The sequence below is a fragment of the Juglans regia genome, chromosome 13, assembly GCF_001411555.2.
Source record: "Juglans regia cultivar Chandler chromosome 13, Walnut 2.0, whole genome shotgun sequence".
NCBI classification, from domain to species: Eukaryota; Viridiplantae; Streptophyta; class Magnoliopsida; order Fagales; family Juglandaceae; genus Juglans; species Juglans regia.
The window spans coordinates 39,385,568-39,451,138 of NC_049913.1; the positions used below are offsets into that span (position 1 = coordinate 39,385,568).

A 65,571-nucleotide genomic window follows, 5' to 3' on the forward strand; every position below is an offset into this window, starting at 1 on the left:
CTTTGAGTACAAGCTGATTAGAGAATTGAAAATGATGGAATTAGGTTCAAGTTGGGATTGCGTGAACCGATTGTGGACAAGTTTTTCAAGTTGGAAATTTGGGACCTGATGCATGATTTGAGGAGTACGGCATACGTGGTGAGGTTTGGATGGACACCCTTTCAGGCCATGACATCAAGGGTGGAGATTGCTTCGTGAGGTGGCCCACATTATGGTGATGGGTCAGACGGTGGTTAAGGACTTCAAATGTTGGGGTTGGGGATGATGGTTTTGACGATGGATGGTTACGGCCAGAAGATGGTTTCGACAAAATGAAATGGGTTGGAGGGAAGATGAAATGCAGAGGGTCTTTAGAGAGACGAAATGCAGAGGGTCCTCAGAGGGGAGCGAATCTGTAATGCTATGGATGTTTCGACAAAATGAAATGGGCTGGAGGGGGAAGGTGAAATGGGAAGAAAAAAAATGGGAAGCAAAAACGAAAGAAAAAAAAATGCATGCCACTGTGGCATGCCCATGTCAAGTGGGAAGCAAAAATGAGAAAGATTAACAGTGGTTGTAGCATTTTCCAAAATAATAATAAAGAAAGAATATAGAAAAATTATTTCAATAGAATAGTAAAAAATAAGGAGTGAGATGTAAGAGATTTTTGAGAGATAAGTAAAACTTAGGAGAAAATTTAGAAAAATATGATTTTTGGCCAAAATTTAGGAGAAATTTTGGGGAGCCGAATGTGGATGTTCTAAGGATGAGGGGAAAGTTGGTTTCTGATAATAAAATAGACAAGAGAAGCAATGTGGGGAGGGGGGTTTGGCCCAATCGAAGTGTGATGTAGCTCCAATCTCATATTGGGTGTGCGGTATGCTATAGTTTTCATTTAGAACTAATGATCATTTTGAAAAATTCTTCTTATCAACTATTATTTACCACCCCACATCCTACATTCTATGAAAAACATCCTCATACCTTATGAAAAACACATAGACATTTTATGAAAAAAGTTATAAGTGTGAGATGTGAGAGTAAATAATAGTTGATGTATAGTAAATCCCGATCATTTTAGTTTACGTGATGTATATCTTTGATTCTTTATGTGAATTGATAAAAAAACCATGTATATATTTTTGTGAATTGCTATAGGGTACAAACTTCAAATTGATATAGTTTCAAACCATGTATATGTCATATTTTAAATCTATTTAATAATAAAAATAATTTTATAATCTGACGTACTACATCAAAATTGAAACAGGTTAATTTGTGATTTTATTTTTATAAAATTCTTATGGCTAAAACATTTTTCTATTTTTTTTTGTTTATTAACTCATACCTTTTCAGTTTTGTTTATAATAATTTTTGTTTATAAAACATTTCTCTAATTTGTTTGTTATAAGAAAAAGCATTTTAAATTTTAGAGGAAGGTTTTTTTTGACTGTTTAGAGGAAGTTAGTAGAGCTTTAAGTTACTGAGCGCTTAGACAACTTTGGTGCATTACAAATTTAGTGAGATTTATAATTAGTATTTACTTTCACAAAATCTAAAAAGAAAAAAATTGTTCAGTTTTTGAAGAATTCTAAGAAATTAGAGAAGTTTTCACTCTTACAAACATGCTTAATGGTTTATGCTTTGAAATGAAATTTATTAAATTTAGGATTGAAGTGCTTTGAAATAAAACCAAACCCGAACGGAAACAGAAAACAGAAAAGAACATGAGATATTTTTATGTTTATTTCCTTCTTTTTATGTTTGAAAGGAAATATCTTCTTCTCACCCCAACCCCATCCCACCATGTGTGTTTCTGGCCACTGGGGCTGGGGAGTGGTGGACCCATGGATTTCAACGCCAATCAGCCTGCGTCTGCCACGTACCCACCCTCTCAAACGTAAAGCTCTATCTCTTCCTATCCTTCTAAAAATAATAAATACACGTTACATTTTATAACACATTATATAACTAAAATAAAAATAACATATTTTATAAAATGTTTTTATTTTATAAAATATATAGTATAAAAGATATTGTGCGAATATCATCATCCAATCCGTACTGTATAGTGTATCCCATGGATTATTCCCTTCGTCTACCTACTACCTTCTTTCAAATGAGACAGTATCTGCTGCTTTGTGGTTCACCGTAATCAGCAAAATTATATGCCACATACATAATGGGGTCAAAGAATCAAATATGTGTTCTACCCAACAAATAATTTTATTTATCAGTTACTATTTATTTACTTCTATATCTTATATTTATAATTTTTTTTTAAATATTTGAGTATTTTTTTATAGAATGTAAAATTTAAAATAATAAATAATGATTGATAAGAAATTTTTTTTATACCTAATAGTTTTTTGTTCTTTTCTAAGAATATAACATATCCAAATCAAGTATCCTTAATCAACTCCATGACACACTCATTTTTATGCATTATGGGATCCCATCTTAATCCTAATTTTACGTATTTTGTCCTTTCAAATTATATGTAACACATTTTTAATAAAATAATAATAATAATAATAATAATAACAACAACAATAATAATAATAATATAAGAAATGTCACATATATGAAGAGATAATTTTATAAAAATAAACTTACAAAATGACGTAATTTCATATCATTTATTAAATTTATTTTATAATAACTTTATCGTATTAGTTTGTAATTTTTTTTTATAATGAAATCTCTGTCACTAAAATATTTTTTTAATAATTATAATATAAACTCGAGGTTTCTTGCGGATCCGTTGCAAACCATGCTATATTAATTACTATGATTGGCCATCCACCTCCACTACCGAGAGGGTTAATGTACTGGATGGCAACCCCAGAGCCCGTTCGTATGGATACTGTGTCTCTTATTACAGCCAAACGTGTGTGAACGAAACTCATTTCCTCGATCCCAAAACTCCCCTGCCCCCCAACAGTATTGTTATGGTATCCAAAAACCCAAACCCGGCTGAGGGCTTCTACTTGGACCCAAACGGAGTGGCTCTTCCCGGACTCGGACCCTTCACCACCACCACCACCGCCACCACTACTACTGCCACGACGGGGTCATCTACCTCCGCTTCGTCGGAGGACGCGAATAAGAAGATCCGAAAACCCTACACTATTACCAAGTCCAGAGAAAGCTGGACGGAACCCGAGCACGACAAGTTCCTCGAAGCTCTCCAACTGTAACTAACACACCTTCTTACTTCTTTTCTTTTCGAGTTAAAAGTTTAAATTAGGGTTTGTGTATATATTGAGGGTCGTGTGTATATATTTGTATTTATATGCTGATGTACTTTTGGAATAGAAATTCGATTGTGATTTTGGAGTTGTTAGTTAATGAATTCGGTATTTTGGGTTGGGTATACTTGGAAGGGAGGTTTAGCTTTTGTTTGGTTCCTGAGAAAATGTGTGGAAGGAAAGGACGGTCGGAATTTCCAAGTGTTAATGGAATTCGTGGGTTAATAGATGGGCTCCATGGAAGAGAATATATTAGGCTGTACGTGTTTGATTGCTGAGGAAGTGAACACAAAGAACACAATTTGAATTTGATTGTTTGTATATTTGCTGAGATGATGTGGAGAAGCGAAAAGACAGTGTATATCTGTGTGTGTCTTTCTACACGCACACACATGTATATGACATGTGTATGCATGCATTTCTTTTCTTCTTGATCGGTGCATGTATTTCAAATTAGAAGAAATTTATGGTTGTAAGTTTCATTTTTCTCTTTCTTTTTCTTTACTGCTAAAATCTATTCTGTGCGAGCAAATGAGCTCTCAGTGAATTATTAAATTCCGAATCAGTTGGAATGTAAGAATTGACGAATTCGAACAAAGAACATTTCATTTGCTTACTCGATTTAAGTTCTTTGATGATTCCATTATCACATGGTAGTAAATAGGTTATATGAAATTTGTGAAAGATACACATTACAATTTTGATAATGCTTCTAGAGTTATACATGTTTGGGCTCTTATTGAGTCAAATTAGAGGAATCTTTTTTTTTTTAATTGGTAAAAAACAAAAAGCTTGGTTTGCTTAAAACTTGGTTTAATTGCTTGAAAGCCAACACAGTATTCCCTGATATTATTTTATATTCCTTTATCGTATCAGTTTTGACCGTGACTGGAAAAAGATTGAAGCATTTGTTGGTTCTAAGACTGTTATACAGGTAATCTTAAACGCAGAACTCCCATTTTGTTTTCTAATTTTTCATTACATCTAGATCTTGACTCTTTCATTGACGTGGTAATCCAGTTATTTTCCTCTTTCATTTCTGTTCTTTTTCTGGTGATTATCATTTTTTTTTTCAGTCTCAACGAGTGTTGAGGGAGTTATTGACTGTTCAACTCATGACTCATACAGTTCTTGTAATTTCATTTACTTTAGTTCATTTATTAACAGTACCAATACTAAGAAGGACCTTTTGCAGATACGTAGCCATGCGCAGAAGTACTTTATGAAGGTTCAAAAGAATGGGACAAGTGAACATTTGCCTCCACCCCGGCCCAAAAGGAAAGCTGCTCATCCATATCCCCAGAAGGCTTCAAAAAATGGTCAGCATACTTCATTCCCCCATATGATTAGTTTTTTTAACCACCCAAGTGCAACCTCAGGCTCATATCTTATTTGGCAGCTCCAGTGCTCTTACAAGTGTCAGGGTCATTTCAAACTTCATCTGCTTTGCTTGAATCTTGCTATGACATAAGGCCTGATTCCTCGACAATGCTTAGGAGTCCTGTTCCTAGTGCTGCTGTGTCTTCCTGGAGAAACAACAGTGTGCAGACCATTAATATGTCGCATGGAACAAAAGGTTTGGTTCTTACACATTTGGATTTCACTAACATCAACCTGATCTCTAGTCAATGGATATGTAAATGTTACTTGAATCTTTCACAAAATTGACATCTAAGTGGCATGTGTTCTCCATATTATGTTTGCTTTCCAGGGCCAACAGTGGCAAATAACTGTTGCAGTAGCACTGAAAGCACTCCGAGAGCACGGCCAGTTGCCGAAAAGACTGATAAAGGAGATCCGAACCATCCATTGAGAGGTGAGCGCTTTAATTCTTTCAAGGCTGTATTATTCTTTCTGGAATTTTTGTACCAAATGTTTTTAACAGTAGTTTTTATTTCCTTCATCTTGATCATAAATAGATTCATGGCAGATGTATGGAGGTTTATCTAGAATATAGTATCTGTTGATCAATGCATGAAATTTCCATTCCATCATGTTATGAGCGACTGAGCTCCAACTGAAATGACTCCTCCTCTACATGAAAACCTGATGGAGGTCATGGGTTCAAGATCAAGGGTGCTGTCTATTACATTAAAAAAAATGATCTTGAATGCTTGTTGTTCTATATTTCCAAAATGTGAACACTGCTGTTTTCTGAGGTTGCCAACGTGATGTTGGTGTCCACTGGGGCACCAACCACTGGTAGGGCTATGTGAATGTAAGCTTTATGAATGATCGATATTAGTGATAGTATGATCTCTTGCTTACAACAATTTTTTTAATATCTAGTTTGCGGCTCCTATCATTTAGATATGAGCTGAAGAATAGCAGTCATTCAGTTGGATACTGGATTATTGGAAATAGTGTAGAAATCTTCTGATGTGACCACCCATGCAACTTAGACTTCTTTTTTCTAGTTGAACATCACTCACCACCACTGATCACGTTCTCTTCATATGTACATATTTATGTGGGATTATTATACATGTGTGCCTCGCCTCCATCACTGAAAAAAATGATGGTTTTATTACATGCCATTGGTGATTCATAATGTTTACATACTCAAAAACCCTCGTCTGATGCAGTTCTGCCTGACTTTGCTCAAGTATACAACTTCATTGGCAGTGTCTTTGATCCGAATGCTACTGGTCATCTGCAGAAGCTAAAGAAGATGGACCCTATAGATGTGGAAACAGTACGTAAACCTAAATTATGTTGACCAATTTTTTTAATATGGTGTACATTACTTGGTTATATGATGTGTATTGTTTGATAGTAAAGATGCTGCTTAATCTTTACAAATTATTATGAATTTTCCACTAATAGTAGATACTATAAGAAAAATTGTAGATGCTAATATCTTGCAATTTACAAAATTTTTTTTTCTATGCTTTAGAAATTGTATTCCATCATGGTAGAAATGACCGAATGCAAACACCATTTGACAAAATTTTCCAAAAAGTTGTAAAAGAGAGAGATTGTCATTAATCAAGGGTAATTTTTATTTGGTTGCTGGTCAACACTTACTGTAATTAAATACCATACTTTTTCGTAACGAAAAATAGCCTGGCACTTCCACAGAAAGTGCATGCTTGTTGCGCTTAAACCACATAAACAGCACCTTTGAGATCAAGAAGCACTATCCCCTTGGTACTTTGTGTTTTTAGTGTGACCGGGCTTGCTTTTAACACTGCTAACTGCTACAATCGTAAAGATTATACTTTGAAGATGACTCATGTTGTAATTTATTAATATTTTTGTCTCGTCTTCAGGTGCTTCTGTTAATGAGAAACCTGTCCCTCAATCTGACCAGCCCTGATTTCGAGGATCATGTAAGGCCCAGTTTGAGCTCTTTGTTTTATGATACTTTCTTTTTCTCGGCATTAAGGTATTTCTTTTGTGGTCGTGGAATATTTGAACAACCAATGTTATGCTTGTTCATTTATTTCTGGAAAAATAAATCCAATGTCTTGCTGTTATATGTATTATATAAACACCTCTTTTTTTTTTTTTTTTTTTTAATATAATGCTTATATGTTGCTTTAAGGCAGAGAAGGTTGCTGTCATCCAACGAGATTGGCACAGACGCGGCTAAATTAAAGATGCAGGAGTTAAAGCATTGTACAACAACCAGTTCGTGAATGTTGCATTAGCTTCAGTAGTAAGAGTTTTTGTTCTTATCTTGTGCCCTGTGTTTTCTCTTCATATATTTATTCTCATCAAAGAATATGCCGATACCGTCGGGGCAGGGGCAGGGGCAGGGGCAGGGGCGGGGGGAAAAGGGGGCACTGGTTTGTGACTAGGGTTGCGCACATGGCCAGGCCATTGGGCAAATAATTTGGCTGATGTAACTGTTCGTATTTTAACGTCACCTGTAATATAAAATCAAAAAAAGGAGTACGTGCCGTATTGCGGGAATATGTATAGTAGTAGTTGGTTTGGTTTCTTTGAAGGACCTTTTAATACTTGTACAGTGTCGAAAGTCTTGTTGTCAAGTTTTGACCTTTTTAATTAATTTTCTGAAAGGTGCAATATACAGTGTATGACAGTCATTCGGGTCGTCGTGCTAAACTGTCATCTGTGTTATATTTTTATTACTGTGCAATGGATGGTTCACTTCTATGGACGTCTGAAAGTATTGAATGCTGCGTCTATGCGTGCGTGGGCCTCATTTTTTCTCTCGTTCGTGGGTCAACTTTCAGTACCGATAACAAAATGTTAAGCTAGAAGGATCGCATCTTTGATGCTGCTGCTTGTTAATTGTTATTCCCTGATATCTTCTTCTTCTTCTTTTTTTTTTTTTCTTTTTAGAATTCTCTTTGGTTCTTCTTCCTATTGTCATTCGCAAAGGAATTCTCGTCTCATCCAACATTTTATTTTTAAGGAAAATCCGATTATGTATTACTTCACAAATAGAGTGTTTTAAAAAAGAAAAAAGAAAAACTATTTTTTATAGATCCACAAGAAAAAACATAAACAACGCCGACGCAGTAGCGTGTAGACGCTTACAAGACAGATCACGAGCCTCCCCTTTGAACAGACCCCAATACCCAGAAATTGTAAAAAAAAAACAGAAAAAAAAAAAAAAAAAGACACTCCATTTGAACAGTCAGGCACACGCTTCTAACATAGAACCAAAATACCGTATTGTACCCTACCAACAGAACCCCCAAAACCCAGAACCTTAGTCCACTTCTTCCATCTTGCTCTCCTCGGCGGCATCCTCCTCCAAAGGAGGCATGTCTGCATCCTCTACTCCAGTCTCTTCCTCGTCAATGCTAAGACCAAGCTTCAACATCCTGTGAATCCTAGAACCAAACGTATTTGGATCATCAAGGCTAAATCCAGAAGTCAAGAGGGCTGTCTCGTAGAGCAGCAACACAAGGTCCTTGACCGACTTATCGTTCTTGTCAGCCTCTGCCCTCTTCCTCAGCTCCTCCATGATACCGTTGTCAGGGTTAATTTCCATCGTCTTTTTGCTTGACATGTAGGAGCTCATGCTGCTATCCCTCAGTGCCTGTGCCTTCATGATCCTCTCCATGTTCGCGGTCCAGCCGTACTCCCCGGTCACCAAGCAGCACGGAGAGTCCACAATTCTGTCAGATACAACGACCTTCTCCACTCTGTCTCCCAATATATCCTTCATCGTCTTGCAAAGGTTCTCGAACGACTTCTTCTTCTCCTCCTTTTTCTGCTTCTCCTCCTCGCTCTCGTCCTCGAGCTTCAATCCCTCCTTCGTAGCAGAAACCAGTTTCTTACCATCGTACTCCTTCAACTGCCCAACGGCATACTCATCAATTGCATCAACCATAAAGAGCACCTCGTAGCCCTTCTTCTTAAGCCTCTCTAAGAATGGAGAGTTCTCCACGGCCTTCTTGCTCTCACCAGTAATGTAGTAAATCTCCTTCTGACCCTCCTTCATTCGAGTCACGTAGTCTTTTAAACTGGTCAGCTCGTCACCGCTTTTCGTGGAGTGGTACCGGAGCAAATCAGCCAATTTGGCCCTATTCTGACTGTCTTCATGAATTCCGAGTTTCAAGTTCTTAGAGAAAGCTTCATAAAACTTGTTGTAGTCCTCCTTGTTTTCGGCAATCTCATTGAACATCTCAATGCACTTCTTGACAAGGTTCTTCCTGATCACCTTCAAAATCTTGTTCTGCTGTAACATCTCACGCGAGATGTTCAATGGCAGATCGTCCGAATCTACCACACCCTTGACGAATCCGAGGTACTCGGGGATCAGTTCCTCGCAATTGTCCATAATGAACACCCTCCGAACATAGAGTTTGATGTTGTTCATCTTCTTGCGTGTGTCGAACAGATCGAATGGAGCTCTCTTCGGAACAAACAGAATGGCCTTGAACTCAAGCTGACCCTCGACAGAAAAGTGCTTGACAGCGAGGTGTTCTTCCCAGTCATTGGTCAAACTCTTGTAGAAGGAAGCGTATTCATCTTTGGTGATCTCCTCCGGCTTGCGCAACCAAATGGGTTTCTGCTTGTTGATGAGTTGCCATTCGTGAGAAACTTCCTTAATCTTCTTCTTCTTCGACTTGGTCTCCTTTTCCTCATCCACATCCTCCACATCTCCTTCCTCTTCCTTCTTGGGTTCTTCGTCTTCATCATCACTGATCTCCTTCTCAGTCGTCTTCTCGGTCCAGAGGTAAATGGGGTAACTGATGAACTCAGAATGCTTCTTCACAAGATCCTTAATCCTCCTCTCCTCCAAGTATTCCAACTGCTCAAAAACAATAACCAATATAAGCGACTCGTTTCAAATAGCGCCCAGAACCATACGAAACCATTTGAGGCAATGCAGGACTAAAATGAAAATGGTGTTTTACCTGGTCCTCCTTGAGGAAGAGGGTGATCTTAGTGCCCCTGCCAAGTTGCTCTCCGTTAACGTCCCTTGTCACGGTGAATGAACCACCGGCTTGGGATTCCCAGATGTACTGCTCATCGTCGTTGTGTTTCGTGGTTACAATGACCTTCTCCGCAACAAGGTAAGCCGAGTAGAAACCCACACCGAATTGACCAATCATGCTCACATCCGCTCCCGCCTGCAACGCCTCCATGAATTCCTTGGTCCCCGACCTCGCAATTGTCCCCAAGTTGTTAACCAAATCTATTACCAAAATGAGTCACGGATTAAGGTCAGACAAACCACCGAACAGCCAAAAAATAGAGCAAAATCCAAGCGTGAATGTTTCAAAGGCTGGTTAGTTATTCAGAGCTTATCGACGAAAACAAAAAAGTGGGAGCATCTCTGATTACCTGCTTTGGTCATGCCAATGCCACTGTCAATGATAGAGAGGGTCTTGTTGACCTTGTCAGGGACGATCCTAATGAAGAGCTCCGGTTGAGCATCTAGCTTGCTCTTGTCCGTGAGACTCTCAAATCGGATCTTATCCAAAGCCTAGTACCCAAAAAAATAAAAAATAAAAAAGCCGAAGAATCAGGTCTCAATTTAAAAAGCCCGATAATAGTTATAAGAAAAAACTCGGCGTTATTAACACTGACGAAACTAACAAGCCAAAACAGAGGGAGGGAAAGAGAAGAGATAGAAATACATCAGAGGAATTGCTGATAAGCTCGCGAAGGAAAATCTCCTTGTTGCTGTAAAAGGTGTTGATGATCAAGCTCAAGAGCTGGTTGATCTCAGCCTGAAAAGCGAAAGTCTCGGCATCAGCCATCTGCACGTCCGCCATTCACACCAATTGCTTCGAGAAGAAGAAATAAAGGAAATCGAAGAGAAGCTACAGAAAGATGATAAAGAGAGAGTATCAGAGATTGCTTGGGAATCAGATTAGCGAAAGATGAAGGTGGAAATGCTCTTTATATAAAGAAAGCGAGAGGCTTTTAGAGGCCCCAAAGCTCGGGGGGAAGGGGTCGTTCTGGATTCTTCTACGGCTCTCTCGACTTACCCATTTTTAAAAAATATAAGTTTAAGCGGTAATGCAAAGGAGCAGATTAGTTGAGGAGGTGAAACGAGGTCGTTTGTTCGCCAAATCGAGAAAGTTCTGTCCAGTTGTGAAGTCTCGAATGTTCGTTTTGCGAGTCAGTCGGTCCGAGTTGGGCGATTCAAGCAGCCGCAGCTGCAGCCTGCAGCACACGTGTTAGCCCTTAATAATAACAAAAAGGAAAATACTATTTTCACATAAAATTATTATCGAAATCTTCTACCGAATTGCATTTTATTTTATTTTTAAAATTTTTTTATTTAATGATTAAAAAATTGTTTTTAAATAAATTTATGATTTTTTTATATTTTTTAAAAATATTTAAAGTGTTTAAAAAATTATTGAAAAAAAAAGAAAAAAAAAATCCCAAAAAGTTGTACAAATATCGAAAGATAAAAAAGAGGGAAAAGCAGTTGTGGGTCTCCTCTCTTTTTTGTTAGGTCTCTCATTTTATTTTAATCTAAAAAATAAAATAAAACAACTAAAAAAAACAGTCGGTTGCACTATAGTTTTCTTAAATAAGTTTTATTGGATTAGTTAAAAATTAAATCTAATGAAAATTTAACTATTAAACTATAAAATATATTACATTGAAATAATTATATTCTAAATATATAGAATATAACTACAGTAATTTCTAAAGTTATTATTCAAATGTGAAAGATATTGTTTATTCATCAAATCTATTTTATATCATTTGTTTCTCTTTCTCGAGGTCTCCATCAATATCTTTTTAATTTCTACTTTTAATTTATAATTTAATTAGAATATAATTATTAATTAATATATAATATTATGAATAGTAAAATATGATAAAATAAAATAATTTCATAATTAAAAAAAATTAAAATATTTTTAAAATTGATATATTAATTTGAGTTAGTGATATATTAATTTAATAAGAATATGTGATACGCATTTGGTATCAGAGCCATTAGTGATTATATTGTTGTATTTTATTATCTGTTATATTGTTATATTGTTAATTTTAAATAATTTATGATGGATTATTATTATGCTCATAATATTGGCTTTCGTGATTTGTATGAGTTAAAATGTATAGAATATAATTTAAGACTTGAATTAGAGATCTTAATGGATAACAAAAAAAATCTTAAAAGACAACAGCAATTGATGAGACAATATTATACATTAATGATGACTAAATATCATATATATCAAAGTAGACAATCAGCAATAGAATATCTAGAAGCTGATTGCACATTTTTAAGAAACGAAATTAAAAGTATAAGAAATTATTTAAGAATTCTTGCTCTATTAAAAAAAAAAAAAAAAAAGTAAGAAATCACTGATACAGATTTTTACAAAAATAACCCATAACTAAAGAAGAATAAGTATATTGAGAAGCTTGTGTTGGTAAGCCATGAAAAATCGATGGTCAGCCCATTTACGCATAAGGCTTTAAGGGTGGTCCCGGTGGTGTTCCCTCAAGTTCTTAATCTACTTATTCCTCTTTAGATATAGGAAATCTTTGATTGAAAACCTGTTTCAATTAATTCTTTATTCAAACCTAAGGAACCCACTAATATTATTCCCACAAAACCTAATAACATCAACCAAGAAGATTACAATATAATAGATATTGAAAGAAACTTACAAGACTGGACAATTCCTAATGTTCCAAATCATCAAATATACAAATAGTCTACTTTTTCTAAAATATCATTTTTTACAAATTACACAATTAAAACAGTAGAAAAAACTATTAGTTTAAATAATGATTATGAATCGTTACACCTATTAACAAAAGAAGCAATTACTCATTACAAAGAACATAAATATTCTTTCATACATATTGGATTTGTACAAGTGACTATAAAACCACTTACTAGAAGTGGATTAAACACCTCTGTATTACTCTGTTTAAGAGATGGAAGGCATTATAATTTTCATGATTCTTTACTTGGAATGGTAGAATCAAGTCCGTTTGAAGGACCAATTTATTTTAATTGTTATCTCAATTATTCTCTTTCATTATTTGATATCAATATTTTACATTCTTTAATATTAAATATTAAAACAAATAGTTATCATATGACAAAAGGATCACATCCTTTAACAGTAGTTTATAGGATCCACTATAAATTAATGAAAATAACATTAAAGCCACAAGCTCTTATTATCAGTCCAAAAGGATATACATTACTATTACAATCTAGAACACAAAACTCTAGTATATAAATTCTTAAACAAATCAATTGGAACCAAATTACACTTCCAAATGAATGGCAATTAGAGAATATTATCTCATTACCTAAGATAGAAAATAATTCTAAAGATGATCTTGAATATATAGATAAAAAAAACAGACGGAACAGTTCAAATAGCTTTTCAACCTTTTAGAATATCATTTTCACATTATTCTTCTCCAGCACCCCTAGTTATCAGACACCCAGATCTGCATTTATATCAATCTTTCGGAATAAATTTCAAAATTTTGATACTAGATCCCAGAATGTTAATATACAGATTCGGGAAATTATTCCTGGAAATATTATTGATACACCAGTATATACTGTTAACCATCCTCATAAAGCATCTACCTCTCATAATCCTGAAAAAAAAAACATGAATCTTTTTCCCCAACGTACTCACAAGTAGTTGGAGATGATACCCAAATATATACCCTGAATAAAGAAAACTTTAAAATCAACAAGAAATATCTTAAACAAGATTATATGAAAGAGGAAAATAGTCAAAAAAGAATAATATTTTTTTCAATTTTTACAAAATTAAAAAGAGATTCTATTCAAGAAAAATATTATGAGGATTTAGAAAAAATACAGACCAATATACATTTCTTTAGATGGTTTGAGATATATAAATCCAATCGATTTTTTACTATAAACAGAACTACTAACCAATGGATTAAAGGAGAAAATAACCAAACTATTTATGAGGAATACCCCCTTTAGAAGTTATCAAGTTCAATCAAAGAAACACTCAAATTTTAGCTTCACCAATAAAAAAACATAATATTACAAATATTGATAAAATATTGATAATATAATTCAACAAAACAATTATACCAATTTATATTTAAAAATTATGAGTAAATAATTAGAAAGAATTGAAACCCAAATATCTCTTATAAAACCCACTATTAAAGAAGAAAAAGAAACCCCTTTGTTTGTTTCCCACGAGATTCCATCTCATTTAAAAACTATTTTTTCTAAAAGTAAAAATGATTTATTAGAACAAATCTCTAGTAAATTAGAAAAATTAACTATTAGTAATTCTGCGTCTACCTCAAAACAACCTCATATTAATGTATTAAATAAGACAGACTCACATGTATTATCTGACTTTGAAATTAGTAATATTGAAAGCCAATTTAAAAATCTAGATCTATAAATAAATAAAATTAGAGGCGATCATATTAATAGCTTTTCAGCTAGAGATTCTAAACATCATGTTTCCATTACTCGAAATTAGTATCCTAGGCCCACTCCGCCGGATATGCAATTCGAGGAAAGAGAACATATAGTAAGATCTGCTTTCGTACCAAATGTATTATATGAATGGAATATAGATGGATTATCTGAGTATAAAATATTACATCATTTCTAAGAAATGATTATGGTTGCTAACGTCTATAAAAGTAATAGAAAGACTGATCATCAAGTAGCACACATTATTGTCACAAGGTTTATTGGCCAATTAAAAGGCTGGTAGGATCACTATCTTTCATACGAACAAAGGTTACAGATATTAAATGCTTATAAATATGATGAAAATATGCAAATGATTAAAACTGAAAATGATTTACCTATAGAAGATGCTGTAAACACATTAATATATGCATTAACTAAACACTTTGTTGGTGATTCTGTTCAATTCAAATAAAGAACTAGTGATTTATTGATTAATTTAAAATGCCTCCAATTATCTGATTTCCGTTGGTATAAAGATATATTTCTAATTAAAGTTATGATCATAAATGATTGCCAACAGTCATACTGGAAGGAAAAGTTCATAGCCGGACTTCCATTTTACTTCGCTCAAAATGTACGAGAATCATTATTAAGACTAGATATTACTATTGATTTTCATAATCTCACATATGATGATATAATAAGTAAAATTAATAGTACTACATTAACTATGTGCAATGATTTAAGATTAAAAAAGCAAATGGAGAAAGAAAAGAAATTTGCTTGGAAAGAATTAGGTACATTTTGTGAACAATTTAGCTATACTCCATTATTAGCCCCTTCAAGAAGACATAAAAAAGGAAAAAAAGTTTACAAAAATTATTTTAATAAAAGACGAAAATACAAAAAATCCTATAAAAAGATAAAAGAGAAACAAACATATAATAAGCCACTAAAAAGTCCTAAAAAGACTAATAAAAAGAAAAAACAGATTGTTTGTTACAAATGCAGAAAAGTTAGACATTATAAATCAAATTGTAAAGCCAAACAACAGATTAATGAATTAGATATATCCGAAACATTAAAAGACAGATTATTAGATATTTTTATAATACATTCAAGCGAAGAGGAAGATAGTTCTTCATAGGAAGAAAAAATCTATCAATTAAAAAAATCAAGTTTTTCAGAACAATTTTCTGATAATGAATCCAAAGAGGATGAAGTACGGATTTGTAATTGTCTAAATTAATATAATTGTATCTGTAACAAAACTATTAATGTACTTTCAAGACAAGAAGACATTATATTAGAATTAATAGACAAAATTAATAACCCTCAAGAAAGAAAAGATTACTTAGAAAAGTTAAAAAATACTTTTAATAATCAAAATTTTTCAGTAACGACATCCTCAACACCTTATTATTTTTCAGAAATAATAAGAAGATTTAAAACCGAAAAACAGAAAATTACGATACATACAACAAGAAATCAATGAGATAAAACAGGAGATTAAAAATTTAAAAACATCAAATCTTAAACTAGAAGTTTCAAATGAACAATTATTACAATAAATTATACTATTAAAAATAGAGAAGAATGGAAATAATTTTCATAATAAAGAACATGATAAAGAACAAGGAGAATGATCAACTTTAGCTATAAAGGATGAAACAGATAATTTCATTAATATCCTTGAAAAAATAAATTTTCAAAAATGGTATGCTGAGGTAATAATTTTAATTAACCAATAATTTTCTTTTACGACAATTGTCATCTTGGATACAGGATCAGATTTAAATTGTATACAAGAAAAAATAATACCCTCTAAATATTTTGAAAAGATAAAAGAAATATTATCCCAAACTAATGGAACAAAATTAAATATAAATTATAAATTATCCAATGCACACATTTGTAATAATGGAATTTGTTTTAAAACAACATTTATTTTAGTAAAAAATATAAATACTAAAGTAATATTAGGAAATCTTTTTCTTATTCTACTTTATCATTTCTCTGTATCAGAAGAAGGAATTTTTACTAAAATACTTGGACAGAAAATCTAATTTAAATTCTTATTTCCTCTAGTATCAAAAGAAATTAACTCTTTAAAAGAAATCTCATTAACCAAAGAAATTAATTTTTGAACAAAAAATAGAATTAGAACAAAAGAAGATCAAATAAGTTTTTTAAAACAAGAATTAAAATATAAATGAATCCAAGAACAACTAAAAGACCCGTTATTAACCCAAAAAATTGAAAATTTTAAAACTATAAGTGAAAATGAAGTATGTTCTAACTTACCTAATACTTTCTGGAACAAAAAATAGAATATAGTTGAATTATCCTATGAAAAAGATTTTTTTGAGAAAAATATTCTAATCAAGACTAGACCTATCCAAATGAATAATGAATTATTAGAATACTATAAAAAAGAAATTAAGGATTTAAGATCAAAAGGATTAATAAGAAAAAGTAAATCATCATGGAGTTGTGTTGCTTTTTATGTTAAAAAATAGGCAGAATTAGAAAGAGAAGTTATTCACCTAGTCATCAATTATAAACCTTTAAATAAAGTATTACAATGGATTAGATATTCAATTCCCAATAAAAAAGATTTAGGATTTGTTTGGATTCGTAATTGATCTCAGCTCATCTCAACTCATCTCAGCTCATCTCAACTCATCTCACTACTATTCAGCAACTTTAACTCATAAATCTCATTACTATTTACAACTCATCTCATTACTATTTACAATCCATCTCAGTTCATCTCAAATCATTTTCGAATCCAAACGTTTCCTTATTATCTCGATTTTATAATACTACAGTATTTTCAAATTTTGATAAGAAAAATGGATTTTGACAAATTTAAATTGCTGAAAAAGATCGATAAAAAACAGTATTTACAGTTCCTTTTGAACATTTTAAATGGAACATTATGCCATTTGGATTAAAAAATGTCCCTAGTGAATTCCAAAATATTATGAATTAGATATGTACCCATTTTACTCATTTTTCGATAGTTTATATAGATGATGTATTAATATTTTCTTCATCTATTAAACAACATTAGAAACATTTAAATACTTTCGTTCAAATCATCAAACAAAATAGATTAGTAATTTCATCCAATGTTTTGAATACCGTACCGGACGCTGAACCGGTCAAGGCACTGGAGCGAAATATTTCGATATTGGTACAGTTTCGGAATAGCGTTTCGGGATAACATTTCGGAATAGTCGATATATAAATAAATTATATATAAAAATTATATTCCAAAATAATAGTCTATATATAAATAAATTATATATAGATACATATATATAAATTATAAATAAGCTTGTAGTTTGAAAAAATGAAAAAAAAAAAACACTGGCTGAAATATCGGCCGGTACGAAATAGATATAGTACCTGTACCGGCCAGTTGGCCGGTACGAAAAATTTAAGTCGTACTGGCCGGTACGGTACGAAATTCACAACTATGGTTTCATTATCTAAAATAAAATTATTTCAAGATAAAATTAGATTATTTGGACATGAGATTTATCAATGAACTATTACACAAATTAGCAGAGCTATAGAATTTGCCGATAAATTTCCAGATGAAATAAAAGATAAGAACCAATTACAAAGATTTTTAGGAAGTCTCAATTATGTCGTAGACTTCTATCAATCTCTCAGGCCATTATGTAAATCATTATTTAAAAGATTAAAAAAGAACCCACCTCCTTAAACAGATAAACATACTAATATTATAAAACAAATTAAGGCTCATGTTAAGAAATTACCATGCTTAGGAATTCCATCTCCACATACCTTTAAAATCGTTGAAACAGATGCCTCTGATCTTGGATATAGAGGAATTATGAAATAAAAATTATCAACTGATTTGGAACAAATTGTTCGATTCCATTCAGGATGTTAGAATCCGGCCCAAAAGAATTATAGTACTATTAAAAAAGAAATTTTAGCTATTGTATTATGTATTTCTAAATTTCAAGATGATTTGTTAAATCAAAAGTTTTTACTTAGAATAAATTGTAAATCAGCTAAGGAAGTTTTGATTAAAGATGTTAAAAACCTGGCTGCTAAGTAAATATTTGTCAGATGGCAAATTATATTAATTTTTTTTTTTATTTTGATATTGAACATATTAAAGGAGAATCTAATTCTCTTCCTGATTTTCTATCCCGAGAATTCTTACAGGGAAAATCATGTCATCTTCAAAATCCATAATAAAGTCCAAATCCTCATATGTACGGCCACCATCTCCTCCTTATCATTCACCTTGTCCCTCCGCAACTTCAAGACCATATACAGTATTGGGGTCATTACCACAAAACATTAGACCCTCTTATAATTCATTTTCACCATTAGCTGCTGTGAGATCTCTAGTTTTACTTATATTTTTAATCCTTATTTTTGAGGTGTTATATTGTTAATTTAATTATTGTGTTAATTAAAATATATTGTTGGTTATTTGTTTTGGATTTTATTTTATTGTTTTGTTAATTTATTTTAGAGTATGTTATTTAGATTATTTGTATTGTTTTTATTTTTGGGCTTGTGTTTATTTTTGGACTTATTATTTGTGTTTTAATTCGTTGGGCCGTGTGTGTGTGTGTTGTTAGTTGAAGCCCAGCCGAACAAACTGGCCCAGCCCGTGGCCCGGCCCAGCCCGCGTGAACCCAGCCCTCACTAAACCAAACGGCGCCGTTTGGGTGAAGATGAAGCTAGGGCTTCATCTCTTCTCTTCTGCGCCGCCCCCTTCTATTTCTTCTTCTCCTTCTTCATTTCTTCTTCTTCTTCTTCCTGCGCGTAGCACGCAGCTGCTGCCGAACGGGACCCAACCGTGAGCCACCTCCACCTTCATCTCCCTCTCTCGTGTCGATCGGCATGCACCCCGAAGTCTTGCTGTCAACCCGTGGCATCACACGGTTGCTTCTCCATCCGCAAGCTCCTCGGTGGCGATGGGCATGGCTTCCGTGAGTGCTGCCGTGCCACGCGTCCGCGAGAAGACTCCCATTTCTCCACGGCATGCTGCCGTTATTTCCTTCCTCCACCGTGCGACACGGGTGCCTTGCAAACCGCCCCTTTGGCCTATTTATAGGCTCGGTTTTCTTAAAGTTTTAAAGGGCGATTTGAGTTCTATTTAGCTTTCATTTCTTGGTAATTTTAGTGGTTTAAATCTGTGATTTTGTTGGGAATCCGAAAGCTTGAGGCTGCTTTTGGCCGTGCTTGGTGTTTGTTCTATTGAGGGATTTTGTTGGTTGTTTCCGTGAATCAAATCCGTGAGTGTGTGGGCTGTCGGGCACTGTGTTGCCGTGTACCATTGTTGCGCTGCCGCTTGTACAATTGTCCATTTCGTCATGTATGTAATTTTCTCTAGTAATATTATGTGTAATTTCTCAAGTTTATAAATAAACTGTATTTATTGGCTTTATAAATTGTTGTTTAATTGTAAAATTTGTTGGTTTGTTGGAAATATATTGTGTTTGTTGAAATATTGGGCTTTAAACGATGTTATGGAAAAATGGGCCTTGGGCCATTGGAATTATTGAGAATTTGTAATTTAATTAATTAAATACATATTTCAATGAACTGTTGAAAAGCATATTTATCGTTTTATTAAATTGTGCGGTGATGTCACGAAGTCTGTTGGATATTGATACTGCTGCGTGTGTTTCACGACCCCAAGCCGAGATGGGGCATTATCTCGGTGGAGCTTCTCTGGTCACTCGGGAGCGTAACAGACTGATGTGACGTCCCCTGAGTTGTCGCAACTTCTCTCAACTCATCTCAACTCATCATTACAACTTTTTCAAATCCCAACACAAAATATAATAAACAATTCAACTTTTTCAAATCTCAAAATAATAATAATAATAATAAATAATATTCTAACAATATTTTATTATCTCAACTCAACTCAACTCAACTCACTTTAACATCGAAACGCAACCTTAGCCGATTGTATGAGGATTATTTTATGAAATCTCTTACCAAAAGTTTTTCGAAATTAAAAAAAAAAAATATTACGACGACTGTCATCAACTACCAACAGAATAGTCAACCAACGTCAGCCACGATCCAATGTTATGATTCCATTCCCAATGAACAGAAACAATCCGGGATTACTTCATGGCGAGTGGATCGCTAATTCGCAAGAAAAGGAACTATAAACAGCGAACGATTCTCAACCCATCCCCTCCAATGGCCTCCCGCCCTAACCCTTGTTCATACTTCCATAAATCCTCTATCCTTCTTTCCCTTTTCTTGCTTCTCTCCGTTATTGTTCTACTGGGCATTTCGTCCAACATTCGGACCAAATTCATCCATGATGATTCCTTTCCCAAAATCTACACGATCGAGGTGGTCAACGAGTTTCCTCACGATCCTGATGCCTTCACTCAGGTACCTCCATGTTTCCCAAATGTAAGTTTCGTCGAGCATTCGAAGGGAGCTACTTCTTTTCCGCCAGGATGCTCAGCCCTAATTATATTAAGGGAGAGTGGAAGCGTCTTCTTTCTTCTCATTCCCATAATTTTTTAGCAGTCGGGTGATTATTTTTGTTGTAGCATGCCACATTATTCGGGATTGAGAGCCTCGAGCAATATCTATTATCTAGATGAATCTATTTCCTTATAATAGTTTCTTTGGATTATTTTACTTATATTTTTGCATCCCATATGAAATGCCTAAATGTTCATTTGGGAAATTATTTTCTGTGCAGGCAAAAAGAGTTAACAATGTGTATACCTTTTTGTTTTCAGGGGCTTCTTTATGCAGGAAATGGCACTATATTTGAGTCAACTGGCCTTAATGGAAAGGTGATTTCTGTTCCAGTTATAAACTGTATTTATTATGTCAGGTGTCCTACTTTTTATGCTGAGGTGTTTCTACTTTTATCATAAAATGATATTCTGTTATCGATTGTTTGTGAGTGTGCACCTAGCAGGCCTTTTAGCAGGTAAACAAGATCCAAAGTGTATTACGTATAGTCATCTAAAGCTTTTCCATTCAGACATGTTCTTTTCTTCAAAGTAAATTACATATCTTGCAAGATCCTTTGCTCTTATTTACCTCCTCACTGGACCTTTTATTTACTCATTGTTTCAGTCATCAGTTCGGAAAGTAGCTCTTCAGACTGGGAAGGTACGAACCAATTTTCGGCTTCTTTCATGTCCATTTTGGTTTGTATTAAATACCCGGTTCTTTTCATTTTCCATTATATCATGAATAATTACCATGTTAAAGGCAAATGGAATACTCTTTCAAAATAAATTGTGTTGGCCAGACCGATTGATTGCCGTTTTAAGGACAAAGATATGTTAATTTGAAAGTGGATCATAATATGCTGCATTACAGGATAGAGGATTTTATAGTTGTGATAAGATTACTGGTACTTGATTTAGTAACCATACTAATCAGATTGCAACACTTAACTGGAGATTTCAATTATAAATTCCTTATATTTTGGTATCTACAGGTTGAGGCTATTCATAATATGGATTATTCTTACTTTGGGGAGGGCTTAACTCTTCTTGGTGAAAGGTTTGTAAGGGAAAGGAAAACTTATAGTTTCGTTTTTACTGTCTTGTTGGTTAAGCAAGTTCAGGTATTCTGTATTTCTTACTTTATTTTTATTCAGAGGCACTTTCATCTACAAAGTACCATCTAAGTTTCTAGCGAAATTTTCCTGTATACCTAATGACCATCGTGCTAAGTACCAGGACAGCATTATCGGGTATAATAATTTGTTGCCAATCAGCCACTGTTCCTCTGCTTGGCCCCCTAAATGGCTATGTTCTGATAATTTGGTGTGGTAGTACTGAGGGTCTTATCTTTATCTTTATTAGAGGCTCATGCACATGTTGTTGCTGTAATAGGAGTGTTCGGATGCATCTTGTGGGATTATTGTGTATGGTGTGCTATGACAATTTAAAGTGCTGGCTCAGGTGTTGCTTTGTATTTGAGCTTGCATATTAAGATACTTAAGTGCACCTGAGATGCCATATTATAATATAACCACTTGCAACAAAGATGTGCACCTACCAGATGCACATGACCCACCCATCCTGGGAATACTACATTTTCATGCATGAGATTTACCATGTCTTCCTTATCTCATTGGTTGCCACACTTTATGTCATAACAAATCTAGATTTAAGTTTGTTTGGATTGATTAATTTGAAATTTAAGTAGTTTGATTACTTGGAAGAAGTCTATGACGGTAAATCTTGGAACAAATAAGCATGACTTATGCTCGTCAAGGACTTCCTGCCCTTGTGTGACATGTCTTTTCCTTTTTTATCTTGTTGCGGGGCTCACATCTTTCTGATAACTTGAGCAGGGTTAGTATTTCATATTTCTAAAATCTAAATAACTTGATCAGGGTTCTGTATGTGCAAAAAATAATTGCTGTGCATGTTTAGTTAATTCAATTAACATATATGCCTTTCCTCCAAAATGTTTTTGCCTTTACCTCGCCATTTACCTTGTATCTGTCCATGTAGTTTTTAAATTGTTGATTTATACATATTTTGTTCTTTCCACATTTGAAAGAGTAACGATTCTGATCTAGTAATTTTTATATTGTATAGGCTGTTCCAAGTAACGTGGTTGAAGAATACTGGTTTCATATATGACCGAAATAATTTGAGCAAAGTTTGTGCTTCACCTCTTTTCCTCATGTAATTTTTTTTTCTTCCTTATATTTGTTAGCAGGTGAAATAAATCACAGTAAAAGCTAAAAAATTTTTAAAACAAAAATGTTGAAGAAAACCTATGTAGAAATATGCCCCATCTAGACTCGAGATGTTTAGAGTTTGGCTGTCAACTTCATCTAGAAATTCCATCTCCTTACCCCCACCCCACCTAAAAAAACTCTGAATTGGTTTAATTCTGAAGTTTAAGGCAAAGCTGAAAGTTCTGATGATTTGTGATATGAGATTAGTGTAGTATATGTAGTTATCAACTTATCAAAAAAAGTAGATGTAGTTATCTACTTGTGTGTGTGGGTCATAGTCTTCTACTTGAAATTCCAATTGTCAAAATATGATTCTCAAGACACTGGTATTTGAAGATTAGCTCATAATGTTCAATTTTGGATGTGGAACACAACATGGGTATTGGGGATCAATGAAGACCTGATGGATAAGCAGTAGGGTTGGGAAATGCAATGTGGCATCATCAATTTAGTTTCCATAAGAGTGACAGGTTTTGTGCTCTCTGGGAGCTAATGGAAATAATTTTGGTTGTTTCCAGGATGATTTAACAGTGATTCACAACTTACTATCTTGAAAAAAATTATGTCTTCTCTATGTTTCAATTTCCTTCTGTGGTGACATAGATATTTTATTGTTTAGAAATAGAGTATACTTTTATTTTTTTATATATTCTTTAGATCAAATATTGTTTTTTTTTTCTTTTAATGTTCTCTTATAAAAAAATAAAATAAAATGTTCTCTTTGACTATGTTTTTGGACTGCCATCAATATGGATGATCCAAATCTGTGACATGCTTCATGTTTTTATGCTGAATGCAGTTTGAAAAATTTACGCATCAAATGCAAGATGGTTGGGGTCTGGCAACTGACGGAGAAGTCTTGTTTGGAACTGATGGGACTTCAACATTGTATCTGATCAACCCTCACACATTGAAAGGTTTATATTGCATATTGATACAATTCCATTCCTTCTCCCAGAATAACAAACTCCCCCTTCCCCCTCCAAAATAACTAGTGGGTGCATTTTCTTTTGCAATTTATTTATTTATTTATCTGAGGTTGTTCCTGACATTACTCATGGTGCATCACATTTAGGAAATTCTGAGCTTCAAGTTGTGGCAATAAATTTTCACAGCCTTCAGTTTTCACCCCCCTTACATGCACTTTTTATTCCTCCATAATGTGGTGGTATATTTTTCTTGAATTTTAACTAGTTTAAACTCATGTTTGTTATTACTTAATTGGATTCTAACTTCTTTTATGCAGTCATAAGAAAAGATATTGTTAAATATAATGGTGATGAAGTACACAACCTCAACGAACTGGAGTTTGTTGACAGAGAAGTATGGGCCAATGTTTGGCAGGTATGTCCTTACACATAATTGACCATGACCATTTTTTCATATGGCTTGGGAGCTTTATAGGAGTGGACATTGTTGTGCCTATTAAGTGGGAATCAGCATATCAGTCTTCTTTGTTGCCTTGGTGGTACAGTTAGTTGCGTACTTTGATGTTCATCATGGTCAAAGGTTCAAGGCTGGTAGATAAAAGGAGAAAAAAGTGGTTCTTTGCAGAGTACTTCTCATCCCAATGCCTTCATGGTCCATGATTTACATAATATCCATATTTGTTAGATAACAGTTGATTTGTGGCTTGAAATGGTTTTGTTTTCTTGGATTACCTGTTTAACTCTATATGCTTATGTGTAGACAGACTGCATTGCTAGAATCTCGCCTGAGGATGGTACTGTGCGTGGATGGATTCTCCTTCAAAATTTAAGGTTTTTCTATGCATTTGGTTTACTTTCTATTAATTGATTGACTCGATAATTGTAATTAAGTTAAATTTTATGTTCCTGAAATTGCACTCAGTTTTCCTCTTTCTTCCCTTCTATGCATTGCAGGGAAAAATTGGTAGCAGCTGGGAATTATGTAAGCATTTGAAAAAAAAAAATGATCTGTTTTTGTTAAAAAAAGAATTACACCGCATGTGATAAAATGTAGGCTGTTTTTAGTTTATAGAGAGAGGAAGAAGCTGCCTAAAATGTCTTTCCTTTTATGTATTTTTTCTGTTTCCTCTTGTTCTTTCTTAAAACCAGATGTCATTTCAAAACTCATTGTATCTTTCAACTGCCTAACCTAATCGAGTTATATGAAAATCTGCTGTCTCTCTAGGGTGTTGACGTTTTGAATGGCATAGCCTGGGATAGCGAGGAAAAGCGTGTTTTTGGTAAGCTCCAATATTTGACATTCCTTTTCTACATTCACCCTTTATCATCATTTACATGTGTCCTGTATTATTATTATTATTATTTTTATTGAAAATTTGATGTTTCATGACCAAATATATCCAGATTGCACATTCGTAAATAATTATGTTTCAAACTGGCTATTTATAGTCAGATCGCTGGTAGTAAGGGAAAAAGAGGGTTTTGGAACAGATAGTACGTTCTTCTAAAGATCATTTTTTTTCCTGCTATTGATTAATACCACTTTTAAATTTATATTAATTTATCTCATTGTAAACTCTTCAGCATCCAGTTGCTTTTCATTCATTTCGATCTCTTAATGTGTGTTGATATTAAGATAGACATTGTTTTGTTGTCAAGCACTTTCAAAGGAATATTGCTGCATCTAATTAGGGCTTGATTTTGAGCATGTCTTGGTATTATGGTTCTGAATTAATCACCCATTGGTATTTGTTTTATATATATATATATATATATATATTATTTTTGTTTGGTTGCAGTAACTGGAAAACTTTGGCCAAAGCTTTATGAAATCAAGTTGCATCGAGCAAAGAAACGATTTAAAAGTGGAGTTATTGAGCAGCTGTGCTTGCGGATGCCATTCCATTTTGCAAAGCCCTAGACAAGCGCACCCGTGAAGATCTTCACATGCTACGTTGGGAGGCTGGGCCTGGGGGGATGCTCTTCTTAAAGACCCTGCAGTTTTGAATTGATATAAAGGCATTCCTCTTATAAATTTGGTCAAAGCACAGTTCATTGGGGGAAATATTGCTATGCTGTTGTAATAGAACGGTTCATGTAGCAAGGATTTGGATCCAAGTTTTGGCCCAAATTCTAAGATTTAGAGTGTGAGAGAAATAGACACAATATTTAATTTTGCTAGAGTTAATTTTTCAGGCAGCATTAAAAATATTGAAGACATGTTGTAGGACCTATATTGATTATTATGGGTCTATCTCTCTCTCTCTCTCTTGTTGGGAACTCTAGGGATCTAAATCCATTCAGAAAAGAAACGACCTTCCTTGTATGGGGAGGGCTAGTGTTTGGACCAAATTATAGATGTAGAGAGGGATGAATGGGCCTTTTTGAAACAAGTAACAAAGAAGAATTCAGTCATTCAGATATTTAAAAAGAATACATTAGTAGAAACAAAGAAAAGAACGAAAATATAAACATTGAGGCCCCTTTTGTTTTTTGTTTTTGTGTGTGTGTAGTTGTTGTAGGGAGGGGTGGCCCAATCGAGATCATCGAATGCAAATAAACAAAAAATCTTCACAATCTCTTAACACTCTACATTCTATATTATTTTTAATTTTTATTATTTTTTTCTTTTATCAAATATTTATTATATGAATAATGAATAGAAAATTTGAAATAATTTAAAAAAAATAAACTCAACAAATTTATTTTTTAAAAATATTAAAAATTTAAAAAATTTTAAAAAATATAAAATGTGGAGTGTGGTAGAAGTTACGTAGCAAAACTAGCAAATAAATACCATAATAGCAAGGGAGGGTTTAAAGTTCAAATACAAGTTTTATCCTGAGCTTGGATTTGGGTTTCGATCCTTGAGGTTGTTTGACTATACGCCAAGGACTCTGCGCTGGCTTATAATGGTGTACAACTATTTACAGAAGCTTGTCCATGGTGCAAAGCTTTTACAAACCAAGCAAATTGGAGCTTTGTATGTCAATGCGCTACTATATCACTGCTCGGAAGTATCCCATCAAGAGCCTTTACCTCGTGAATGGTATGACCACGCTTTTCCAAAGATAATAAAATTGAGCCACTCGTTGAGAAATGTGGATTGGGTTGATGGAAGGCTGGTTGACGCAAGTAATGATTCGATAGTCTCTGATGATCAAATCGAACAAAGGTTGCGAACTTTCAAGTCCATGGCCAGGGTCTTTATTGGGTCTCCATCAGTTCAGCGAGTGGTTCGGGAAAACGTAACGGCCTTTTCGGTGGCGAGTGCCAACTGCACACCACTTGCTTGTTTCAGTGCACCTAGTGAAAGAGAGCCCATGATTGTGAATTCGCTTACCAAAGTGAGCAACTTCCTTAACATTTCCGCGCAGCAAAGGAAGCTCGTTCGTCTCACGGTATGCCCGCAGGTCACGCAACAGCGGATATGGACAGCTGCACTTGAGGAGATACTCGATGGACTGAAAATTGAGTTGGATTTATTAACTTGTCGACGCCCAAGCAAAGGGACCGAGATGGGTCAGCAGATAGTTTCTAGCTGTCTAAAATTATTGGCTGACACAGTCGTTGCCTCTAACCATGACTCCACTTCATGGATGAGGCTTGTGCCTGCAAAAGTTGTTGACTCTTCTGCTTCACATAAATGGGAAGACGTGCTTGAGATGTTCAATGACCTCATTGATTGTTTGAAGAGCGAGAAGGAATTATGTTTTCTTCTGGTGAAGCTAGAGGTCATGAAAGAGGGACTTTCTCAAATCAAGGATGTATTGATTGATAAAAGTATAGGGTACAAGGAAGCTCGACATCAAGAGAGTCTAGTACAGAAGAAGCTCTCCAAGACACTGGGTCATTCATCCAAGTGCTTGTTCACACTTCTGTTATATTATCTATGCGGATATGTTAGAGATGTCGAAGTGGATATATGTGGTGGAATTTATAGCATTGGTGAGGACAGGTTTTGCTTGTGCGTGGGAAGGATTTTGACTACAGTAGAGGAGAAGATCGTCCAGAGAGGGGTGAGGCAGTTGGACAGAGCTCTTCGACTTTTCAAGTTTGTATGGGAAACTGCCGGGATGAAGGCAGTTTTGGAGCCGCAAGGCCATTTATGGTGTGTTGGGGCTGAGGGCAGGATGCTTACGTATAGAGAAAATATGTACTTTTTACATGGGATAAATCCTTGACAACAAAAAGTTCCCAAACCAAATCGGTTGAAAATTTTTAGAACCATTTTGTGTTCGAATTATGTTTGTTTTTGTTCATTATTTAATGAAAAAACCCACTTGTCTGCTAGTATAACATGTCAGATTGAAAATTTTAAACTTTCAATTTTTAAACTCCTCTCACAAACTAGCTTTTGCCTTTGTTACCGGTGTCCACACATTGACTTGCATGTAGAATGACTCTTGGTTTATTACATTCAAATAAATATATATGTGAGGATCTTGCGTGTTTTTTCGTTTTAGAAAACACGATTTATACACGCAAGTCTTTAGTAATCTAGAAACTGAAAATAGATAACAAAAGGTTACACTTTGATCTCTCACACCTAGGCAGTTTCGGTAGTAGAACAAGTCTTCAAATGTACATCCTCAATGGGCAGCCTATCCTCAGGAAAGGCACAATCAACTTTTTCCTTTTCGGGCAACAAATTGCAGGATTTAGGAGTCACATTGCTCGTCACTCCAGCAATATTACTGCAATTCCACTGCAATTCCTTTGGCATCTCACTCAATGAGATAGTCGCATTAGAAATGCATATTCCTGTAAAATGGTCGTTGGGAATCCCCTCAAGTCTTGCTGTATATGTAACATTCGTCGCCACCACATCTTTGTAATTGATTCCTTTAACCTCCGGAAGAGCTTTTGGGTCAAAACCAGTGTCAGGGTGTTGATTATAAGCGCTTGATATATAGAAAACGTACTTCATTGTCGTGAAGGTCATTCTTCTTGCATAGATATCCTTCACGTAAGCTCCTCTACCGATAGCAGTCTTGATTCTAATACCCGATTGAGTGTTAATGGCTGTGACGTCTTCTACCCTAACATCTTGAATTCCACCAGACATTTCACTGCCAAGAGCAATGGTGGCACTGTCGGGGGATATGCAGGTAAACCTTCTAATGATTAGGTGCTTTGTGGGCATTCCAAATTTAATGCCATATTGATCCCAACCACTTTTCACGGCAATGCAGTCATCCCCTGAGACTACGAAGCAGTCCTCAATACGAGTATTTGTGCATGAATCTGGAAAGGAAGAAACAACATCGACTCAAATTATATGGTCATCATTATTAAGTACCTATAATATAATTCTCTCTCGAGCAAAGGAATGGCAAGCAATGCAAGTGACTCGAAAGTGGCAAACAAACCTGGGTCTATCCCGTCAGTGTTAGGAGAGTCAACAGGGGCAAGGATTGTCAACCCTTGGATTAACACATTGCTGCAAATCAGAAACAAAAGATGAAGACAAGTAAGAAATGCAAAGATCATGTTTGTGCAATAAGATATATATATATATATATATATATATATGTACATATAAAGTTAAGGAGGTAGAGGATCAGGAGCATGCTGATCGTGATCAAACCTGCTATAAGTCGGATGGACAAACCACGAGGGAGAGTTGATTAGAGTAAGATTGGATATCTGGATATTGTCAGAGTACAGAATTTCAATCATGTACGGTCGGGTGAAATTCAATTGGCCCTGGTGAAATTTGTCCCACCAAATTTTACCCTGGCCATCGATCGTGCCATTGTTACCTAATAACAATAATAATGAGTCCCTCAGACATGGTCAGGCCAAAATGATACTAATTTGTCACGTAATAATCAGAATTAATGGGGGCGGTGGGGGGGGGCGGGTAATTAGTCGATAATTACCGGTGATTACGATGTCGGTGAGGTTTGTACCAAATATGAGGCTGCTGAACCGTCCATCTCCATTTCCATCCCTTCCTATCCCATAAGAAGGCAATGTAGAAACAAGTGGAAATTCTGCCTCATCCTGTCCATTTTACAATGCATATCATGCAAGGTTTTGGTAGTTAATATAAGTAGTACTGATAGTATGGGAAGAGTAGAATTACAGAGACGAAGAGGGAGCTGTATCCAAGGTATCAAATTTATTTATAATGAATTTAATTGCTTAATGGGTTCCAGGGGTTAGCCAACATCGGTATAATTAATTTCATGGCGTTGTTCATCATGATGCGTGTTAAAAGTGTACCTGAGATGCAAGAATAATCGCATCCTTGTGAAGAAAGAGGGTGAAATGGCTGCTGGTGAGATTAAAGCTCCCAGTCAACCACTTTCCAGGAGGAACAATAAGCTGTGCCCCACCATCTGATGCATACTTGCTGAGGCTATCAATTGCAGCCTTAAAAGCCTTAGTGTTCAATGTTTTTCCATCACCAACTGCTCCAAAATCCGTCAAAAGTGCGCTGTGCTTTCGACAATTTATCGCACTGTAGTGTAAGGCGTCCGGAACGCTACCTTGTTTGCACTCTACGACCCTTAAACTTACTGTTCCCAGCACAAGAACAGCTAAGATTGTCTGAATAACCTGTAAACAGAAGAAGAATTAATGAAGTAAGTCAATTCTCCAATCGACTAATTTAAATTCTTTTGTATAAGTCAATCATTGAAGTACGTAAGAGATTTTAAAAACCTATATATATATATATTAAATCTTACTACCAAAAACGGTTGTTTTATATGAAAATAACCGTCATGTAGGTGAGATAATGGACGTTTAATAATCAGTACACAAAAACAGTTATCTTCTATAGAAATTATAACTTGTTGGGGAACTGAGGCTATCATCCATTTTTAAACACTGATCTCATGACCAGAGCGAGACAATGGTGGAATATAGGCGTAATTCCTTAAATTATTTCAATAATATTCCATCTAATCAAATGGAAAAGGAAATTAGAACAAGCTTATAAACAAAACCAAGAGAACCATATATATATATACATATATATCACAGAAGCGCAAAAACTGTCTGTATGTACGTTGAGATTCAAACCAAAGATCAATCTAGCCCTAAAAAAAGTTGATACTACGGATGAAGAACATATACATATATATACATACAGAGATCCACGTAATATGGCAAATAGAACAATATTTATTCTTGACGGAAAAAAGAAGGAAGAAGAAGAAGAGATGGAGCGTGTTACATCGGATGCTCTGAATCCAATAGACCGCTCCATGTTCTGAGAAGAAAAAGTGTACGTAAGACTGTTTTGTAGTGCAGGATGGGGAGGGAATTTATAATAGTAGGGAGGGTGCGGGAGATCAGTAAAATTAGAAGGATAACTTCGCTTTCTCTTCCTGTCCATGGACCCTTAACAACTTATCGCTTTAATTGCTGAATCTTTCACTAATAATCTGCCTATTCAAATGTTCTTTTTTTAGTTAACGAGTGTTTGTAGTACTGTTTTCTGCATCACTTTTAAATTATTAATCTCTTTAGTCTTTTGACTTGATACGGTATCCAACATTTAATCTTTAAATAATATTTATAGTTATAGATTGCTTAAATATCCTAGTGTACAACTTTTGAAAAGAAAATAAATGAATATAAAATTTACATAAAAAATTAATTTTTTAATAATAAACTTAACTCTTTCCAAAAGAAATGCTCGACGTTTACATAATCAATAACTATATCTAACATTACTCTTATACTATAATGTGACATCATGATGGGCATTATTAATTGTTTCTGAGCAATTATTAATTAAGGATAGTTGTGTAGGTGTTTATATGAAATCAAACGCATGCATGGGCTCAATTAATTTATAGACACGGATATATTCCTTAATTATTAATTATGAGGAAATATATTTACAATCGTAAATTGTATAATCATTGTGTAATTTTTTTTAAAAAAATGAATAAAATATGAGATCCATATAAAAAAAAATTTTTTTTTTAATAATGAACCTCACTCTTTTTCAAAATGATTACGGGTGTTAACGTACTTCACGGTTATATATAAAATTACTCGTAATATTATTGTAAGTTCAATCTTGCTAGGTACAACCGCCCATGCAAAACCATGATACGTCAACATCATGTGGCTTGTTGTCCTATGGATCAAAAGTAATCTTGAGTTTCGGTGTTCCATGTTTTTGGAAGTCCATCATCGTCCTAACTATTTGGCCCTCTCCCTCTCCCTCTCCATTTTATTTTCTTCTCCCTCTTCCTCTCCATATCATATCCTAAATCCATCCCTCTCCATCTCCATATCACATGCTTTTCTACTTTTCGGTGTCTTTAGAAAAGCTTTTGAACTTAATTTTCTCTATTTTTGACGTTGGCATTAACTTTGCTTTCTATATAAATTTGGGTAAATAATCGTTCTCATGCTAAATAAAATATGCTTGGAATTAAGAGGTTTTTATTTTTTATTTATTTTATTACTAATCTGGGCATCTAGGTATTGTTGTGATGGGGTCAGATTAGTCCATAACATTTCAAACAGATTTTGACTTTGTAGAACTTCTTTAGTTGGATATTCTTGAGGATTTTAGTGACTAGGGATTCTGGCTATTATTGGGTCTGTGCTTCTGTGAGCTCAATGCGTGCATTTGACTCCCATCTACTTCTGTAATTAAAAAAAAATAAAAAAGCATATTTTTTTGGTGAGCAGTAGAGATTTTCTGGTTTCATAGCTCTGAATCCGAGTTAGAAGAAGAATGAGAAGATGTGAAGATGAAGGACTTCGGGAGAGAGTACCGAAGGATGCTGAAGAAACAGCATAAAGAAGTTCGTTTGGGTCTGTGGGAAGAAGAAGGGAGGAAGATGACAAAAATGAAGAAGAAGAGGATGAGGAGGTGGTGAGTCTGAGGGCAGGGTGGGCTGCAAGGAGAGAAAGTTCGGTACATATGTAGGGATATAAATGACACCGTTTCTTCTATGCCACATGGGCAACATTTATCTGGCAATTTCTCTGCCGGTTGTGTTTAGCATTTTTCTTTTCTAATATTGCCGTACGTTTGATCTGCATGCCCATCCTTCAATTGCATTATCGTCACTGAAGCACACTGCACGCAGCATGCGTATCCGTGAAAATTAGAACGACTACTATTTATTAGTCTGAAAATGAAGTGGATGCTTGCATCATAATTAATACGATCATAAATGAAAAATTAAATTCTATAAAAAAACAAGACAACTGTCGATCATGCATGCTCTTCACCACAATATAGATCACGAATATTTAGATTCCGTTTAAATTCAAAATTCACCTCAATTCATCTCATTTTATTATTATAATTTTTCAAAATTTTACACAAAAAATAATAAAGAATTCAATTTTTTTAAATTTTAAAATAATAGTAATATTTAAATAATATTTTATTTTACTATTCACAAATCATCTGAACAAATTCAAATCTAATCAGGTTGCCTTCTGTAACCCTCTTTTGCTGTGGGCTAAACCTCATGCACCTCTTTTGTTGACTCTTCTGCTTCACATAAATGGGAAGACGTGCTTGAGATGTTCAATGACCTCATTGATTGTTTGAAGAGCGAGAAGGAATTATGTTTTCTTCTGGTGAAGCTAGAGGTCATGAAAGAGGGACTTTCTCAAATCAAGGATGTATTGATTGATAAAAGTATAGGGTACAAGGAAGCTCGACATCAAGAGAGTCTAGTACAGAAGAAGCTCTCCAAGACACTGGGTCATTCATCCAAGTGCTTGTTCACACTTCTGTTATATTATCTATGCGGACATGTTAGAGATGTCGAAGTGGATATATGTGGTGGAATTTATAGCATTGGTGAGGACAGGTTTTGCTTGTGCGTGGGAAGGATTTTGACTACAGTAGAGGAGAAGATCGTCCAGAGAGGGGTGAGGCAGTTGGACAGAGCTCTTCGGCTTTTCAAGTTTGTATGGGAAACTGCCGGGATGAAGGCAGTTTTGGAGCCGCAAGGCCATTTATGGTGTGTTGGGGCTGAGGGCAGGATGCTTACGTATAGAGAAAATATGTACTTTTTACATGGGATACATCCTTGACAACAAAAAGTTCCCAAACCAAATCGGTTGAAAATTTTTAGAACCATTTTGTGTTCGAATTATGTTTGTTTTTGTTCATTATTTAATGAAAAAACCCACTTGTCTGCTAGTATAACATGTCAGATTGAAAATTTTAAACTTTCAATTTTTAAACTCCTCTCACAAACTAACTTTTGCCTTTGTTACTGGTGTCCACACATTGACTTGCATGTAGAATGACTCTTGGTTTATTACATTCAAATAAATATAGATGTGAGGATCTTGCGTGTTTTTTCGTTTTAGAAAACACGATTTATACACGCAAGTCTTTTGTAATCTAGAAACTAAAAATAGATAACAAAAGGTTACACTTTGATCTCTCACACCTAGGCAGTTTCGGTAGTAGAACAAGTCTTCAAATGTACATCCTCAATGGGCAGCCTATCCTCAGGAAAGGCACAATCAACTTTTTCCTTTTCGGGCAACAAATTGCAGGATTTAGGAGTCACATTGCTCGTCACTCCAGCAATATTACTGCAATTCCACTGCAATTCCTTTGGCATCTTACTCAATGAGATAGTCGCATTAGAAATGCATATTCCTGTAAAATGGTCGTTGGGAATCCCCTCAAGTCTTGCTGTATATGTAACATTCGTCGCCACCACATCTTTGTAATTGATTCCTTTAACCTCCGGAAGAGCTTTTGGGTCAAAACCAGTGTCGGGGTGTTGATTATAAGCGCTTGATATATAGAAAACGTACTTCATTGTCGTGAAGGTCATTCTTCTTGCATAGATATCCTTCACGTAAGCTCCTCTACCGATAGCAGTCTTGATTCTAATACCCGATTGAGTGTTAATGGCTGTGACGTCTTCTACCCTAACATCTTGAATTCCACCAGACATTTCACTGCCAAGAGCAATGGTGGCACTGTCGGGGGATATGCAGGTAAACCTTCTAATGACTAGGTGCTTTGTGGGCATTCCAAATTTAATGCCATATTGATCCCAACCACTTTTCACTGCAATGCAGTCATCCCCTGAGACTACGAAGCAGTCCTCAATACGAGTATTTGTGCATGAATCTGGAAAGGAAGAAACAACATCGACTCAAATTATATGGTCATCATTATTAAGTACCTATAATATAATTCTCTCTCGAGCAAAGGAATGGCAAGCAATGCAAGTGACTCGAAAGTGGCAAACAAACCTGGGTCTATCCCGTCAGTGTTAGGAGAGTCAACAGGGGCAAGGATTGTCAACCCTTGGATTAACACATTGCTGCAAATCAGAAACAAAAGATGAAGACAAGTAAGAAATGCAAAGATCATGTTTGTGCAATAAGATATATATATATATATATATATATATATGTACATATAAAGTTAAGGAGGTAGAGGATCAGGAGCATGCTGATCGTGATCAAACCTGCTATAAGTCGGATGGACAAACCACGAGGGAGAGTTGATTAGAGTAAGATTGGATATCTGGATATTGTCAGAGTACAGAATTTCAATCATGTACGGTCGGGTGAAATTCAATTGGCCCTGGTGAAATTTGTCCCACCAAATTTTACCCTGGCCATCGATCGTGCCATTGTTACCTAATAACAATAATAATGAGTCCCTCAGACATGGTCAGGCCAAAATGATACTAATTTGTCACGTAATAATCAGAATTAATGGGGGCGGTGGGGGGGGGCGGGTAATTAGTCGATAATTACCGGTGATTACGATGTCGGTGAGGTTTGTACCAAATATGAGGCTGCTGAACCGTCCATCTCCATTTCCATCCCTTCCTATCCCATAAGAAGGCAATGTAGAAACAAGTGGAAATTCTGCCTCATCCTGTCCATTTTACAATGCATATCATGCAAGGTTTTGGTAGTTAATATAAGTAGTACTGATAGTATGGGAAGAGTAGAATTACAGAGACGAAGAGGGAGCTGTATCCAAGGTATCAAATTTATTTATAATGAATTTAATTGCTTAATGGGTTCCAGGGGTTAGCGAACATCGGTATAATTAATTTCATGGCGTTGTTCATCATGATGCGTGTTAAAAGTGTACCTGAGATGCAAGAATAATCGCATCCTTGTGAAGAAAGAGGGTGAAATGGCTGCTGGTGAGATTAAAGCTCCCAGTCAACCATTTTCCAGGAGGAACAATAAGCTGTGCCCCACCATCTGGTGCATACTTGCTGAGGCTATCAATTGCAGCCTTAAAAGCCTTAGTGTTCAATGTTTTTCCATCACCAACTGCTCCAAAATCCGTCAAAAGTGCGCTGTGCTTTCGACAATTTATTGCACTGTAGTGTAAGGCGTCCGGAACGCTACCTTGTTTGCACTCTACGACCGTTAAACTTACTGTTCCCAGCACAAGAACAGCTAAGATTGTCTGAATAACCTGTAAACAGAAGAAGAATTAATGAAGTAAGTCAATTCTCCAATCGACTAATTTAAATTCTTTTGTATAAGTCAATCATTGAAGTACGTAAGAGATTTTAAAAACCTATATATATATATATATATATTAAATCTTACTACCAAAAACGGTTGTTTTATATGAAAATAACCGTCATGTAGGTGAGATAATGGACGTTTAATAATCAGTACACAAAAACAGTTATCTTCTATAGAAATTATAACTTGTTGGGGGCCTGAGGCTATCATCCATTTTTAAACACTGATCTCATGACCAGAGCGAGACAATGGTGGAATATAGGCGTAATTCCTTAAATTATTTCAATAATATTCCATCTAATCAAATGGAAAAGGAAATTAGAACAAGCTTATAAACAAAACCAAGAGAACCATATATATATATACATATATATCACAGAAGCGCAAAAACTGTCTGTATGTACGTTGAGATTCAAACCAAAGATCAATCTAGCCCTAAAAAAAGTTGATACTACGGATGAAGAACATATACATATATATACATACAGAGATCCACGTAATATGGCAAATAGAACAATATTTATTCTTGACGGAAAAAAGAAGGAAGAAGAAGAAGAGATGGAGCGTGTTACATCGGATGCTCTGAATCCAATAGACCGCTCCATGTTCTGAGAAGAAAAAGTGTACGTAAGACTGTTTTGTAGTGCAGGATGGGGAGGGAATTTATAATAGTAGGGAGGGTGCGGGAGATCAGTAAAATTAGAAGGATAACTTCGCTTTCTCTTCCTGTCCATGGACCCTTAACAACTTATCGCTTTAATTGCTGAATCTTTCACTAATAATCTGCCTATTCAAATGTTCTTTTTTTAGTTAACGAGTGTTTGTAGTACTGTTTTCTGCATCACTTTTAAATTATTAATCTCTTTAGTCTTTTGACTTGATACGGTATCCAACATTTAATCTTTAAATAATATTTATAGTTATAGATTGCTTAAATATCCTAGTGTACAACTTTTGAAAAGAAAATAAATGAATATAAAATTTACATAAAAAATTAATTTTTTAATAATAAACTTAACTCTTTTCAAAAGAAATGCTCGACGTTTACATAATCAATAACTATATCTAACATTACTCTTATACTATAATGTGACATCATGATGGGCATTATTAATTGTTTCTGAGCAATTATTAATTAAGGATAGTTGTGTAGGTGTTTATATGAAATCAAATGCATGCATGGGCTCACTTAATTTATAGACACGGATATATTCCTTAATTATTAATTATGAGGAAATATATTTACAATCGTAAATTGTATAATCATTGTGTAATTTTTTTTAAAAAAATGAATAAAATATGAGATCCATATAAAAAAAAAAAAAAATTTATTAATGAACCTCACTCTTTTTCAAAATGATTACGGGTGTTAACGTACTTCACGGTTATATATAAAATTACTCGTAATATTATTGTAAGTTCAATCTTGCTAGGTACAACCGCCCATGCAAAACCATGATACGTCAACATCATGTGGCTTGTCGTCCTATGGATCAAAAGTAATCTTGAGTTTCGGTGTTCCATGTTTTTGGAAGTCCATCATCGTCCTAACTATTTGGCCCTCTCCCTCTCCCTCTCCATTTTATTTTCTTCTCCCTCTTCCTCTCCATATCATATCCTAAATCCATCCCTCTCCATCTCCATATCACATGCTTTTCTACTTTTCGGTGTCTTTAGAATAGCTTTTGAACTTAATTTTCTCTATTTTTGACGTTGGCATTAACTTTGCTTTCAATATAAATTTGGGTAAATAATCGTTCTCATGCTAAATAAAATATGCTTGGAATTAAGAGGTTTTTATTTTTTATTTATTTTATTACTAATCTGGGCATCTAGGTATTGTTGTGATGGGGTCAGATTAGTCCATAACATTTCAAACAGATTTTGACTTTGTAGAACTTCTTTAGTTGGATATTCTTGAGGATTTTAGTGACTAGGGATTCTGGCTATTATTGGGTCTGTGCTTCTGTGAGCTCAATGCGTGCATTTGACTCCCATCTACTTCTGTAATTAAAAAAAAATAAAAAAGCATATTTTTTTGGTGAGCAGTAGAGATTTTCTGGCTTCATAGCTCTGAATCCGAGTTAGAAGAAGAATGAGAAGATGTGAAGATGAAGGACTTCGGGAGAGAGTACCGAAGGATGCTGAAGAAACAGCATAAAGAAGTTCGTTTGGGTCTGTGGGAAGAAGAAGGGAGGAAGATGACAAAAATGAAGAAGAAGAGGATGAGGAGGTGGTGAGTCTGAGGGCAGGGTGGGCTGCAAGGAGAGAAAGTTCGGTACATATGTAGGGATATAAATGACACCGTTTCTTCTATGCCACATGGGCAACATTTATCTGGCAATTTCTCTGCCGGTTGTGTTTAGCATTTTTCTTTTCTAATATTGCCGTACGTTTGATCTGCATGCCCATCCTTCAATTGCATTATCGTCACTGAAGCACACTGCACGCAGCATGCGTATCCATGCAAATTAGAACGACTACTATTTATTAGTCTGAAAATGAAGTGGATGCTTGCATCATAATTAATACGATCATAAATGAAAAATTAAATTCTATAAAAAAACAAGACAACTGTCGATCATGCATGCTCTTCACCACAATATAGATCACGAATATTTAGATTCCGTTTAAATTCAAAATTCACCTCAATTCATCTCATTTTATTATTCACAAATCATCTGAACAAATTCAAATTTAAACAGGTTGCCTTCCGTAACCCTCTTTTGCTGTGGGCTAAACCTCATGCACTTCTTATCTTGTTGGATTTAGTATTGGGTTTGGGCCGTTCGGGTTATAGCCCATATCACCCAACTTTTAGTGGAACTAGACTAAGTTGAAACTGCATGAGACTTGTTTATGGCCTGGCCCGAGAAACTCAGCCGCCGAGTAATTATTTGTTGTGGGCCTCGCTGTGGTCTCAATAATTAAAAATCTTGGTTGACAGTAGAATGAATATAATTTAAGAAAAAATGAGAACAGATAATAAAATTTTGACCATACGATAAATCTTGTTCAAGGAATCCTTACAAGAGAACAAAACATTACATTAATACCTATCGACACCAATAATTGATGCGTCAACACCTGGGTCAAACAGGTCAGCCCCTGCAATTTGCCAGGTGTCAATCCTGGACGGGAATGGACGTGACACGTGTTTACTAAGTAGGGGTAGGGCCACGCCATGGCCACGAGAATAATCGCCATCTCGGAAAAGGGTATAAATTACCAGCAAGTAAATTCGGTACAACGTGGCAGTTGAGAAGAGCGAGTAGGTGCTAAAATCCAAACAATTAAGGGAGGGAGTGAGTCTTGTTATTCTGTCAGTATTTGGCAATCTGCAATGTGATTCCCTGTCGTCTCCCTTCGTAATCCTGCGGTACAATTAAGGGGTGTATTGATTGATAAAAGTATAGGGTACAAGGAAGCTCGACATCAAGAGAGTCTAGTACAGAAGAAGCTCTCCAAGACACTGGGTCATTCATCCAAGTGCTTGTTCACACTTCTGTTATATTATCTATGCGGACATGTTAGAGATGTCGAAGTGGATATATGTGGTGGAAGTTATAGCATTGGTGAGGACAGGTTTTGCTTGTGCGTGGGAAGGATTTTGACTACAGTAGAGGAGAAGATCGTCCAGAGAGGGGTGAGGCAGTTGGACAGAGCTCTTCGGCTTTTCAAGTTTGTATGGGAAACTGTCGGGATGAAGGCAGTTTTGGAGCCGCAAGGCCATTTATGGTGTGTTGGGGCTGAGGGCAGGATGATTACGTATAGAGAAAATATGTACTTTTTACATGGGATAAATCCTTGACAACAAAAAGTTCCCAAACCAAATCGGTTGAAAATTTTTAGAACCATTTTGTGGTCGAATTATGTTTGTTTTTGTTCATTATTTAATGAAAAAACCCTCTTGTCTGCTAGTATAACATGTCAGATTGAAAATTTTAAACTTTCAATTTTTAAACTCCTCTCACAAACTAGCTTTTGCCTTTGTTACTGGTGTCCACACATTGACTTGCATGTAGAATGACTCTTGGTTTATTACATTCAAATAAATATATATGTGAGGATCTTGCATGTTTTTTTGTTTTAGAAAACACGATTTATACACGCAAGTCTTTAGTAATCTAGAAACTGAAAATAGATAACAAAAGGTTACAGTTTGATCTCTCACACCTAGGCAGTTTCGGTAGTTGAACAAGTCTTCAAATGTACATCCTCAATGGGAAGCCTATCCTCAGGAAAGGCACAATCAACTTTTTCCTTTTCGGGCAACAAATTGCAGGATTTAGGAGTCACATTGCTCGTCACTCCAGCAATATTACTGCAATTCCACTGCAATTCCTTTGGCATCTCACTCAATGAGATAGTCGCATTAGAAATGCATATTCCTGTAAAATGATCGTTAGGAATCCCCTCAAGTCTTGCTGTATATGTAACATTCGTCGCCACCACATCTTTGTAATTGATTCTTTAACCTCCGGAAGAGCTTTTGGGTCAAAACCAGTGTCAGGGTGTTTATTATAAGCGCCTGATATATAGAAAACGTACTTCATTGTCGCGAAGGTCAATCTTCTTGCATAGATATCCTTCACGTAAGCTCCTCTACCGATAGCAGTCTTGATTCTAATACCCGATTGAGTGTTAATCGCTGTGATGTCTTCAACCCTAACATCTTGAATTCCACCAGACATTTCACTGCCTAGAGCAATGGTGGCACTGTCGGGGGATATGCAGGTAAACCTTCTGATGATTAGGTGCTTTGTGGGCATTCCAAATTTAATGCCATATTGATCCCAACCACTTTTCACGACAATGCAGTCATCCCCTGAGACTACGAAGCAGTCCTCAATACGAGTATTTGTGCATGAATCTGGAAAGGAAGAAACAACATCGACTCAGATTATATGGTCATCATTATTAAGTACCTATAATATAATTCTCTCTCGAGCAAAGGAATGGCAAGCAATGCAAGTGACTCGAAAGTGGCAAACAAACCTGGGTCTATCCCGTCAGTGTTAGGAGAGTCAACAGTGGCAAGGATTGTCATCCCTTGGATTAGCACATTGTTGCAATTCAGAAACAAAAGATGAAGACATGTAAGAAATGCAAAGATCATGTTTGTGCAATAAGATATATATATATATATATATATATATATGTACATATAAAGTTAAGGAGGTAGAGGATTAGGAGCATGCTGATCGTGATCAAACCTGCTATAAGTCGGATGGACAAACCATGAGGGAGAGTTGATTAGAGTAAGATTAGATATCTGGATATTGTCAGAGTACAGAATTTCAATCATGTACGGTCGGGTGAAATTCAATTGGCCCTGGTGAAATTTGTCCCACCAAATTTTACCCTGGCCATCGATCGTGCCTTTGTTACCTGATAACAATAATAATGTGTCCCTCAGACATGGTCAGGCCAAAATGATACTAATTTGACATGTAATAATCAGAATTAATGGGGGCGGTAGGGGGTGTAATTAGTCGATAATTACCGGTGATTACGACGTCGGTGAGGTTTGTTCCAAATATGAGGCTGCTGAACCGTCCATCTCCATTTCCATCCCTTCCTATCCCATAAGAAGGCAATGCAGAAACAAGTGGAAATTCTGCCTCATCCTGTCCATTTTACAATGCATATCATGCAAGGTTTTGGCAATTTATAATGAATTTAATTGCTTAATGGGTTCCAGGTGTTAGCCAAGACCGGTATAATTAATTTCATAGCGTTGTTCATCATGATGCGTGTTAAAAGTGTACCTGAGATGCAAGAATAACTGCATCCTTGTAAAGAAAGAGGGTGAAATGGTTGCTGGTGAGATTAAAGCTCCCAGTTAACCATTTTCCAGGAGGAACAATAAGCTGTGCCCCACCTTGTGATGCATACTTGCTGAGGCTATCAATTGCAGCCTTAAAAGCCTTAGTGTTCAATGTTTTTCCATCACCAACTGCTCCAAAATCCGTCAAAAGTGCGTTGTGCTTTCGACAATTTATCGCACTGTAGTGTAAGGCGTCCGGAACGCTACCTTGTTTGCACTCTACGACCCTTAAACTTACTGTTCCCAGCATAAGAACAACTAAGATTGTCTGAATAACCTGTAAACAGAAGAAGAATTAATGAAGCAAGTCAATTCTCCAGTCGACTAATTTAAATTCTTTTGTATAAGTCAATCATTGAAGTACGTAAGAGATTTTAAAAACCTATATATATATATATATATTAAATCTTACAACCAAAAACGGTTGTTTTATATGAAAATAACCGTCACGTAGGTGAGATAATGGTAGTTTAATAATCAGTACACAAAAACAGTTATCTTCTATAGAAATTATAACTTGCTGGGGGCCTGAGGTTATCATCCATTTTGAAACACTGATCTCATGACCAGAGCGAGACAATGGTGGAATATAGGCGTAATTCCTTAAATTATTTCAATAATATTCCATCTGAGCAAATGGAAAAGGAAATTAGAACAAGCTTATAAACAAAACCAAGAGAACCATATATATATATATATGTATATATATCACAGAAGCGCAAAAATAGTCTGTATGTACGTTGAGATACGAACCAAAGATCAATCTAGCCCTAAAAAAAGTTGATACTACGGATGAAGAACATATACATATATATACATACAGAGATTCACGTAATATGGCAAATAGAACAATATTTATTCCTGACAAAAAAAAGAAGGAAGAAGAAGAAGAGGTGGAGCGTGTTACATCGGATGCTCTGAATCCTATAGACCGCTCCATGTTCTGAGAAGAAAAAGTATACGTAAGACTGTTTTGCAGTGCAGGATGGGGAGGGAATTTATAATAATAGGGAGGGTGCGGGAGATCAGCAAAATTGGAAGGTTAACTGAGCTTTCTCTTCCTGTCCATGGACCTTTAACAACTTATCGCTTTAATTGCTGAATCTTTCACTAATAATCTGCCTATTCAAATGTTCTTTTTTTAGTTAACGAGTGTTTGTAGAACTGTTTTCTGCATCACTTTTAAATTATTAATCTCTTTAGTCTTTTGACTTGATACAGTATCCAACATTTAATCTTTAAATACTATTTATAGTTATAGATTTCTTAAATATCCTAGTGTACTACTTTTGAAAAGAAAATAAATGAATATAAAATTTACATAAAAAAGTAATTTTTTAATAATAAACTTAATTCTTTTCAAAAGAAATGCTCGACGTTTACATAATCAATAACTATATCTAACATTACTCTTATACTATAATGTGACATCATGATGGGCATTATTAATTGTTTCTGAGCAATTATTAATTAAGGATAGTTGTGTAGGTGTTTATATGAAATCAAATGCATGCATGGGCTCAATTAATTTATGGACACGGGTATATTCCTTAATTATTAATTATGAGGAAATATATTTACAATCGTAAATTGTATAATCGTTGTGCAATCTTTTTTAAAAAAATGAATAAAATATGAGATCCATATAAAAAATTAATTAATTTTTTTAATAATGAACCTCACTCTTTTTCAAAATGATTACGGGTGTTAACGTACTTCACGGTTATATATAAAATTACTCGTAATATTATTGTAAGTTCAATCTTGCTAGGTACAACTGCCCATGCAAAACCATGATACGTCAACATCATGTGGCTTGTCGTCCTATGGATCAAAAGTAATCTTGAGTTTCGGTGTTCCAAGTTTTTAGAAGTCCATCATCGCCCTAACTATTTGGTCGTCTCCCTCCCTCCCTCCCTCCATCTCCATCTCCATCTTCGTCCTCTCCCTTTCCCTCTCCATTTTGTTTTCTTCTCCCTCTTCCTCTCCATATCATATCCTAAATCCATCCCTCTCCATCTCCATATCACCTGCTTTTCTACTTTTCGGTGTCCTTATAAAAGCTTTTGAACTTAATTTTCTCTATTTTTGACGTTGGCATTAACTTTGTTTTCTATATAAATTTGAGTAAATAATCGTTCTCATGCTAAATAAAATATGCTTGGAATTAAGAGGTTTTTATTTTTTATTTATTTTATTACTAATCTGGGCATCTGGGTATTGTTGTGATGGGGTCAGATTATCCATGACATTTCAAACAGATTTTGACTTTGTAGAATTTCTTTAGTTGGATATTCTTGAGGATTTTAGTGACTAGGGATTCTGGCTATTATTGGGTCTGTGCTTCAGTGATCTCAATGCGTGCATTTGACTCCCATCTACTTCTGCAATTAAAAAAAAAATAAAAAAGCATATTTTTTGGGTGAGCAGTAGAGAATTTCTGGCTTCATAGCTCTGAATCCGAGTTAGAAGAAGAAGAAGGAGAAGATGCGAAGATGAAGGACTTTGGGAGAGAGTACCGAAGGATGCTGAAGAAACAACATAAAGAAGTTCGTTTGGGTCTGTGGGAAGAAGAAGGGAGGAAGATGACAAAAATGAAGAAGAAGATGATGAGGAGGTGGTGAGTCTGAGGGCAGGGTGGGCTGCAAGGAGAGAAAGTTCGGTACATATGTAGGGATATAAATGACACCGTTTCTTCTATGCCACATGGGCAACATTTATCTGGCAGTTTCTCTACTGGTTGTGTTTAGGATTTTTCTTTTCTAATATTGCCGTACGTTCGATCTGCATGCCCATCCTTCAATTGCATTATCGTCACTGAAGCACACTGCACGCAGCATGCGTATCCGTGCAAATTAGAACGACTACTATTTATTTGGCTGAAAATGAAGTGGATGCTTGCATTATAATTAATTCGATCATAAATGAAAAATTAAATTCTATCAAAAAACAACACAACTGTCGATCTGGCATGCTCTTCAGCACAATATAGATCACGAATATTTAGATTCCGTTTAAATTCAAAATTCACCTCAATTCATCTCATTTTATTATTATAATTTTTCAAAATTTTACACAAAAAATAATAAAGAATTCAATTTTTTAAAATTTTAAAATAATAGTAATATTTAAATAATATTTTATTTTACTATTTACAAATCATTTGAACAAATTCAAATCTAATCAGGTTGCCTTCCGTAACCCTCTTTTGCTGTGGGCTAAACCTCGTGCACTTCTTATCTTGTTGGATTAAGTATTGGGTTTGGGCCGTTCGGGTTATAGCCCATATCACCCAACTTTTCATGGAACTAGACTAAGTTGAAACTGCATGAGACTTGTTTATGGCCTGGCCCGAGAAACTCAGCCGCCCAGTAATTATTTGTTGTGGGCCTCGCTGTGGTCTCAATAATTAAAAATCTTGGTTGACAGTAGAATGAATATAATTTAAGAAAAAATGAGAACTATTAATAAAATTTTGACCATATGATAAATCTTGTTCAATGAATCCTTAAAAGAGAACACAACATTACATTAATACCTATCGACACTAATAATTGATGCGTTAATACCTGGGTCAAACAGGTCAGCCCCTACAATTTGCCAGGTGTCAATCCTGGACGGGAATGGACGTGACACGTGTTTACTAAGTAGGGCTAGGGCCACGCCACAGCCACGAGAATAATCACCATCTCGGAAAAGGGTATAAATTACCAGCTAGTTAACTCGGTACAATGTGGCAGTTGAGAAGAGCGAGTAAGTGCTAATATCTAAACAATTAAGGGAGGGAGTGAGTCTTGTTATTCTGTCAGTATTTGGCAATCTGCAATGTGATTCACTATCGTCTTCCTTCGTAATCCTGCGGTGGCCCATCAGCCTCATATTCTTTGGTCCTGACCTGATATGTGTTGTTGTTTCTGGTCCACACATCGACCTCCCATTTTCTCCACATTTTGCTCTTCCTTCTTTTCAAAACTAGGAAAAAAAAAGGTTTTTTAAGCCATTTCTGGTCTCCTTTCTTTAAATGTTAGGCTTAATTGCTTTGGATGTTTAAGAGGTGACATTGTTATTTTTGGAGATGAAAACATGCATCTTTGAGAAAGGGAAATGTTAGTATGTCATTTGAGTTTGTCTCCGTCATTTTGATTGTTTATATATATATATATATATATATTACTTATTAATTAGAAAAAATAATTTTTAGTATATTGATATATATTTTTTATTTTTTAGAAATATTTAAATATATTAAAAAATTTTGGAAAAATAAATTTATACTAAACAGCATGCTAAACTGTCATTAGTGAACAGTAACCTGGCACTAGTTTAAGAAATTGTTTTTACAAATGTTCTCTCTCATTCGAGTAGAAATACTCGTTGGGAATCGGATAAGAAAATATGTATCTTTTAACAAATTGTTTATAAAATCTCGGAATAAATCATTTCATAGGAAATATTCGTGACACTTCTTTTCCTTTTAAATTAGAAAATGCTTGGAGTTAGTACCATTTAAGATCTGTTTGGATATAAAAATAAGATAAAATTATTTTATCTTATCTTAATTAATAATTTTGTTATTATTTATAAATCATCTTATTTCATTAAATTTTAAAAAATATAAAAACTCTGTTAATATTTTATTATAAAAAAAAATGGCAGTAAAGCAAATGAAGACAAAGACCGTGGTATTTGTTTATCACTTACGGAGCGTTTACATGCGTGTTATATTCCAACAAGTCGTAGAAAGATGTGGTCTGTGTGCATTTAACCCTTTGCTCCTCGGTCGAGACGTTACCATTGTGACATTCTCCACGACAGTCCGAACCAGCTAACATACTCTCTCTCTCTCTCTCACTCTCTCTCTCTCGGAGCTGCTTTTGCCAAATCTGAATCCCAAGCTCGACTCTTGTGCTAGCTCCCATGGCCGCCCGACTTTTGGCCTCCTCCTCAACCCCTAAACCTGCCTTCCGTATCTACCAGTACTCCCAACTCCTCCACAAACCCACAACAGCCCTCGCTCCCTCACTCCTCCACCGCAGCACAATCATCAAAACCTCAAGAAAAACATGCTTCACTCTCTGTGTGATCATGGACGACCAAAAGCAAAGTAGCCAGTTGGGGAATCTCGTAGATGAAGGTCCCGAGGGTATGAATTATCAGATCCCATCCGAACGTGCGGCAGAGAGGTTGGCCAGGAAGAGATCGGAGAGGTTCACCTATTTAGTAGCTGCTGTTATGTCTAGCTTTGGTATTACTTCCATGGCTGTCATGGCTGTTTATTATAGATTTTCTTGGCAAATGGAGGTACTTCCTTCTGCTTCTGTCTATCTGTCTGTCTTTCTCTCTCTCTTGAAGGATAGTTTGTGTATATTTATGGCCTGTCGAGTGGATTTTGTTTTGGTATAGGGCGGCGAGGTGCCTTTGTCTGAAATGTTCGGTACATTTGCACTCTCTGTTGGGGCTGCTGTAAGTTCCTTTTTAATTATTCTTTCGTTATGGGAAATTTTGGATAATGAATTGAAATTCAAAAGTTGGGAGTTTTGGGTCCATTTCTTGCGCTGAATTGAACTGAGTAGTTCTGATGTTTAGGTGGGTATGGAATTTTGGGCAAGGTGGGCTCATAAAGCTCTCTGGCACGCTTCCTTGTGGCACATGCATGAGGTATGTTTCCCATATCTCGGTTTATTTTGCCTTTGACAAACGTCTGAAGAAGAGAATCCTAAATTTTTGCTTTTATTTGCAGTCCCACCATAGACCTAGAGAAGGACCATTTGAACTCAACGATGTTTTCGCCATAATCAACGCTGTCCCTGCTATTAGTCTCCTCTCCTATGGTTTCTTCCACAAAGGCCTTGTGCCTGGTTTGTGTTTTGGTGCTGTAAGTCTCTCTAGATACCTTTCTCTCTCATTATCTTTTTGAATCTGACTTCATTGTTCTTTATTAACGGTTTGATTATAATATTTACATACATACAACAAAAGAAATCGTAGTTAATTACTGGTGATTGCTAATGATCTCTACTTTATGTGACGAAGGACTAGGTGAATTTCTAATATTGACCTTTTGACTTAGAGCAGGGTCTTGGAATTACAGTGTTTGGCATGGCCTACATGTTTGTCCACGATGGTCTGGTCCATAAAAGATTCCCAGTGGGGCCCATTGCCAACGTCCCCTATTTTAGAAGGGTTGCTGCTGCACACCAGGTTAACATTCACCACTCAATACAAAATGATTAATTATTTTATCCTTGTGCCAAACAAGCATTTGTATCCATGTTTTTCATCTTTCTTCTGAACAGAACTTCGATAAAGATCAATACTTTGTTTGGTTTGATGTCTTTCTGCAGCTTCATCACTCAGACAAGTTCGAAGGTGTGCCATATGGTTTGTTTTTGGGACCCAAGGTTCGTAGGTTCTGTTTATTTATTTTATTCCTTTAAAAAAGGTTGTTTGTAAGTTTGTTTCAGTCTAAGGGTGACTGGAATTGTTTTGCTTTGTGGTGCAGGAACTGGAAAAAGTGGGAGGCCTGGAAGAGTTAGAGAAGGAGATAAATAGGAGAATCAAATCGTATGAGGTTTCATGAGTTATAAGTGAATGGGAACCCCTTTTGTAACACAAGGTTTGATGTAGATCATGATGCATGGTAGAGTGATCATAAATATAAATGGTTTTGAGGCCCTCATTGTTTTCATGCATGAGCAGAGAGGAATTAAGTACTCGAGGGATTCTAGTCTCTAGATGTGTGTCCCACTTCAAAGACTATATATGTATATATATGCACCCTCTTGTACGAAATCCCATGTTACAACTTGTGTGAATATATTGCTCAGAAGTGTAAAACAAGCACCTATACCAATCTTGTTTTAATTTGGAAGTGCTTTAATTTGCAAAACCCACCGTTTCTGTTTGATCTTTTAATTAACATTGCCTTAAATGAAAAGGGTTAAGGACACAAAAGGGATCAGATGAGCGATCTAAACAAAAATAAAGGCAGGCATGTATAAAAACATGGAAAACAATAATATGTTGTTGTTCTAAACTTCTAGGTATATATTCATGGACGATGCTAGGGTGATCGAGAATGGTGCCCCATATTGTATCGACAAGTGTAAATATATTTTTTTATTTTAATCATTTTTTATATATTTTTAATATTTTTTCTAACAAAAAATTAATTCACTAAAAATCATTTTTTTAATAATTAAGTAATTTTATGTTGTGTCAAGCATTGCAACCCCTAGTATGCAACGCCGCAAACGCACATTTTCACTTCTTGTAGGGTGAAGTAAAGTGTTTTACGTTTCTTTTAGAAGTCTTTGTTAATTGCTTTATTTCCTTTATTGTAAATTCGTTATTTTGGAACACGTCAGCATCTACTAGAGCAGTAGTTTTTTATTCACAGAAGGGGGGTATATGAGTGGAGTGGAGGGGAGAAAGAAAATAGGTATATGAAAAGCTTGTAAGAAAATCCTTGTACTCGGGAGGTTGGGGATTCCTCGAATAATCCTGTTATCATTTTCAGTAAGAGAAATGATACTTGCAATTGTGAGTGTGCAAGTACCGTGCAGTTGTTTTGAAAAAAAAATGAATAAATACAGGATCCACATGAAAAGAAATTAATTTTTTAATAATAAACTCCACTCTTTTTCAAAGCAATTGTACGACGCTTACGCACTCCACGACTGTAAGTAGTATTACTCTAGAACAATAGAGTAATGAACGTATGAACAATATCATTACTGTAGAGTTCATAGGTTCATTACTCTATTATTCTATTCATTCTCGGGCATTACAACCAGCCCCATAACAATTGGCATCATAGCCCAACAATCCTTTATGAAGGACGGAACAAGATTCAAGCAAGAGCAAGAGTACGAAAATTTCTTGGTGAGGAAATCTATGGAAGAAATTTTTGCAGCAATCCTACAGCTCAGGGATTTAGCCGAACGAACACATAACAATTACAAGATTTTTCGGCAACAATTAAACGAATTTTTTGAATGATTTTGCAAAATCATTCTTGCAAGGCCACGTTACTATGTAGGAGAATCAAGACAATGATTTTACGAAGGTTCCATTGAAAGAAATCCCTCTTCCCTCCCTCTTCTTAAATCTCATAATTATTAAAAATACACCATGGCCGAAAAAATAGGAGACCCAGTGATTAGGACCATTCTCGGCACCCACAGTAAGGACTGAAGTGCCCTTGATTCTGTGGACACTATAAGGAAATTTGATCTTGATAGTGACAAATTTCAATGTCTCCGCTGTTCACCCTTCTCGTTTGTCTTGAATCACCAACCCTTCTACAGTCCTCCATCATTCCCAAAAAATCCATTCTCAGAAATCGGTTTCTCCATCCATTCTCAGAAATCGTCAAATACCCATTTTTTCATTCCTCAAACTCTCTATCCTAGAAAATTAATTGACTCACGCATAGACGAAGACCACAAAAATCCATGGCCATGGCATCCTTGACTCAGTGTCTCCAGTGGGTCATCCTCTCACAATACCTCCAGACCTAGATTCCCCTCATCTCTCATGGCTCTCCGATCCTTATTGACCAGAAAAACCACCCTAGGTCGAGGCCTTCGCAGTCTTCAGATCTCTTCTCTTCCCGATCCTCCCTATGATTATGGGGCCATCAAACCAGCCATGAGCAACGAGATCTTGCAGCTCCACCATCACAAGCACTTGCAGACTTACATTACCAACTACAACAAGGCTCTCGAATAGTTCAAGGGGGCTCTAACCAAGGGTGACTCCACCTCCATAGTCAAATTGCAGAGCACTCTCAAGTTCATTGGCGGTGGCTCCACCTTTATAGTCTTGATCTATGAAGGGCATTACACTAAGGAGATGGGCTTGTTGATCACGTGCTCAATGTGGTCTTTAAGGAGACTGAGAACTGCGATTGCTTGCAAGGATTTCAAGTGTGCCATTCTTTAGGAGGTGGAACCAGGTCACGAATGGGAACTCTTCTCATTTCCAAGATTGAAATGCCATTGAGATAGAATGAAGCTCACCTTTTATGCTTTTCCATCTCCCATGGTGTCTAATACGGTTGTTGAGCCTTACAACGCAAAACTCTCCGTTCATCAACTGGGGAAAAATGAGAGCACTGTGAAACAGACAATGGTGCCTGATCTATGAAGGGCGTTACACTAAGGCAATGGGCTTGTTGATCACGTGCTCAATGTGGTCTTTAAGGAGATTGAGAATTGTGATTGCTTGCATGGATTTCAAGTATGCCACTCTTTAGGAGGTGGAACCAGGTCATGAATGGGAACTCTTCTCATTTCCAAGATCGAAAAATGCCATCGAGATAGAATGAAGCTCACCTTCCTATGCTTTTCCATCTCCCATAGTGTCTGATATGGTTGTTGAGCCTTACAACGCAAAACTCTCTATTCATCAGCTTGGGGAAAATGAGATGACAGTGGAACGGACATGCTTGGTTGCACTTCAAAGGGTGGCGTTGTGATATTGAGGTGTGGCAATCAGGAAAAGCTAGAGGAAATGCTGGCAACGTCTATCATGGCAAAGAAATTAGCTAGGGGAAATGTTGCCTGAGAATTGTTTGATGAAATGCTTGAAGAGACCCTATGTAACTCCCCAATAGAAGGCCCAAACCACATGACTTATACTCCAAAAGGACTAGTCAATGATACAATTGGAGCCTCATTGAAACCTTATAAAGAGCAAGAACTTCTTCTTCCCAAGCAATGTAGGATCCCATACACCACTACTTTTATCCATATCATATGGAGTATCACACCCTAGTTGATTGAGACTCAATATTTTCTAGGCACTGGGAAGAGGTGGTGGGAGTAAAGGACTTTTTTAGGACTAGAGAACGATGTGCCGGTCGTTATGTTTCTCTAATAAGCCAATCTGTTTCAATTATACACACTTCAGCTTCTTGTGATAAGGTTTTGAATGCTTCTAATGAAGAACTTGGAGGCATTGAATCGGAGAATAGCTTCACACTCACCTGCCCTACTAATGTGAACGAGTTGAATCGTTTGCAAAAAAGAAGGAATAGAAGTGGTATCAAAGGTTAGCGAACTCTCCAATCTCTTATTTATGCACAGTTTGATGGTGCCTCTACTAAGAGAGTAGCAAGCCAAAAATTAGCGACTCTCAAATCTGGGGTTATTAGTTTGAAAATGGAATTTAATAAAAAAGACCATTCCCTTGCTTGTTATGTGGTGTTGGATATGAATCTCAATAGAGCAATTATTTGCAGAAGGCAAGCTATCCCTGCATTGCCACTAAGGGGTGATTTTGGGTGGTATGGGAAAACTCTACTAAAACTTGGGGGAAATCTTTTGATAGAAGAACAAATCTTGTGGCTCTTTGATAGAGGTAAGGGAAAAGAATTGGTGGGAAATCAATGGATAGAGAAACAATGCTTGTGGCCCTTTGATAGAAGAAGAGAAAGAAACCCTGAGGGAAATCATTTGGGGAATAGAACTCAACCTTGAGAAGTGTGGAGTGAAGATGCGTTAGAGTCTATAGCTTCAAGGAAAGTTCTAAGCATCCTATTGTAAGCTATATTTCAAAATATTGGCTCGGAAATGGATGACCAACGATTACTCTGGTGGCCCATAATTTTTATTTTACATTGTTTTGAGGTTCTTGACACAAACACAAATAGCATGGATCTGGAAATTGACTTGTGTAATCTAGGTACTATCGATACAATGTTTGCTGCCTTATTTAGCCAGCTGGGTGTCCGTAATACAACTTATATAAATGTTCTTGAAGAAACCCTAAATGGCATTGTTACAGTCAGACCCTCCCGATTGGAACAACAGTTAGTGGAAAGATAGACAAGGAATGCACCCACTTCTTTGGTATGACAATCAAAGAGGAACAAGTTGGAACTATTTTTAAGAGAATTCCTCTTCACAAACATAATGCAGACCTTGCTGGCAACAAGGAGTTGGTATTGTCGAAAGCTTGTAGGAGAAATCATTGTAATGATCAAGAGGTTGGGGATTCCTCAAATAACCTTTGTTATCATTTTCAGTAATTAAATGAGACCATTAATTAAATTAAACATTTGATAAAGTCCATTTGATAAGGAGGTAACTAATTATAAATGATTGTTTTGGAGATATATAGTATTTTTGAATGAGAGAAAAATGTGTATAACTTATGCCAAAGTTTACTGCAACTTTGCCAAACTAATTTTTTTAGTGGTAGGTAGGGTTTGGCAAGTGAGTTTCAACACGTAACTACGTACTATTAAAGTATGGAAATAAAAACAAAAAAAACTTAGCCAGCACCGGACATATGTCACCGCCCAAACACGTAGGTATTGGTTACGTGGGAAGTATTGTAGATATAAATAGGAATATTCCCATTGGGTGCCGTGGGGGTCCTCCAACATTCTCCTCTGACCACCAAATAGAGCAACCTCAGTGGCTCTTGCACTCATCCCACTTGATTTTATAGACCTCCACTTTAATTTCATCTTCTATTCTACTTTTGTTTATCTATTCAATTCAAATACCTGTCAAAACTTTGAGAAGACACGCCACGTACTACCCTTCCCTCATTTATTTTTAAATGAGATGGGATAAAATAAAATGTGTTGAGATTAAAATTAAAAATTAAATAAAATATTATTAAAATATATTTTTTAATATTATTTTTATTTTAAAATTTAAAAAAATTGAATTATTTATTTTATTTTATATAAAAATTTAAAAAATTTATAATGAATAGATGAAATAAATTCTAAAAACAAGCGATAACTTTATAATGTGCTGACTGATAAAGAAGCAATATTCATGTGGGTCTGTCTATTGACTCATCCAAATACTTGATTAAATATTAAATAGATTTTCATTGTATTGTAATGCTGCCGACATCAAAATGCACTTTTTATAGTAAACTTATCTTCCTTTCTATTTGATGTTGACCTCAACCGAAAGTTTTGCACCCGATTGCCACCATCTTCCTTCAAACGCACACTCACTACTCAGCAATCAATTATATGCAAAAGATTTTGTTTTATAGATTTTTTTTTTTTTTTTTCCTTTCTTTTCTCTCGAGCTTACTCATAATATATTCAGAGCAACTGGGGGTTTCAATCTTACAATTTACGTGTCTTTATGATATTGGCCCTTCTCTCTAATAATTGTTTAGACTGCTCAACAGGGACCCACTCAAGTGGAGTTTGGGCCTATGTATTTCTTGTTGGTCTCCCACTTTATGCTTTACAGATGAAAATTTCAATTTGGAATGTGTATTTATATATATATTTATAACTGATTTAGTCCCTTAATAAATTATATAATTTTATATTTATTTTGTTCCATTAATCAGTAGTTACTCACATACAGACATGGGTTTGGTTGACGGGGAAAAGGCCGATCTTCTATTAATTAATTTGTGTATTTGTATTTGCCTCTCAAGATTAGGCTGAGACTAGGCCCAGTTCTCATTCACCTATCCCAAGTCTTCTTCCATGATTGGGCCCTATCAAACTTCTTCAGGCCCAGTACATATTCTCTCTCTCCCGTTCTTGACAACCTTTCATTCCCGTCACTTCCCGGGAAAATCCCTCTCCATGATTTTCCGTACAAGTCCCTTCTTTTTCTCCAGAAACTGAAGCCCCCTTATCAGATAAGTCGTGACAGCACTCTTCTCTGTCCCCAAACCAATCGCATTCAGCTATCTGTCCTGGCCTCCAGTGAAACCAGTGGCATATCATTCTCAAAGACAATGTACGGTCGAAAGGGTTGTATTCACTTCGTGGGTATTGGAGGTTGTGAGTTGTCTGTGTTAGTAGCCATGCTTACACTCAAACAAGTAAGTTTTTTTCTAAACACTAATGTTATGGTTGCTGAGAATGTAGATAATAGAGCAGGAAAAAAAAAAAAAAAAACAGAAAGGAAAACGAAAACGAAAGATCGAGAATTTCGTTTCCCATCATCATATAGCGGGAGGAAAAAACGAACCTCTGTTCTCATATCCTAAGAAACAAAATTTGTCATTACATTTTAATGAAGCTTGAATTTGGTAGACCCATGTTGGTTGGGTCTACTTGTGATGCTGGTTATGAATGTCATTATTACAAATTATAGATGTTATGGTGCGAATTGGTTATAGGGTTTCAAGGCTGGTGGCTCAAATATCTTATGGAGCAGTTACATGGATGCCCTACACCTTGGTGCTCGTTTGCGAATCAGTCATTCAGTGTCGAATTTGGAAGGGAATAGGGGATCAAGATCACCCATTGCGTTAGTTGTTTCAAGTGCTATTCCTCCAGACAATGTGGAGATTTGCACGCAAACCCTGCTACAGTACCCGTGTAAGTAAAATGAACGTGCGTCAACTTTGGCACCTTTTGGCTACAATTCAAGAAGTACTTTGCCATTTTGTCAATATATGAATGGAGATACCTTTGCTCTGTTTTTGAAAGGAAATTATCCTTTGAATCAACTAGGTCCAACTGTCTGCTTCACTAGGCAGTTGAAGGTCTTTGATAACTATAAGTATATAGGCAGTTGATGGTGTAATGTTTGATTTACGAGATATAATTTTGTGAGTTACTCTACTACTTGATTCCTTTTGACTCCTTGGCACTACAGATACAAGTGTGATTATTGGCTGTCAAGGCCAACAGAGTGCTATAATCTTATTGCTGTAAGTGGCAGTCTTGGTAAGTGTAGATACTAACTGCGATTCATACAGATCGACTAGTCTAAAATTGTGATATCAATACATGATTTGCTAGGGAATTAATATCGGCTATCAAAATAATAAATGGTAGGGTTTGAGTTATTAATAGAATAAAATTCAAATAATTTCCATGTTTAGCATTTGGGTTATCTATATAAGAAGCCCTATGCCTTCAATGTGATCACGACGGAATTCTCATCTAATATTTCATCTTGTATGAAATTGGAGGACCGGCTCCCTCGAAGTAACCACCATTTTCCTTATTGTTACTATAGTCAAATATAGGTCCGAAACCACAAGGTCCCATACCACATTGATGTTCTGGCTCTGGTTTTAGGTATCAGCCACGGCTTTGAATAGAATAGTTTTCATTTGATCTATCTACAGTATAATAGATGAAGCATTGCTTGGTTGGTTATTTGTGGATCTAGAACCATAGATCACTTTTATTACTGAATTGACAAAGGTATAAAGATTAGGTACTAATATTCTAATTGGAGATCAGCATTGCGATTATGAAAACTTTGGGAGTGTTATTATGGGTTTACACGTATCTTTTTTTTTTTTTATAGTTTTTTTCGGTAATTTTAGTCGTGCACCACTAGAATTTTGAAGGTTAAAGTTGAACCAATTGAGTTCTTCAGATTGAAACTTTCCTGACTCAATTGAGTGCTAGTTGTAGCTTGCTTGTGTTTACAACTCTATTTTTTCATGTTGCAAATAAGTTGGGGCGGTGCAACTTGCATATTTCTTTTGCTTCATGAGACTACTTCCGATAGTGAAATCTCTTTTGCAGTAAATTAAGCCAGCATGTTTTGTTTTCTATCCTATGTAGTAAGCAACCATTGCCTTATTTAGAAAAGATAAATGATAGTTGCAGTCATGAGTGTGCAAGCGCTATGTAATCACTTTGAAAAAAGTGAATAAATACGAAATTCACGTGAAAAAAATTAATTTTTTAATAATAGACTCTATTCTTTTTCAAAATGACTGCATGATACTTGCACACTTTACGATTATATATATCATTACTCGAAAAACAATGGATGACGATCTTACAACTGTAGTAGGAGCGGAGCGCACGTGCCACAGGTATCCTGTACTTTGAGCAGCCACGCAGAAATGTTGAGTTTTATAAATGCAGGACCTTGTCTTTTTAGTCGTTTGCTCATAGTAATTCCCCTAATGATTTCACCGCTTCACCGAACCCTACAACATTTGCGCCTGGGTCCATTACTCAGTTGGCTCCTTTTATGTAGTTAATACATCTCTCTTGAATTCAGCAAACGCAAAAAAAAAAAAAAAAAAAAACATTTCTCTTGAAATCGATGGATGTTGGAAACAATTGAAGTTATCCTTTTCTAGTTTTCAGAAGGAAATATTATCTCAGGTAGTGCGTCGATGCATAAGCTTTTCCCGTATGGAACTTATGTTGTGAGACTGTTTATTCATCTGCTAACTATAGACTGATTGAATCTTTACTCTCAAAATTAGGAGGCAGTTAAGTTAAATCTACTTTCACTAATTAAGGTGGGGTGGGTAGACATCTCATAATATCTGGGGACAGGTATCCATCACCCACTTATATCTATGCCACTTACTCTCACTATTTATTGAATCACCCTCGTTAAGGCGGAAGAACTACCATTTACAGTCAAACAAATAAGCAATGAATTATCTACGTAAATAAGGAAGTCCCCAACTATCAGTGCGCAAAAGTCCACGAAGCCTCCCGGGTCCAATTTCTGTTCCAGTAAACGCCATAATATTACTTTTAGCTCCCTCCTTCTACATGATTATTCTTGTGTTGTATGTAATGGGGCTTGCACAGGGGGTGTAAGGAAAACCAAGAGTTGCTCATCTTTTTCTAATTTTGAGAGCGAAAGCAAGCATCAAATCAAGATAGTTCCTTGTCTATATAATTTACTTCGCTTAGCATGTGTTTCACTCATCATACAAGACACCTATTCAAATTCCCTATGGATTAACCATTCAATCACTGAAGCAGCATACCATGTGTTTCACTCATCATATAAGATACCTATTCAAGTTCCTTTTGGATCTAACTATTTCTGAGTTCAAAGTGCCCATCCCTTTGGTCTAAATGACAAGAAAACATTTGGTGAATGGGGCTCCACTCATGCAAATTTTCCGTATTTATTTAGATTCAGAAATACAAATCCCTTTTCCAATTGAACTGCTTAGCCTTACTTACTCTGTTGAAGATGGCTGAAAAAGTTATCAAAGAAGAGGACAAAGAGACAAATCTTAACCGACAAACAAAGCTAGAACCAATGCAAATTCATGGTAGCTGATGTTTTGACAAATAACAAAACCACATAGATGCATAGATCTGAACTTCAGCTGTAGCTACGAGTCATAAGACACTGAACGGTAACAGAAGTTTGCATTTCACAAAAAATTTATGTACATAAAATAAACAAGGAATAAATTTGGTGGCATGTCTTTTATATAAGAGATTGAGCACGCTAAAGTCAAGCAAAGAAAATTTTACAACGAATACTGATAGTCACTTCACAAAAATCTAATGCATTCGATGTACGTTCTTCAAATGGAGGGTATTGGTCTCTGGTTGTGATATCACCGTTTTTCAAAGATTGGGGCATTGTCGCCCGCAATGCATTGACTCCCCTTGCAATTTTAACCTATTTGGGACATGGACTAGAAACTCAAATTTTACACCTCAGTGACATTGGAAAGGTAGCCTCTCACACGTTTCCTCATATTCACATGCTGCAAGAGCCTGCAACACCCTCGCTGTTTAAGTTCCTGAACCTTGTTCATAGGAAGTTCTTGGACACTACAGTCCAGGTGCACGTTCTTTGCTAAATCATAGAATACAAGCAACTGCATTAGACTATTCCTTTGGTGTGATGTCGGCTCCAAATCTGGAGCTATGTGATAATCATTACAGGATAACAACTTACGGGATTTCGAATCTAAATGATTGGCATGCATCGTCAATTCATTCCAACTTTCATGGTGACTACACAGGTTTTAATTTTAATTGTAATTCTCTGGTTGCCTATGCCGTGGAGCCAACCAATTTATACAAAGTGAAAGTACACATGTATTGTAATTGTATTTAGCCTTTGGAAATGAATATCCAATGTTTTGACACAAAGTTTGGCATGTAATTTAACACTCGATTATTAACCCACGTCAACAGAGTTATATAATTGATGTATCCGTTATTTCATAATAATTTATTAATCCGTCAGAAACTTATGAAATCCAAGTTTCAAATTATCAAATAACAAATATGGAATCAAAGGATACACCATACGGTTACAATTGATGGATTTCCACAAACTATTCATAACTCAGTTGATTACAATACAGCTATAGGGTTCGAACCTCACAGCCTGCAATTCATTAACTAAAAAGCTTTTTACCTATATAAAAATAATAATAATACACCTAAAGTACAGGGAAGAAAAATTTAAACACCAAATAAGTTCAAATAATAATGATACCCCAAAATTAGGCGTAAATTCCCCCATTTCAAAGCGATCACAAGACAATACAGAAAATTCATACTTGACAAGGCAAGTTTTCATACTGAAAGCTCCAACTACCAGTCAACAGATCTTAAGTAAAAATTACAAACACAACTCCTAAAACCAACACGACACTACTAAAAATCTAACAATAATAGATAATCAAAATAAAGAAAGAGAACAACTTTACCGAACCCACTGTACACGGCTAGTTCTCACTTTCCCAAACTCCTGAAACAACTACCTGCTTCAAGCAAAATATTTATAAGCTCAAACTTCAGACACGGATTTGATATCTACCTTCCAAAAAAGGAGAAAAAGCCGCGCTTCTTTGGCTCCTCCTCCACCATCACAGCTTTCATGCTATCCTGCTCAACAAGCCTCCAAGCCGCCTGCTCGAAAGCCAATCCAGCCAATGTGGGTGGCTTATTCAATACAAGCGGGTACCCTCTATTGGTGCTCCTTATAACCTCCGAGTCCTCCGGAATAACCCCCAATAATGCCAAACCCAACATCTCCTGCACATCAAGCACTGACATCATGTCCTCGCCTTTGATCATATCGGTTCGAACCCGATTCACTATCATCTTTATGTCCCTAATTCCATCGCATTCCAACAGCCCCGTGACCCTATCGGCGTCTCGCAGGCTCGTAATGTCCGGCGTGGTAACGAGGACAGCCTCATTGGCCGGAGTGATGGCGGTTATAAACCCAGCATCGATGCCGGCAGGACAATCAATGAGAATGAAATCTGGGGAGCCCTCTTGGCGAGCTTTCAAGGCGTCCACGACCCAAACCAAGGCCTTTCCGCCAAAACCAATGGGAAGTTTGGAGCGGGGCTTGGAAATGCAGAGAAGTTCGAAGTTGGACCAGCGCTTGTCTCGGACGAGGGCCTGGTCGAGGCGGCAATCTCCGTTGAGGACCTCTACGACGGTGTAGTTGACGCGGTTCTCGAGGCCGAGGAGGAGGTCCAGGTTTCGGAGACCGACATCGGCGTCGATGGCGACGACGGAGAAGCCAAGGCGGGCAAGGGAGAGACCTACATTAGCGGTGGTGGTGGTCTTGCCGACGCCGCCTTTGCCAGAGGTGATCACCACGACGCGGGGGGTCTCTCCGGATAATTGGGGCTTTCTGTTGTATTGGAGAAGGGCACGAGGTGTGGCGGAGAAGGGCTTATGGGTGCGTCTTGTTGGGGGTTTTAGGGTTTTGGGGTATAAGGGTATTGTGGATGGTGCGGTGAAGTAGAAGAGGCCCGAGGGTTTGGGGGTAGTGGTGGGGGAGAGAGAGAGCATTGCTTGCTCTAGAGAGAGAGACAGAGATCGAAGGTTTTAGGGAAAGAGGTAGAAGACGGCAACCATTTTTGGAGTTGCGAGCAGAAGGATTGAAAAATCAAAATTAGAATCGGGACAAGTGATGGATGAATCGATTTAACTTGTGTACGGAAATCCATGGGAGGTCATTTTTTTTAGCCAAGGTCATGTTTGGCACTCGAAAATTATTGAAATTTTTTTTAATCCCATCTCATTTACAAAAGTAACATTCATTTTACTCAAAATTTTAAAAATATAACATATTCAAAAAAAATATAACAAATTCAATGTATCGCTTCGATTGTCAAGATTTAAATAAAAGATTTCATAGTGATTTGAACCAATACATGCCTCTTGGATATATGCATCTTAATCGCTTGTCAACCAAACAAAAGGTTGTGCCCTTTGATGAATTAAAAATATTTTCAATATATTCTCTAGTATTTGAAGGTTGTGACTTTTCGTAAATACCATTTCATTTAAATAAGTTATGACTTTTTATAAGTGTCATTTCATTTATATGTTGTGACTTTTTACAAGGGCCATTTCATTTCTACGTTATGACTTTTCACAAGTACAATTTCATTTATATAAATTATGACTTTTCACAAAAGTCATTCCATTTCAGTTGTGACTTTTCACAAGTGTCATTTCATTCTCTCTAAATAGGGAATCCCACTGTTAATGTCAAAAATTGTACAACAGACTAGAAAGGAATAAAGAGTCATCCCTGACCCACGTTGGTGATTCGGACTTTGATACGGTGCTCTTTGCATTTATTCATGAAATCAATAATAAATAAATAAAAGGAGACACATGAATTTATGTGGTTCGGTATAAAAGCCTACATCCATGGGTTGTTGGGGGCAAAATCTACTATATCAGGTGATGATTTTACAATGTCTCGTAGACTCACATATCGACTCACATATCGCTCAATACAATGAGAGAATTTAGTTTCAGGAGAGTCTCTCTAGAGAATTGGTGGAGAGTGCATGGAGTCAGCCTTTGAACCTTTATGCACTCTCCACTAAGACCACTGAAACGGAGAAACACCAACAAAAAATCACAGCATGGGACAAAATCCACTAAGGCCATTGAAAACCCAAAAAAATCACCAAGCACATAAATATATGCACTTTACTAACGATAAACATTCACAATACAATCACTACGCAAACGTTCTTATAAATAAACTTCACAAAGGCCCATCTTCGAAGGCCATTCCTACAAATCTTACAAATTCTTCTTGAGGATCATTCATGGTGATCTTCATTGCATAACAGTGAAAAACTATGAACCAATTACCAAAATTTGTATTTCTGCAAGTTACCTTCACAATGGTTGACTTGAAGATTCTCAAGGTTTTCTTGATAAACAAGTTGACCTTAAGAATCGAGGGCATCTATTAAGGACTAAATTGACTGGATCAAACCCTTTGGAAACCAATCACTAAGGGAAGAGATAAAGTCAAGTGATAAGACATGAAAGAGATAAGGCAAAGAAGTTGGCTCAAACTCCTAAAAGGAAAAGATATGACAAGTTAAGTTGGACTCTATCACTTTAAGGAAATAACCTCTATATAAGGAGCAGTTCTCTCTAGGTTCTTTAGAGGCTCGAAGGTTGACTTCATGCGCTCTCTATCAATTCTCTAGAGAGACTCTCCTAAGACTAAATTTTCTCATTATATTAAGCGATATTTGAGGCTACGAGATATTGTAAAATCATCACCTGATATAGTGAATTTTGCCCCCAACAACTCGTGGACGTAAACTTTTATGCCGAATCACATAAATTCTTGTGTCTCCCTTTATTTACTTTTATTTATTATTTATTTCATGGATGAATGCGAAGAGCACCTTATCGAAGCCCGAATCACCAACGTGGGTTGGGGATGACTCTTTCTTCCTTTCTTTTTTTGGGTTTTGGCTATTTTATATCGAGTTCGAGGATCTCCTTTTGTGTGCACCGACAATGAGATTAGCGGGAACTGACGTTGTATCTTGAGAGTAGACTGTCAAAAAGCTTAGTACATGTTTAAATTTGGAGGCAACAGAATTTACTCTAACAAAGCGTCTATCACAACGTGCCTCAAAACTAGGTTATCTATTTCTAATTTGTTCTTATTATTTTACATATTTTTTAATTTACAAAGCGTTTGCACATAAATAATTTATTATTCAAAATATTCCCAACACCAAGGACATTTTGAATGAAGTGCACCTCAGCAAGATCCCTATATTGAACAAAGAAACAAGGCTATTTCTTGACAAGCACCTCGAGATAACCCCCATGGAGATCAAGACTATCTTGACCAAAGGGCATCTTGGCAAGACTATGTCAAGCAAAGAGCCAAGGTTATGACTTGATTGAGAGATATCGAGCATGGCCCCTATGACAAAGTCTTCTCTAGGGAAAAAAATGAGGAGAATGGGGGGTCCACAGATTCTAACAGAATTGAGTGGAGGTTGTTGGAAAGGAAAGGGAGTGCGACGAGGGATTGTGAGGGTCGTGGGAGGCTCACGGTTACTGTAAGTGGGTGGAAAAGGACATTGTGAAGGTGGCTCACGGCAGATGGCAATGTACGAGCTCGAGGAAAGGTGGGAAAAATTGGAGTTGACGGAGGAGGAAGTTCTGAATATTGATGTGGGGGATGATTTATTGGAAGAATTAAGGTACCGAGAATAACAAAGCTTAGTTGGGAAAGTCTGGATGGAGGAAAGACTAAATTCTGCTATGTTAGAAAATACTATGGGCAAAGTGTGGAGGATTAGTAAGTGAGCTAAGTTCCAGGAAGTGGGAGAAAACACTTTTGTGATTCTATTTGTCAATCATGCTGATAAACTGAAGGTGATGGAAGGTAAACCATGACTTTTTGACAACTATATGTTTGTCATAATGCAGTTCGATGGGTTCACTCCTCCATAGAAATTGAATTTTGGGTGCGAAAAATTATGAGTTCAAATGCACAACTCACCCTTAGTCTGCATGAATAAAGAACGAGGAGTGGTCATTGGAGCTACAATTGGTAAGGTTCTAGAGGTGGATATGCAGGATGATGGTAGTGGATGGGGTAACTTCCTCAGAGTCCTGGTTCAGATAGATGTGTCAAAGCCATTGGCAAGGGGACGTACAATCTCTGTAAGGGGGAGGAACCATTGGATACCATTGAGGTATGAGAAACTTCCACACTTTTGTTTTAAATTTGGGTGTATTGTGCATAAGAAGAAAGAGTGAGAATAACGGGGAGGGGTTATGATCAATTTGGGGTCTGGCTTAGAGCAAGGCCAAGATTCAAGATGAGATAAGGTAAAAAAAAAAATGAATGGGGAAAATAAGAAATATTCTGATGTGAATGGAGGAGGGGAAGTATGGGTGAAGGGGAGGCCTTCTAAAAAAAGTAATGCTGAGATAGGGAAGGGTTTGAACAATGAGAGTGAGAAGGAGAGTGAAAGTGGCGAGGAGGGGCAGAATGAAATAAGAGAAGATGGGAGTGGTAAGGAAGGGGAAGGTAGCATAAATGAAGAACAACCTAATATAATCGAGGATCAGGTTGGGAACTGGCTTAGACCAGGGCCAACTTTCAATATGAGAGGGTAAAAAAAGTCAATGGGAGAAATAAGAAATATTCTGTTGTGAGTAGAGGAGGAGAAATATGGGTGAAGGGAGTGTCCTCTGAAAAAAATAATGGTGAAAAAAGCAATGTTGAAAGGAGTATGGAAGGGATGAAGAACCAACTAAGGAAAAGGTGGTCAGTGGGAAGAGGTTGGGGTCATGGAAGAGAGGCAAGGGACAAGGGCATAAGTATGACAAATTTTTGTGGTAACAAAAATAAAATAAAAGAGGTAAGGAGTTGTTGAAGGGAAGGGGGAGACTGTGGAACAAAAGAAACAAGGATGTGCAGGGTCATGTGGAGATGAGTTAGAAGGGGTGGAGGCTGTGAAACAACCCCACCCAACACAATGAAAACCCTAAATTGGAACTGCCGAGGGCTTAGGAACCCTTGGACAGTTCAAGACCTTTACCATTTGGTAAGGGATAAGAAGCCCAACATAGTTTTCTTGATGGAAACTAAAATGATGAAAGACAAATGTGAAAGAATCAGGAGAAAACTGAAGTGTGAAGGCTTTTTTGTAGTAGATTCTGTTGGAAGGAGTGTGGGCTTAATCATGTTATGGGATCACAACGTTAAAGTAGAGTTGGGAAAATTATTTACAAATGCATATTAGTGTCTGGGTAACGAATGAAGGGGAGAATGAGAAATGGCTGTTGACTGGTTTTTATGGGAATCCTGAGCCAAGTAGAAGGGTAGGATCTTGGAACTCACCACAATAAAGCCTAATGCAAATACTGGTTGGTGTGTTATTGGTGACTTCAACGAAATTGTGTCTCATGATGAAAAATGGGACGGTAGACAGAGGCAAGAGAGACAAATGGCTGGCTTTAGAGAAGCTTTAGAGGGGAGTGGGATGTTTGACCTAGGATGGAGAGGTGACAAATATACTTGGAGCAACAAACATAAAGATGAGTCCTTCACCAATGAGAGACTTGACAGAGCAGTTTTTAATGTTAAGTGGAAAGGCATCTTCAAATAAGGTTAGGTAGAAGTGCTAGCAGCAATAAGTTTTGATCACAAACCACTTTTACTTTGTATGAATCAGAATGAAGGTGAGGAAGGGAGTGGAATGAAGGTTTTCAGGTATGAGGCTAACTGGGCCTTGGAGGAGGACTGTGTAGAGGCTTTACAGAAGGTATGGAGAGAAATGATGGTGGAAGATGGTGTCCCAAAGAATCTTCATGACAGCCTGACGAGTAGTAAAAAAACTTTACTTAGATGGTGTAGGAAGAATGGGGAAGATAGGGGGAGAGAACTGAAGTAGAAAACCCAGGTCCTAAGAAGGCTTCAAGGTGATGAGAATAGATACAATTCTGGAAAGATTAAGGGTACGTTTGGGTGTTGAAAAGTGTTGAGAAGTGT

At 36.1% G+C, this 65,571-nt stretch overlaps 9 protein-coding genes and 2 pseudogenes across 11 annotated transcripts; 6 read left to right on the top strand and 5 right to left on the bottom strand.

The window, feature by feature from the left end:
• Positions 1–2,869: 2,869 nt before the first annotated feature.
• On the top strand, positions 2,870–7,378 carry LOC109010831 (protein REVEILLE 6). 3 transcript variants are annotated; one of them, XM_018991752.2, is made up of 8 exons: positions 2,870–3,175; positions 4,107–4,164; positions 4,426–4,549; positions 4,630–4,806; positions 4,942–5,046; positions 5,816–5,925; positions 6,503–6,562; positions 6,778–7,378. In XM_018991752.2, the coding sequence occupies exons 1-8, from the start codon at positions 2,931–2,933 to the stop codon at positions 6,823–6,825; spliced, it is 927 nt and encodes a 308-aa protein (XP_018847297.1). In that variant the 5' UTR covers positions 2,870–2,930; the 3' UTR covers positions 6,826–7,378. The 3 variants fall into 3 exon arrangements, with proteins under 3 accessions (XP_018847297.1, XP_018847296.1, XP_018847295.1); XM_018991751.2 differs by having other exon boundaries at positions 4,636–4,806; positions 6,782–7,357; XM_018991750.2 differs by having other exon boundaries at positions 2,871–3,175; positions 6,782–7,357.
• A 272-nt stretch (positions 7,379–7,650) lies between these two features.
• Positions 7,651–10,542, bottom strand: LOC109010830 (heat shock protein 83). Its single transcript, XM_018991749.2, has 4 exons — positions 10,298–10,542; positions 10,002–10,143; positions 9,572–9,852; positions 7,651–9,465 (listed from the first exon to the last, which is right to left on the bottom strand). Exons 1-4 carry the CDS (start codon positions 10,433–10,435, stop codon positions 7,915–7,917), a joined length of 2,112 nt encoding a protein of 703 aa, XP_018847294.1. The 5' UTR covers positions 10,436–10,542; the 3' UTR covers positions 7,651–7,914.
• Positions 10,543–20,160: 9,618 nt separating this feature from the next.
• Positions 20,161–25,997, top strand: LOC109010877 (glutaminyl-peptide cyclotransferase-like). The gene is made up of 11 exons (XM_035684822.1): positions 20,161–20,499; positions 20,859–20,915; positions 21,205–21,240; positions 21,575–21,639; positions 22,689–22,752; positions 23,634–23,751; positions 24,081–24,178; positions 24,524–24,594; positions 24,718–24,745; positions 24,989–25,043; positions 25,563–25,997. The coding sequence occupies exons 1-11, from the start codon at positions 20,227–20,229 to the stop codon at positions 25,682–25,684; spliced, it is 987 nt and encodes a 328-aa protein (XP_035540715.1). The 5' UTR covers positions 20,161–20,226; the 3' UTR covers positions 25,685–25,997.
• Positions 25,998–26,675: 678 nt separating this feature from the next.
• On the top strand, positions 26,676–27,947 carry LOC118344257. Its single transcript, XM_035684412.1, has one exon. The coding sequence runs from the start codon at positions 26,676–26,678 to the stop codon at positions 27,945–27,947; it is 1,272 nt and encodes a 423-aa protein (XP_035540305.1).
• A 116-nt stretch (positions 27,948–28,063) lies between these two features.
• LOC109010872 (probable polygalacturonase) lies at positions 28,064–31,093 on the bottom strand. The gene is made up of 6 exons (XM_035684433.1): positions 30,953–31,093; positions 29,995–30,330; positions 29,649–29,772; positions 29,354–29,528; positions 29,136–29,206; positions 28,064–29,010 (listed from the first exon to the last, which is right to left on the bottom strand). The coding sequence occupies exons 1-6, from the start codon at positions 30,983–30,985 to the stop codon at positions 28,313–28,315; spliced, it is 1,437 nt and encodes a 478-aa protein (XP_035540326.1). The 5' UTR covers positions 30,986–31,093; the 3' UTR covers positions 28,064–28,312.
• A 2,186-nt stretch (positions 31,094–33,279) lies between these two features.
• On the top strand, positions 33,280–33,798 carry LOC108982667. The gene has a single exon (XM_035684413.1). It carries the CDS (start codon positions 33,280–33,282, stop codon positions 33,796–33,798), a length of 519 nt encoding a protein of 172 aa, XP_035540306.1.
• Positions 33,799–33,849: 51 nt separating this feature from the next.
• LOC118344260 (probable polygalacturonase) lies at positions 33,850–36,875 on the bottom strand. The gene is made up of 6 exons (XM_035684434.1): positions 36,810–36,875; positions 35,846–36,181; positions 35,500–35,623; positions 35,205–35,379; positions 34,987–35,057; positions 33,850–34,861 (listed from the first exon to the last, which is right to left on the bottom strand). The coding sequence occupies exons 1-6, from the start codon at positions 36,840–36,842 to the stop codon at positions 34,164–34,166; spliced, it is 1,437 nt and encodes a 478-aa protein (XP_035540327.1). The 5' UTR covers positions 36,843–36,875; the 3' UTR covers positions 33,850–34,163.
• A 3,455-nt stretch (positions 36,876–40,330) lies between these two features.
• On the bottom strand, positions 40,331–43,017 carry LOC108982668 (annotated as a pseudogene).
• A 3,791-nt stretch (positions 43,018–46,808) lies between these two features.
• LOC108982686 (beta-carotene hydroxylase 2, chloroplastic-like) lies at positions 46,809–48,912 on the top strand. Its single transcript, XM_018954124.2, has 7 exons — positions 46,809–47,368; positions 47,471–47,530; positions 47,654–47,725; positions 47,808–47,942; positions 48,143–48,268; positions 48,412–48,468; positions 48,570–48,912. The coding sequence occupies exons 1-7, from the start codon at positions 46,985–46,987 to the stop codon at positions 48,645–48,647; spliced, it is 912 nt and encodes a 303-aa protein (XP_018809669.1). The 5' UTR covers positions 46,809–46,984; the 3' UTR covers positions 48,648–48,912.
• Positions 48,913–54,634: 5,722 nt separating this feature from the next.
• Positions 54,635–58,872, top strand: LOC108982670 (annotated as a pseudogene).
• A 365-nt stretch (positions 58,873–59,237) lies between these two features.
• LOC108982685 (putative septum site-determining protein minD homolog, chloroplastic) lies at positions 59,238–60,692 on the bottom strand. Its single transcript, XM_018954123.2, has one exon. It carries the CDS (start codon positions 60,573–60,575, stop codon positions 59,580–59,582), a length of 996 nt encoding a protein of 331 aa, XP_018809668.1. The 5' UTR covers positions 60,576–60,692; the 3' UTR covers positions 59,238–59,579.
• Between the last annotated feature and the right edge of the window lie 4,879 nt (positions 60,693–65,571).

What these genes read in the sequence shown, in the direction of transcription:
- LOC109010872 (XM_035684433.1), bottom strand. Translation starts at nt 30,985, where the DNA reads ATGGAGCGGTCTATTGGATTCAGAGCATCCGAT. An exon ending in CGATTATTCTTGCATCTCAG is followed by an intron (nt 29,773 to 29,994) that starts GTACACTTTTAA and finishes TAAAATGGACAG; the next exon opens with GATGAGGCAGAATTTCCACT. An exon ending in CACTGACGGGATAGACCCAG is followed by an intron (nt 29,011 to 29,135) that starts GTTTGTTTGCCA and finishes CTTCCTTTCCAG; the next exon opens with ATTCATGCACAAATACTCGT.
- LOC108982667 (XM_035684413.1), top strand. Translation starts at nt 33,280, where the DNA reads ATGTTCAATGACCTCATTGATTGTTTGAAGAGCGAGAAGGAATTATGT.
- LOC109010831 (XM_018991750.2), top strand. Translation starts at nt 2,931, where the DNA reads ATGGTATCCAAAAACCCAAACCCGGCTGAGGGCTTCTACTTGGACCCA. An exon ending in CCAGAAGGCTTCAAAAAATG is followed by an intron (nt 4,550 to 4,629) that starts GTCAGCATACTT and finishes CTTATTTGGCAG; the next exon opens with CTCCAGTGCTCTTACAAGTG. An exon ending in ACCCTATAGATGTGGAAACA is followed by an intron (nt 5,926 to 6,502) that starts GTACGTAAACCT and finishes TCTCGTCTTCAG; the next exon opens with GTGCTTCTGTTAATGAGAAA.
- LOC108982685 (XM_018954123.2), bottom strand. Translation starts at nt 60,575, where the DNA reads ATGCTCTCTCTCTCCCCCACCACTACCCCCAAACCCTCGGGCCTCTTC.
- LOC118344260 (XM_035684434.1), bottom strand. Translation starts at nt 36,842, where the DNA reads ATGGAGCGGTCTATTGGATTCAGAGCATCCGAT. An exon ending in TTGGATTCAGAGCATCCGAT is followed by an intron (nt 36,182 to 36,809) that starts GTAACACGCTCC and finishes TTCTGTTTACAG; the next exon opens with GTTATTCAGACAATCTTAGC. An exon ending in GTCCATCCGACTTATAGCAG is followed by an intron (nt 35,058 to 35,204) that starts GTTTGATCACGA and finishes TCTGATTTGCAG; the next exon opens with CAATGTGTTAATCCAAGGGT.
- LOC108982686 (XM_018954124.2), top strand. Translation starts at nt 46,985, where the DNA reads ATGGCCGCCCGACTTTTGGCCTCCTCCTCAACCCCTAAACCTGCCTTC. An exon ending in CACTCTCTGTTGGGGCTGCT is followed by an intron (nt 47,531 to 47,653) that starts GTAAGTTCCTTT and finishes TCTGATGTTTAG; the next exon opens with GTGGGTATGGAATTTTGGGC. An exon ending in CTGGTTTGTGTTTTGGTGCT is followed by an intron (nt 47,943 to 48,142) that starts GTAAGTCTCTCT and finishes GACTTAGAGCAG; the next exon opens with GGTCTTGGAATTACAGTGTT.
- LOC118344257 (XM_035684412.1), top strand. Translation starts at nt 26,676, where the DNA reads ATGGTGTACAACTATTTACAGAAGCTTGTCCATGGTGCAAAGCTTTTA.
- LOC109010830 (XM_018991749.2), bottom strand. Translation starts at nt 10,435, where the DNA reads ATGGCGGACGTGCAGATGGCTGATGCCGAGACTTTCGCTTTTCAGGCT. An exon ending in TTATCAGCAATTCCTCTGAT is followed by an intron (nt 10,144 to 10,297) that starts GTATTTCTATCT and finishes TTTGGGTACTAG; the next exon opens with GCTTTGGATAAGATCCGATT. An exon ending in CATTGGCATGACCAAAGCAG is followed by an intron (nt 9,853 to 10,001) that starts GTAATCAGAGAT and finishes TTTTGGTAATAG; the next exon opens with ATTTGGTTAACAACTTGGGG.
- LOC109010877 (XM_035684822.1), top strand. Translation starts at nt 20,227, where the DNA reads ATGGCGAGTGGATCGCTAATTCGCAAGAAAAGGAACTATAAACAGCGA. An exon ending in TATGGGCCAATGTTTGGCAG is followed by an intron (nt 24,179 to 24,523) that starts GTATGTCCTTAC and finishes GCTTATGTGTAG; the next exon opens with ACAGACTGCATTGCTAGAAT. An exon ending in TGGTAGCAGCTGGGAATTAT is followed by an intron (nt 24,746 to 24,988) that starts GTAAGCATTTGA and finishes CTGTCTCTCTAG; the next exon opens with GGTGTTGACGTTTTGAATGG.